We start from the raw sequence: 60,948 nt of genomic DNA on the forward strand, positions 1-60,948 counted from the left end.
TTGTCTTTTCTGTGTCTTTCAGCCATGATCAAATTCTGAATTTGACTAATTTGGAATTTAATTCATCTGATTTGACTTTAACCCTAACCCTGTAGTTTGAAATGCCCTGACATCACATTTGTTGTGAATTGGCGCTTTATAAATAATACTGAATTGAATTGAATTAAGATTAAACCAGTGAGAAAAAGTAAACTGGAACATGGAATTCCAAAAGACAAAACTTAAACAAAAACAACCCTTTTACATGTTATTTCTGAGTTGGTTTTAGGTTCTTCTGAGTAGATAATAAAAAAAAAAACCTGTTTCTTTTGAAAGTGCTTTGTTGTGCACATCTCTGATTCTGATTGGGTAAAATACACTTTGACAATCTTAACCACATGTTCACACTTTTCGCTTCAGAATAGCTTTTATTGGCACCAGCAGGGAGTATTTTAGGGGTTCGACCTCCTGACATTCAGACAATAAATAACGAAGTCTCAGTGTTCTGATCAAACAGAACCTGAATGTGACAGGGTGTGTGAGGATTCTTCTTCTTTTAATTTTTGTATTTTATTGTTAAATGTTTTTCTTGGTAGCGGTGACCTGTCTGCTGTCAAACGCCACTCTGACGCCATTTTCACCGATGGCTACAGCCGCTTTCGCAAACAGATGGCGGCAAAGAAATACCTGAATGCCATGCTGCAGGGAAAGAGAAGGTACACCGTTACAATACTCCAGAAAGAATAAAATAAGCTGTGGATGTGAGGAGCTAAACATGTGGGAGTTTCATAAAGAAATACTCCAGAGTGAATAAAATAAGCTGTTTCACAGACAGACCAGGATCTGATCACTTTCCTGCCGGTTTTAATTCATCCAACGACCAACCAGAGGAACATATCGATACATTCTGAAGTTATTTAAGGAGAAAATGGAGCTCAGCTTTGTGCTTTCTTTGCAGTGCTGAGGATCCTGAACTGTTGGAGGTCCTCATGAATCCAGACTCCAGCTCATCCCAGTCTGTGGAGGACTCTGTGCTCCAGGACATGATCACTCAGCTGAATCTGGTGGGTCACCTTGGGCTCAGGGTTTCAGAAACATAGATGACTTGTCCATCATTTCGGTTATTTGTATGCTATCATTAATCAGTAAATAAAACAACAACACACTATAAACTAGCTGATTATTGCATCTGCTCAGGGCTGTGCTGATCTAAAGTCCCTGTGGAGGCTGGTTGTGATGCTGCTGCCAACATCCGGGCTGAATGTTAGTTAGAACTGAACTAAATGAACCTATAAAGACCAAAGTTTCCACAAAATAAAACAGAAATAAAATACTTATGCTTCTCTGTTTGTTTACCTGTATGTTTATCTGCTTGTTTACATGTGTGTTTACCTTTGTTTATCTGTTTGTTTACCTTTGTTTATCTGTTTATTGATCTGTTTGTTTATCTTTGTTGATCTGTTTGTTTACATGTTTGCCTTTGTTTACCTGTGTTTATCTCTTTGTTTACCTGTTTATCTTTGTTTACCTGTTTATCTTTGTTTACCTGTTTGTTAATCTGCTTGTTTACCTGTTTATCTGTGTTTGTCTGTTTGTTTATCTTTGTTTACCTGTTTGTTTACCTGTTTGTTTACCTGTTCATCTTTGTTTACCTGTTTGTTTACCTGTTTATCTGTGTTTGTCTGTTTGTTTATCTTTGTTTATCTGTTTGTTTACCTGCTTGTTTATCTGTTTTTTTACCTGCTTGTTTACCTGCTTGTTTTCCGGTTTGTCTTTGTTTACCTGTTTATCTCTTTGTTTACCTGCTTGTTTACCTGCCATCTCTGGTGTTTCCTTTAGGCTCCATGATGTTTGCCAACCTGAAACAGGACCTCACATCTTAGGCCATATTGATTTTATCGTTTTCCTTTTGGACCTTCACTGACAGCTGGAAACCTTTTTCTGCTCAGGTTGTGCATTGATTTGTTTACTTTGTTGATAAGGAGTTTGAAAACATTGAATAAACTGATCTGGTGAAACTGAGTCTTGTTCTGTTTCCTGCCAGCTGGAGACCTGATCTGTGATCAATAACTGATCACCTATAATCCCGTCTGAGCCCTGCAGAATGTGGGAGATGAATAGAGTTTCCTTTCATGATTTTACTTCAGGAAATCAACGAATGATTGTGTTCTATCTGAAGTTGTTTTATTTATAGCTGTGGACCAAAATAAAAAGACCTGTTGGAGGGAAAATAATGAAATTACGGATTTAAATCAAACTTTGATCAATGACACCAACTGGAGCTGATGGTGATCAGCCTCCCTTTATCTCAGCTATAAGGATTTACAACATCTCAAATCTATGTTTTTAAACTGATTATTAAGTTTTTCCTGTTTCAGAAGCTGTAAATGCTTTAATGTGATCCTGCAGAGCTGCCTGGATGCTGATCTTATTCCAGTTCCAGGTCAAACTAAAGCTAAAAAGCTAAAAATCTAAAGCCAAAAAAGGTAAAGCTAAAAAGCTAAAGCTAAAAAACTGCACCTGCAGCAGGAACATGGATAACGTGCAGAGTTATTCTGCATCACACAGTCACGTTCTGTTATCACAGTTATTTGCACAGAATCAAAGTCCACCGAGCCGGCTGATATCACAGGTCAAAGGTCAAAGGCCACCCCTACAGAAGAACCGATTCTGCCGAGGCTGCAGAAATGACGAGAAAGATTTTCTGAGGAAGGAACCTGACTCAGAGGAAGAGAGATTTCACAACGAGCTGCAGCGAAGTCGCAGGAAATTTACTCCGAAAAATCAACAAACTTTCTCCCGAGATAAGACGAACTGAGACGAGGTTTGATCCGAATATCTGGAGACATCCCCACGCTGCTGCTGCCGAGGGTGAAGGCTGAAGGCTGAAGGTAAAACCTGCTGAGGGTAAAACCTGCTGAGGGTAAAACCTGCTGAGGGTAAAACCTGCTGAGGGTAAAACCTGCTGAAGGTAAAACCTGCTGAAGGTAAAACCTGCTGAGGGTAAAACCTGCTGAAGGTAAAACCTGCTGAGGGTAAAACCTGCTGAAGGTAAAACCTGCTGAAGGTAAAACCTGCTGAGGGTAAAACCTGCTGAAGGTAAAACCTGCTGAGGGTAAAACCTGCTGAAGGTAAAACCTGCTGAGGGTAAAACCTGCTGAGGGTAAAACCTGCTGAAGGTAAAACCTGCTGAGGGTAAAACCTGCTGCTGCCCCTCCTGTTCAGCTTTTATAATCTTTAATGTTAGTTTATTCAGAATCAGAATCGCTTTTTATTGCCAGGTATGTGGACACACACGAGGTATTTTACTCCGGTTACACCTCACTCTCTTTAATGCAACAAGTACAAAAAATAGACAAAAAATAGACAAAAAATAGACATGGAACAATAGAAGAATAGAATAGAAAAATACTTCATTTAAGCTAAAGTATAAAGTGCAAATTGGTGCATGGTGCAAGGATGGATAGTAAAATATAAATATAAATTCAGAGTTCACAGTATGGTAGGATGGATTATTCAGGAGATGAACAGATATACTGAAGTCTGGTTTTAGCTGTTTAAAGCTGCAGTCTGCAGGATTTGTTGTTGTCATACGTAAAGTCCTAATTTTTGGCATTAAGAGTTTACATGATCTATCAGAACGCTTGAAGTTGAAAACGGTGACCTCCGTTGTCGCAAAATGCAAGAAATGCTGATTTTTTTTAACCGAAAAAATAAAAAGTTATTCAACTTCCTGTCCCGCCCCATCAAAACACATGAGAACTCGTGCACGTAGACGTGCACGCCAGATGCGCGTACACGACTCCTCATTCATCAACTCACCTGTCATTTGCGATCATGGAAGACACAGTAAGTAGACTAGCCCGTAATGAAGTTCAATAGTCCAGATAAATAAGCGTGGGGACGAGCCTACCTTGTATCGCGCGTGCACAATCGGTGATTGACAGGCAGCAGAGCCCAGCTCATAACCTGATTGGTTACCTTTTACCGGTCCGGTCTGCAATTTTGTAAACAAACCTGCTGGCTTTGGAGGGACCTAGCGGGACATATAGGGGACCTAGAGAACTCTTTTTTTTTTTGTATTGGGGTATTTAATGTACTACTTTCAGAATCCCCAGACAGTTCCAGGCATTATGCTTGAAAAAGAGTTGCAGACTGCAGCTTTAACACAGAGACAGCGTGAGGGAAGAAGCTGTTCCTGTGTGTTGTTTTGGCGTACAGAGTTCTGTAGAAGGGAGGAGTTTAAACAGTTTGTGTCCAGGTGTGATGGGTCTGCAGAGATGTAACCTGCCCGTTTCCTGACTCTGGACAGGTACAGATCCTGGATGGAGGACAGGCTGACACCAATAATCTTCTCTGCAGACCTTAGTGTCCGTTGCAGTCTGTTCTTTTCCTGTTTGGTGGTTGATCCGAACCAAACGGTGATGGATGAACAGAGAACAGACTGAACGATGTAAAACTGGATCAGCAGCTCCTTTGGTAGGTGGAGCTTCCTGAGTTGTTCCCTACCTCTGCTGGGCCTTTCTGATGGTGGTGACTGTGTTGGTCTCCCACTTCAGGGCCTGAGAGATTGTGGGGCCCAGAAACCTGAAGGTTTCCACAGCAGACACTGCTTTGTTAGTGATGGTGATGGGTGGCAGAGTGGGGGGGCTTCTCCTAAAGTCCACTGTCATCTCCACTGTTTTTAGCGTGTTCAGCTCCAGATTGTTCTGACCACACCAGCAGACCAGCCGTTCAACTAGGGATGGGAATTGATAAGATTTTTACGATTCCAATTCCATTTTCGATTCTGCTTAACGATTCGGTTCTTTGTCGGTTCCCTTATCGATTCTCATTTGGAGAAAAAGGACAACAAACCGGTCGATTAGCATCAACTTTGTTTAGTTTAGAAGTAACACGAGTCATGACCTCACAAACCCAACAACGGTGAGGTCCACATTGGTCTATCCTGGCCTGGGTAATTTAACTCTTCCTGCTCTGGTGAAAGGAGAAGCTGGAGGTAGAGGTGAACTGGGGGTAGTACCACCAGCCTCTGGCTCTGAGCCAGTCAGGCTCTGTCTCTCATGATTTCATCTAAATGTAATGCCTGAGAAGGCATTCATTTAACCTTAACCGTTACTAACAGCAGCTTTTACAATCAGGCAAATGGTGCTAACATGATAGGCAGTGTTTGTTAGTTAGTTACCTGCAGTGTTAGCCGAGGACATGCTAACGTTGCTAACGTTGCTGGGTTCAGATTCACCAACGTTAGTCCGGAGCAAATCGAAAACGCGACATTCATTCATAGTTATTGCATGTTGGTAGTATTTCCTCCCTTTGGTGAAATATTCACTTTGCAAGTTGCCCTATTGTGGTCTTTTTTAGGGATGTGTAAACAAACTTTCGAGCGTTTGTACCGCTTGGGCGCCATGTTTACTGTTGGCTGCTGGCTGCGCTGGACTCGCCACACAACGTTGCGTGGTGACGTCATTCGCGCCCACTGGAATCGATAAGGGAATCGTTTTCAAAATCGCCAAACGATTCCAAGGAATTAAAACACTGGGAACCGGTTCTCAACAAGAACCGGTTTTCGATTCCCATCCCTACGTTCAACCTCCCATCTGTAGGCAGACTCATCACCGTCCCGGATGAGGCCGATGACTGTTGTGTCATCTGCAAACTTCAGGAGTTTAACAAACGGGTCTCTTGAGGTGCAGTCGTTGGTGTAAAGGGAGAAGAGCAGTGGGGAGAGTACACACCCCTGGGGGGCTCCAGTGCTGATGGTCCGGGTGCTGGATGTGATGCTCCCCAGCCTCACCTGCTGCTTCCTGTCAGTCAGGAAGTTTGTAATCCACTGACAGGTGGAGGAGGGCACAATGAGCTGGGTGAGTTTGGTGCGGAGGATGGCTGGGACGATGGTGTTGAACGCCGAGCTGGTCCACATACAGGATCTGGCGTACGTTCCTGCAGGGTCGAGGTGTTGCAGGATGTAGTGCAGTCCCATGTTGACGGCATCATCCGCTGACCTGTTTGCTCGGTAGGCAAACTGCAGGGGGTCCAGCAGGGGGTCCAGCAGGGGGTCCAGCAGGGGGTCTGTAATGTCCTTCAGGCCAACACAGGTTGTACAGGACTCTGTCCCCACTGCTGTAGGCCTCCTCCTTGGCCTGACGAAGTTGCCTTAGTTTTCAGTTTTGCAGAGATTTTTCCATTATTGAAATTTTTATTGATTGTTTGATCATCAGTGTGATGACAAACAGGTTCCATTCGTTACTGATTCCAAACTGTGGGACTGGACACCTGAACGCACCACAGTTTTTACTTCTCCGAATATCTCAGTAAAATGATGTGTTCAGGGACAAGCAGTATCTACCAGTTTGGTTGCAGCCATCAGTTGTTGGATGTCAGACAGTCCCTGAATGTCTCACAGCACTCATACAGTCAGTGTTGGTGTATAAACCGTATTTATTTATTCTGACGGTCAATTTCTGCTCAGGTTAGTGATGTCACAGCTTTAAGGAATTAAACTATTTAAAATAATTGTTCCACATTAAAATCACATTTATAGGTTTTAAATCTTAGCAGCTAAGTTAGGAAACAGACTTTTGATGTTGTTACAGTGTTCAGGCCCCTGAATGCCTCTTTATGTTTCCTGTTTGATTCATTTAGTTGATGTTATTATTATTATTTTTATTATTATTATTATTATGATCAGGATTCACATTCTCAGAAACACTCAACGCTCCATATCTATTTTTCAGACTCACACCAGCAGCTTTAAACCCTCGGTTCAAACAACTCCTCCTCCAGACCAGCAGATCCTCCAGACCAGCAGATCCTCCAGAACAGCAGATCCTCCAGACCAGCAGATCCTCCAGACCAGCAGATCCTCCAGACCAGCAGATCCTCCAGCAGATCCTCCAGCTGACTGATTCCTGGGAGGAAGATGGCCGTCAGTTCCCCCAAAGACAAGTGAGTAGAAATATTTAACAACATGTGATGGAGCTTCGTTATTAACTCATCAGCATAAAACCAACACTGGGAACTATATCCTGAAAGTCCAGGGAAGTTTTAATGTGTAACATTGGTGCTCAGGGTTAACTGTTATTGATCGATTGATTGATCGTCTGGTATTTGAACACAGAAGCTCCATTAGAGTCATTTCTGGAGCTGCTGAATGTTTTTCAGGGTTAAACCAGAAGTTGTTTTAACCGAAGGATTCATGTTGGGTTAGGGTTAGAGTTTATATCTCTGGGTTAGAGGGTTTGGCTGCAGGAAGATAAGAAACCGCCTGCAGCTGAGAGATAAACTGATGCTGAAGCCCTGCCCCCCCAGAGCTATAAACAGAGAACATGCCCCCCCCCCCAGAGCTGACTCACCCTCTGACCCGCTCCACTGACACTGATGGGATAAAATCACCTCCTTTTTTAATGTTCTCCTTTTTAATGTTCTCCTGCAGATACTTTGCTGTGTGGCTGATTTTCTTCATGCTCGGCCTAGGAACGCTGCTGCCATGGAACTTCTTCATGACTGCGACCACGGTGTGACATCACTTCCTGTTTCTGTCCACACACCGTCTCATTCACAGAACCAGCCTCTGCTTTAACACAGTGTGCACAGTTAGCTACAGTTAGCTACAGCAGCTACAGTTAGCTACAGTGAGCTACAGTTAGCAAAAGTTAGTAAAAGTCTGCTGGTCACAGGCTTTTATTTTGTAAAAGTCTGTTGCTCACAGGCTTTTATTTTGTAAAAGTCTGTTGCTGTCTGCTGTGGAACAGGAAAAGAAAGTAATCGGCGGATCCACCAAGCATGGAGAAGGGTACGGAACTTTTAAGGCGGTAGCATGGTTGCCGCGTCTGTCACGGCGGTGTCGCACCGTGACGTCAAAATGACGTTTCAGGTCTGGCGCTTCCCTTGAAAAGACGGCGCAGCGCGTTGTCGTGCACCAGTCGATTTTTGGAACTTGGCGGCGCCGAGCACAACGAACCGGATGGACCGATGTGAGACCGGCTCAGTGAGGAGGTGCGTTTGTACAGGCAGCTGTACGGAACTGCAGTGAAACAGCACAGGGAGCACGTAAACTCCCCAAACTGGTGCACAGAGATGGGCAGAACTTTGGGGAAAGAGGGAGAGTTCTGTAAGAATGTGTGGAAGAAGCTACGGAACAGATACGTGAAGGCAAAGAAGAGGGCAGAGACTCTGTTGATGCCGGGGGCTTCAAACCTTCACCTCTTTTAACTGAATTAAAATATTAAAATGATCCGAAAACTGCAGCAGTATCATTAATTACAGTATTCTTGCTCTTGACAGCGGCATTGTTTTCTTCTCCACTTTCGTGGTTGTAGAGTAGAGGTAACCTTCACGTAGCAGCGCCACCTCTGTGACGGAGAAAATTGCAACTACTGGCGCAACGACTTGCGCCACTATATAGGGTCCTATGGCGGGCACGAACTCGTGACGTCATCAACACCGCTCGCGCGAGCAGACGCAGCAACCATGCTAGAGCCTTTACTCGGCCATTTTCATTTTAAAGTTCTTCCAGACGCCGGAGTCGACAGAACCAAAGTCATCTGTAAACTCTGCCAAGTTGAATTGTCTTCTCAGCGTAGTAGTTCCAGTCTAAAATATCACTTAAAGGCAAAACACACAACTGATAGCAGCAAGTCATTCAAGGAAACAGACAGTGGAGCGAGGCTTCTACATAAAAACTACAGAAAGATGCTGATGTTAAAAGTGTGTTTGCACAACAAATGTTATGGCACTTTCATTCATATGGCAGCACATTTACAATAAAGCTAAATGCTAAAAGCTATACACTCCTTTTGGATTCATTTTTGGATTCTGCGTACAAATGAGATTAATCGTGATTAATCAGGGAAATCATATGATTAATTAGATTAAACATTTTAATCGTTGCCCGGCCCTGGTATTTATGTGTTATTCCAGTTCAGGGGTGGGGGGTGGAACCTTTCCCAGCTGCCATTGGCTGAGAGGCAGGGTTAGGGTCTGTATTGGGGCCACTGCAGGAACATTTCCACCCAAACTGTGTTGGTTTCACTGGGTTTGGTTCATTGGTTCAGCAGGTGTTTCCCTTTGTTTCTGCAGTACTTTACCAGCCGTCTGAAGGACTCTTCAGCAGCTCATTCATCAGCCAATCAGACGGAGGAGGCCGGTGACCGGCGCAGTGTCCTGGAGGCCAAATTCAACAACGTGATGACGCTGTGTGCCATGCTGCCGCTGCTGCTGTGCACCTGCCTGAACTCCTTCCTGCACACGCTGTAAGTGCTCCGTCACAGCAGGGGGTCTCCGAACCCCTCCAGGTCATGACCTTTATCCTTTTTTCCAAATGTGACTCATCCTTGTCCCTCACACCAGAGAGTCAATCAGACAGCTGAGATGAGCCTTTGGTGTTTGTTCCAGAAATCTTTCATGTCATCATGGTGACCTTTAACATTTAGCTCCAGAAGTTTGAGACATACTGAGTGTAATGTGTAATGCAGTTGGCAATTCATATTGTTTAGTTAAACCAAGCTCTTTATTAAAAAAGACAGTACAAAAGTAAACCGCAGGAGTTGTCTCAGATACAGGCGTCTGTGTTGGTGCCGGTGAAATGCAGATAGCAGCTGTTGCCTCAGCTGCAGATTGCAATGCCAGTGTCGGTTCTGAAGCCTGCGGGATTGGAGGATCTTCGCTGACCTCAGCAACCGAACACTCATCGGTTGCACAAACCGAGTCTTGAGGAAAAAAAAAAAAAAAGTGAACATACGAAACGCATACACGTAACCGCATAGGTGAGACACTGTGCTAGCCTTCCAAAACAGCGTTGTTTGCTAGCTCACTCAGAACAACTTACATGAGACACCTGTGTAACTTTTTACACAAGTTAAAGACTGAACATGTATTTGTTATGATATAAAACATGCATTTGTTAAGATATAAGCGTTGCACCGAGGGGATAAGAACAACACTTACCATTTCCCATCGCCTCCAACAAAGACGTCGCCGAATCCACGCCGTTCGCCGGGCGGTGCCCGTAAATGCCGTCCATTTGGTCGAACCACTTCCATGTCTTTCGGTTTGACCCACTCCGGCTGTTGTGGTCCTTTACCTGCCAGTAATCACTCTTCAGCTGGTCTCGGCACTGCTGAGAATTCCGGTGATAGCCATGGGTTAGCCATCAGCTTGGCTATCTCCTGGAACACCTTCTCATTTCGTGTCGCTCCGTCCAGTTCCTTCTGTATGCGGTCCTCGGCCACCACACACAGAAAGGTCTGCACCTCGCTCACTGTCCATGGGTTGGCTTTTCTTCTCTGGTCTTCCATATTCGTAGTTCTGTTTATTCTCTGTTGCTCTCGCAGGTGTGTTTTCATACATGGCGGGTGATTATTTAAAACTCCCCGAGCTTCGTCGCGTGTATGACGTAATTTCACCTGACCAATCAGTGGACAGCACTGATCACGTGACGTTTCAGTATTGGCTTGGCCCGACTAGACCCACCTCTGAAGCAGGTACTAGCCGGTACTAAAAATCGTAACGGGTCCCACCTTCAACCTGCGATGGAAAAGCTCCGAATCAGAGTAGAGTCGTACCGTGTAGAGCCGTACCGTTACGAAAATGTTCGGTGGAAAAGGGGCATTACTGACTTCAGCAAAGTGCACTCCAAGATTTGTGCCTGTTTTTTAGTAATTTCACAGACACGTTTGTTGGAGGTTTAAAACTGATTACCAAAGTCTGGGGTCAATCTTAGTCTGATGAGCAGTCATATATTTCTGTGTGTAAACAGAGATTTATGAGGTTCCTAGGCGAGTCCCAGCCTCCAACCAAAAATATAGACTGACAGATATTTTGAAGTAGTCGATGGGTCATTGGTTGGTGAGTTAGGGGCTACAGCCAATGAGAGCACAGGAGATGGGTCATTGGTTGGTGAGTTAGAAGCTACAGCCAATGAGAGCATAGGAGATGGGTCATTGGTTGGTGAGTTAGAAGCTACAGCCAATGAGAGCACAGGAGATGGGTCAGGGGGCATCAACACGGTGAATCCTGCAAAACAACAATAACAGCCTAATAAAAACAAACTCCTCAGGAGACTCAGCAGAGTTTATGATATATTTCCCTCATGAGATAAACAGTCCTCTAAATCAAAGCAAATCAAGCTTTATTTATAGAGCACTTTTAATTCTAATCTTTGAGAAGATCTTGTTATTATTGTGGTGTTCTTCATGTGGGCCACACTGTTCTGTAGCAACTCACAGGTCTTTAAACAGGTTCCAGAACTCATCCTTTAAACATTTGTAATCAAGTTTAATTTATTAACTTATTTATTTATTTCATGCATTTAGAAAAAGACCCTTCGTGGAATTGCCCCTTTAATGTGGTGGAGGGGTTTGAGCAGTAAATGAATGGCTCCTGATCAGGCCACTGCAGAGCTGGATGACGAGTTGATCATTTGAATCAGGTGTGCTGGAGGAGGGAAACATCCAAAACATGGAGGGCAGTGGGTCCCGAGGGCCAAGTCTTTGGGGCATTAGCCCCTGGTAGGGTCTCCCAAACCAAATTGGTCTGAGGGGTGTCAGACTAAGTGCAATTCAAAGACCTTGATGGAGCGGCACCAGTGCAAGGCTCTAGTCACCTCGCCTGGGAAAGGGAAACCAGGGAACCCCCCTGGACCCAGGCCTAGGGGAAGGGTTGACAGTGAGCACCTGGTGGCTGACCCTAGGCCAGCTTGGAACATCTTGGAACATCTGGTGGAAGCCCCTGTCTGCAAGGTCTTCAATTCACGCCTCTGGGAGAATTTTTCTCACAGGTTGGGGAATCTGAATGGACCAAGTTCAGGAAGCCCATTGTGGACGCGGCTTCCAGGAGCTGTGGTCTGAATGTTGTCTGTGCTTGTTGTGGTGATAACTGGAGGACCTTCTGGTGGATGTCAGCTATGAGGGAACCTGTCAAGCTTAAGAAGGAGGCCTTTCGGGCTTGGTTGTCTTTCGGGCTTGGTTGTCCCAGGGCTCACCTGGAGCAGCTGACAGGTACCAAAAGGCTAAAGTGGCTGCTGCATTGGTGATTGTTGAAGTCAAAACTCAGGCGTGGGAGGAATTCGGCCAGGCCATGAAGATGGTTTGCCTTAAGGATGTAGACACCTCAGAAAGGGAAAGCCGCGTCCATCCCAGGTTGGGGGAAGCTGATGGGGTAAGAGTCGTGCACCACCTTGGCAGCTGTATCTGAAGAAGTTAAAAAGCCTCCCATCGGTAATGTGCCAGGTGCTGAGCGCTCTGGACATGGTGAGGTTGTCTTCAATGTTGCATAGAGGTCTGGGACAACGCCTGTGGAGGGGTGGTTCCCATTTTAAGGACCCCCTTACAGGGGTGTCACACATCCCCAGGAAGGTTTGCTGCAGGGTGTTGGAGGAAAAGTCTCCAGCTGATGGTTGAACCTCAGATTCAGGATGAACAGCGGAGCAGATCAGGTCAGAGCCTATTTCCTGAGGAGGCTCCGGTCTGTGTAACATCCTGCTCAAGGTGTTCTACCAGTTGGTGATAGCCAGGGTTAGGGTAAGGGCCATCTTCTTTGGTTTGGTGTGCTGGGGCAGCAGGCTGAGGGCAGCAGACGCCAAAAAGATCAACATGATCATCAGGAAGGCTGGCTCTATCCTGGGGGTCCCCCAGGAATTCTATGGGGGGTCCCAGAGTCTCTTTTACAGGCTCTTCAGTTCCTGTTTACCCAAAGAGCTGTGTCCACATTCTTTGTAATAAGCTGAGCTTGTTTGTGGTGCCTGTTGGACTCCACCAGGCTGCCCCTTCATGGACAGGATCTGGAAGTATAGTCAGAGAGGAGGGCATCTGGTTTGGAAACCTTACATCTATCCTTTTTGCAGATGATGTGGTTCTGTTGGCTTCTTCAAGCCATGACCTTCAGCTGCTCTGCAGCGGTTCAGCTGAGTGTAAAGAAGCCGGGATGAAAGTCAGCTCTGCCAAATCCGAGGCTATGGTCCTCAACCAGAAAAAGGTGGAGTGCTCCCTCCAGGTCTGGGATGAGTCTCTGCTTCAGGTGGAGGAGTTTAAGTATCTCTGGATCTTATTAGTGATGTTGATCGGGGCTCCGTCAGCAGTAATGGGGGCGCTGCTCCGGTCCGTTCGGGTGAAGAGGGAGCTGAACCGGAAGGGTTTGAGTTTACTGCTCTATCTTTGTTCCATCCCTCACCTCATAGAGTTAGGGTGGGAACCCTCAGCTCATAGGGTTAGGGTGGGAACCCTCAGCTTAAAGGGGTTAGGGTGGGAACCCTCAGCTTAAAGGGGTTAGGGTGGGAACCCTCAGCCTAAAGGGTTAGGGTGGGAACCCTCAGCTCATAGGGTTAGGGTGGGAACCCTCAGCTTAAAGGGTTAGGGTGGGAACCCTCAGCTTAAAGGGGTTAGGGTGGGAACCCTCAGCCTAAAGGGTTAGGGTGGGAACCCTCAGCTCATAGGGTTAGGGTGGGAACCCTCAGCTTAAAGGGTTTGGGTGGGTACCCTCAGGTTAAAGGGTTAGGGTGGGAACCCTCAGCTTAAAGGGTTAGGGTAGGAACCCTCAGCTTAAAGGGTTAGGGTGGGAACCCTCAACTTAAAGGGTTAGGGTGGGAACCCTCAACTTAAAGGGTTAGGGTGGGAACCCTCAGGTTAAAGGGTTTGGGTGGGAACCCTCAGCTTAAAGGGTTAGGGTGGGAACCCTCAGCTCATAGGGTTAGGGTGGGAACCCTTGGCTTAAAGGGTTAGGGTGGGAACCCTCAGGTTAAAGGGTTTGGGTGGGAACCCTCAGCTTAAAGGGTTAGGGTGGGAACCCTCAGCTCATAGGGTTAGGGTGGGAACCCTCAGGTTAAAGGGTTTGGGTGGGAACCCTCAGCTCATAGGGTTAGGTTGGGAACCCTCAGGTTAAAGGGTTTGGGTGGGAACCCTCAGCTTAAAGGGTTAGGGTGGGAACCCTCAGCTCATAGGGTTAGGGTGGGAACCCTTGGCTTAAAGGGTTAGGCTGGAACCCTCAGCTTAAAGGGTTTGGGTGGGAGCCCTCAGTTTAAAGGGTTAGGGTGGGAACCCTCAGCTTAAAGGGTTTGGGTGGGAACCCTCAGCTTAAAGGGTTTGGGTGGAAACCCTCAGCTTAAAGGGTTAGGGTGGGAACCCTCAGCTTAAAGGGTTATGGTGGCAACCCTCAGCCTAAAGGGTTTGGGTGGGAACCCTCAGCTCATAGGGTTATGGTGGGAACCCTCAGCCTAAAGGGTTTGGGTGGGAACCCTCAGTTTAAAGGGTTTGGGTGGGAACCCTCAGCTTAAAGGGTTTGGGTGGGAACCCTCAGCTTAAAGGGTTAGGGTAGGAACCCTCAGCTTAAAGGGTTAGGGTGGGAACCCTCAGCTCATAGGGTTATGGTGGGAACCCTCAGCTCATAGGGTTAGGGTGGGAACCCTCAGCTTAAAGGGTTTGGGTGGGAACCCTCAGCTCATAGGGTTAGGGTGGGAACCCTCAGCTTAAAGGGTTTGGGTGGGAACCCTCAGCTTAAAGGGTTTGGGTGGGAACCCTCAGCTTAAAGGGTTTGGGTGGGAACCCTCAGCTTAAAGGGTTAGGGTGGGAACCCTCAGCTTAAAGGGTTAGGGTGGGAAGCCTCAGCTCATAGGGTTAGGGTGGGAACCCTTGGCTTAAAGGGTTAGGCTGGGAACCCTCAGCTTAAAGGGTTTGGGTGGGAACCCTCAGCTTAAAGGGTTAGGGTGGGAACCCTCAGCCTAAAGGGTTTGGGTGGGAACCCTCAGCTCATAGGGTTATGGTGGGAACCCTCAGCTCATAGGGTTAGGGTGGGAACCCTCAGCTTAAAGGGTTAGGGTGGGAACCCTCAGCTCATAGGGTTATGGTGGGAACCCCCAGTTTAAAGGGTTAGGGTGGGAACCCTCAGCTTAAAGGGTTTGGGTGGGAACCCTCAGCTTAAAGGGTTAGGGTGGGAACCCTCAGCTTAAAGGGTTAGGGTGGGAACCCTCAGCTTAAAGGGTTATGGTGGGAACCCTCAGCCTAAAGGGTTTGGGTGGGAACCCTCAGCTTAAAGGGTTAGGGTGGGAACCCTCAGCTTAAAGGGTTAGGCTGGGAAGCCTCAGCTCATAGGGTTAGGGTGGGAACCCTTGGCTTAAAGGGTTAGGCTGGGAACCCTCAGCTTAAAGGGTTTGGGTGGGAGCCCTCAGTTTAAAGGGTTTGGGTGGGAACCCTCAGCTTAAAGGGTTAGGGTGGGAACCCTCAGCTTAAAGGGTTTGGGTGGGAACCCTCAGCTTAAAGGGTTATGGTGGCAACCCTCAGCCTAAAGGGTTAGGGTGGGAACCCTCAGTTTAAAGGGTTTGGGTGGGAACCCTCAGCTTAAAGGGTTATGGTGGCAACCCTCAGCCTAAAGGGTTTGGGTGGGAACCCTCAGCTCATAGGGTTATGGTGGGAACCCTCAGCCTAAAGGGTTAGGGTGGGAACCCTCAGCTTAAAGGGTTTGGGTGGAAACCCTCAGCTTAAAGGGTTTGGGTGGGAACCCTCAGCTTAAAGGGTTATGGTGGCAACCCTCAGCCTAAAGGGTTAGGGTGGGAACCCTCAGCTTAAAGGGTTTGGGTGGGAACCCTCAGTTTAAAGGGTTTGGGTGGGAACCCTCAGCTTAAAGGGTTATGGTGGGAACCCTCAGCTCATAGGGTTATGGTGGGAACCCTCAGCTCATAGGGTTAGGGTGGGAACCCTCAGCTTAAAGGGTTAGGGTGGGAACCCTCAGCTCATAGGGTTATGGTGGGAACCCCCAGTTTAAAGGGTTAGGGTGGGAACCCTCAGCTTAAAGGGTTTGGGTGGGAACCCTCAGCTTAAAGGGTTAGGGTGGAAACCCTCAGCTTAAAGGGTTAGGGTGGGAACCCTCAGCTTAAAGGGTTAGGGTGGGAACCCTCAGCTTAAAGGGTTAGGGTGGGAACCCTCAGCTTAAAGGGTTAGGGTGGGAACCCTCAGCTTAAAGGGTTAGGGTGGAAACCCTCAGCTTAAAGGGTTATGGTGGGAACCCTCAGCCTAAAGGGTTTGGGTGGGAACCCTCAGCTTAAAGGGTTAGGGTGGGAACCCTCAGCTTAAAGGGTTTGGGTGGGAACCCTTGGCTTAAAGGGTTAGGCTGGGAACCCTCAGCTTAAAGGGTTTGGGTGGGAGCCCTCAGCTTAAAGGGTTTGGGTGGGAACCCTCAGCTTAAAGGGTTAGGGTGGGAACCCTCAGCTTAAAGGGTTTGGGTGGAAACCCTCAGCTTAAAGGGTTTGGGTGGGAACCCTCAGCTTATAGGGTTATGGTGGGAACCCTCAGCTTAAAGGGTTTGGGTGGAAACCCTCAGCTTAAAGGGTTAGGGTGGGAACCCTCAGCTTAAAGGTTTTGGGTGGGAACCCTCAGCTTAAAGGGTTTGGGTGGGAACCCTCAGCTTATAGGGTTATGGTGGGAACCCTCAGCTTAAAGGGTTTGGGTGGGAACCCTCAGTTTAAAGGGTTTGGGTGGGAACCCTCAGCTTAAAGGGTTAGGGTGGGAACCCCCAGTTTAAAGGGTTTGGGTGGGAACCCTCAGCTTAAAGGGTTAGGGTGGGAACCCTCAGCTCATAGGGTTAGGGTGGGAACCCCCAGTTTAAAGGGTTTGGGTGGGAACCCTCAGCTTAAAGGGTTTAGGGTGGGAACCCCCAGTTTAAAGGGTTTGGGTGGGAACCCTCAGCTCATAGGGTTAGGGTGGGAACCCTCAGCTTAAAGGGTTAGGGTGGGAACCCTCAGCTCATAGGGTTAGGGTGGGAACCCCCAGTTTAAAGGGTTTGGGTGGGAACCCTCAGCTCATAGGGTTAGGGTGGGAACCCTCAGCTTAAAGGGTTAGGGTGGGAACCCTCAGCTCATAGGGTTAGGGTGGGAACCCTCAGCTTAAAGGGTTAGGGTGGGAACCCTCAGTTTAAAGGGTTAGGGTGGGAACCCTCAGCTTAAAGGGTTAGGGTAGGAACCCTCAGCTTAAAGGGTTAGGGTAGGAACCCTCAGCTTAAAGGGTTTGGGTAGGAACCCTCAGCTTAAAGGGTTAGGGTAGGAACCCTCAGCTTAAAGGGTTTGGGTAGGAACCCTCAGCTTAAAGGGTTAGGGTAGGAACCCTCATCTTAAAGGGTTTGGGTGGGAACCCTCATCTTAAAGGGTTAGGGTAGGAACCCTCATCTTAAAGGGTTTGGGTAGGAACCCTCAGCTTAAAGGGTTTGGGTAGGAACCCTCAGCTTAAAGGGTTAGGGTGAGAACCCTCAGCTTAAAGGGTTAGGGTGGGAACCCTCAGCTTAAAGGGTTAGGGTGGGAACCCTCAGCTTAAAGGGTTTGGGTGGGAACCCTCAGCTTATAGGGTTATGGTGGGAACCCTCAGCTTAAAGGGTTTGGGTGGGAACCCTCAGTTTAAAGGGTTTGGGTGGGAACCCTCAGCTTAAAGGGTTAGGGTGGGAACCCCCAGTTTAAAGGGTTTGGGTGGGAACCCTCAGCTTAAAGGGTTAGGGTGGGAACCCTCAGCTCATAGGGTTAGGGTGGGAACCCCCAGTTTAAAGGGTTTGGGTGGGAACCCTCAGCTTAAAGGGTTTAGGGTGGGAACCCCCAGTTTAAAGGGTTTGGGTGGGAACCCTCAGCTCATAGGGTTAGGGTGGGAACCCTCAGCTTAAAGGGTTAGGGTGGGAACCCTCAGCTCATAGGGTTAGGGTGGGAACCCCCAGTTTAAAGGGTTTGGGTGGGAACCCTCAGCTCATAGGGTTAGGGTGGGAACCCTCAGCTTAAAGGGTTAGGGTGGGAACCCTCAGCTCATAGGGTTAGGGTGGGAACCCTCAGCTTAAAGGGTTAGGGTGGGAACCCTCAGTTTAAAGGGTTAGGGTGGGAACCCTCAGCTTAAAGGGTTAGGGTAGGAACCCTCAGCTTAAAGGGTTAGGGTAGGAACCCTCAGCTTAAAGGGTTTGGGTAGGAACCCTCAGCTTAAAGGGTTAGGGTAGGAACCCTCAGCTTAAAGGGTTTGGGTAGGAACCCTCAGCTTAAAGGGTTAGGGTAGGAACCCTCATCTTAAAGGGTTTGGGTGGGAACCCTCATCTTAAAGGGTTAGGGTAGGAACCCTCATCTTAAAGGGTTTGGGTAGGAACCCTCAGCTTAAAGGGTTTGGGTAGGAACCCTCAGCTTAAAGGGTTAGGGTGAGAACCCTCAGCTTAAAGGGTTAGGGTGGGAACCCTCAGCTTAAAGGGTTAGGGTGGGAACCCTTGGCTTAAAGGGTTAGGGTGGGAACCCTCAGGTTAAAGGGTTTGGGTGGGAACCCTCAGCTTAAAGGGTTAGGGTGGGAACCCTCAGCTCATAGGGTTAGGGTGGGAACCCTTGGCTTAAAGGGTTAGGCTGGAACCCTCAGCTTAAAGGGTTTGGGTGGGAGCCCTCAGTTTAAAGGGTTAGGGTGGGAACCCTCAGCTTAAAGGGTTTGGGTGGGAACCCTCAGCTTAAAGGGTTTGGGTGGAAACCCTCAGCTTAAAGGGTTAGGGTGGGAACCCTCAGCTTAAAGGGTTATGGTGGCAACCCTCAGCCTAAAGGGTTTGGGTGGGAACCCTCAGCTCATAGGGTTATGGTGGGAACCCCCAGTTTAAAGGGTTAGGGTGGGAACCCTCAGCTTAAAGGGTTTGGGTGGGAACCCTCAGCTTAAAGGGTTAGGGTGGGAACCCTCAGCTTAAAGGGTTAGGGTGGGAAGCCTCAGCTCATAGGGTTAGGGTGGGAACCCTTGGCTTAAAGGGTTAGGCTGGGAACCCTCAGCTTAAAGGGTTTGGGTGGGAACCCTCAGCTTAAAGGGTTAGGGTGGGAACCCTCAGCCTAAAGGGTTTGGGTGGGAACCCTCAGCTCATAGGGTTATGGTGGGAACCCTCAGCTCATAGGGTTAGGGTGGGAACCCTCAGCTTAAAGGGTTAGGGTGGGAACCCTCAGCTCATAGGGTTATGGTGGGAACCCCCAGTTTAAAGGGTTAGGGTGGGAACCCTCAGCTTAAAGGGTTTGGGTGGGAACCCTCAGCTTAAAGGGTTAGGGTGGGAACCCTCAGCTTAAAGGGTTAGGGTGGGAACCCTCAGCTTAAAGGGTTATGGTGGGAACCCTCAGCCTAAAGGGTTTGGGTGGGAACCCTCAGCTTAAAGGGTTAGGGTGGGAACCCTCAGCTTAAAGGGTTAGGCTGGGAAGCCTCAGCTCATAGGGTTAGGGTGGGAACCCTTGGCTTAAAGGGTTAGGCTGGGAACCCTCAGCTTAAAGGGTTTGGGTGGGAGCCCTCAGTTTAAAGGGTTTGGGTGGGAACCCTCAGCTTAAAGGGTTAGGGTGGGAACCCTCAGCTTAAAGGGTTTGGGTGGGAACCCTCAGCTTAAAGGGTTATGGTGGCAACCCTCAGCCTAAAGGGTTAGGGTGGGAACCCTCAGTTTAAAGGGTTTGGGTGGGAACCCTCAGCTTAAAGGGTTATGGTGGCAACCCTCAGCCTAAAGGGTTTGGGTGGGAACCCTCAGCTCATAGGGTTATGGTGGGAACCCTCAGCCTAAAGGGTTAGGGTGGGAACCCTCAGCTTAAAGGGTTTGGGTGGAAACCCTCAGCTTAAAGGGTTTGGGTGGGAACCCTCAGCTTAAAGGGTTATGGTGGCAACCCTCAGCCTAAAGGGTTAGGGTGGGAACCCTCAGCTTAAAGGGTTTGGGTGGGAACCCTCAGTTTAAAGGGTTTGGGTGGGAACCCTCAGCTTAAAGGGTTATGGTGGGAACCCTCAGCTCATAGGGTTATGGTGGGAACCCTCAGCTCATAGGGTTAGGGTGGGAACCCTCAGCTTAAAGGGTTAGGGTGGGAACCCTCAGCTCATAGGGTTATGGTGGGAACCCCCAGTTTAAAGGGTTAGGGTGGGAACCCTCAGCTTAAAGGGTTTGGGTGGGAACCCTCAGCTTAAAGGGTTAGGGTGGAAACCCTCAGCTTAAAGGGTTAGGGTGGGAACCCTCAGCTTAAAGGGTTAGGGTGGGAACCCTCAGCTTAAAGGGTTAGGGTGGGAACCCTCAGCTTAAAGGGTTAGGGTGGGAACCCTCAGCTTAAAGGGTTAGGGTGGAAACCCTCAGCTTAAAGGGTTATGGTGGGAACCCTCAGCCTAAAGGGTTTGGGTGGGAACCCTCAGCTTAAAGGGTTAGGGTGGGAACCCTCAGCTTAAAGGGTTTGGGTGGGAACCCTTGGCTTAAAGGGTTAGGCTGGGAACCCTCAGCTTAAAGGGTTTGGGTGGGAGCCCTCAGTTTAAAGGGTTTGGGTGGGAACCCTCAGCTTAAAGGGTTTGGGTGGGAACCCTCAGCTTAAAGGGTTAGGGTGGGAACCCTCAGCTTAAAGGGTTTGGGTGGAAACCCTCAGCTTAAAGGGTTTGGGTGGGAACCCTCAGCTTATAGGGTTAGGGTGGGAACCCTCAGCTTAAAGGGTTTGGGTGGGAACCCTCAGCTTATAGGGTTATGGTGGGAACCCTCAGCTTAAAGGGTTTGGGTGGAAACCCTCAGCTTAAAGGGTTAGGGTGGGAACCCTCAGCTTAAAGGTTTTGGGTGGGAACCCTCAGCTTAAAGGGTTTGGGTGGGAACCCTCAGCTTATAGGGTTATGGTGGGAACCCTCAGCTTAAAGGGTTTGGGTGGGAACCCTCAGCTTAAAGGGTTAGGGTGGGAACCCCCAGTTTAAAGGGTTTGGGTGGGAACCCTCAGCTTAAAGGGTTAGGGTGGGAACCCTCAGCTCATAGGGTTAGGGTGGGAACCCCCAGTTTAAAGGGTTTGGGTGGGAACCCTCAGCTTAAAGGGTCAGGGTGGGAACCCTCAGCTTAAAGGGTTAGGGTGGGAACCCTCAGCTCATAGGGTTAGGGTGGGAACCCTCAGCTTAAAGGGTTAGGGTGGGAACCCTCAGTTTAAAGGGTTAGGGTGGGAACCCTCAGCTTAAAGGGTTAGGGTAGGAACCCTCAGCTTAAAGGGTTAGGGTAGGAACCCTCAGCTTAAAGGGTTTGGGTAGGAACCCTCAGCTTAAAGGGTTAGGGTAGGAACCCTCAGCTTAAAGGGTTTGGGTAGGAACCCTCAGCTTAAAGGGTTAGGGTAGGAACCCTCATCTTAAAGGGTTTGGGTGGGAACCCTCATCTTAAAGGGTTAGGGTAGGAACCCTCATCTTAAAGGGTTTGGGTAGGAACCCTCAGCTTAAAGGGTTTGGGTAGGAACCCTCAGCTTAAAGGGTTAGGGTGAGAACCCTCAGCTTAAAGGGTTAGGGTGGGAACCCTCAGCTTAAAGGGTTAGGGTGGGAACCCTTGGCTTAAAGGGTTAGGGTGGGAACCCTCAGGTTAAAGGGTTTGGGTGGGAACCCTCAGCTTAAAGGGTTAGGGTGGGAACCCTCAGCTCATAGGGTTAGGGTGGGAACCCTTGGCTTAAAGGGTTAGGCTGGAACCCTCAGCTTAAAGGGTTTGGGTGGGAGCCCTCAGTTTAAAGGGTTAGGGTGGGAACCCTCAGCTTAAAGGGTTTGGGTGGGAACCCTCAGCTTAAAGGGTTTGGGTGGAAACCCTCAGCTTAAAGGGTTAGGGTGGGAACCCTCAGCTTAAAGGGTTATGGTGGCAACCCTCAGCCTAAAGGGTTTGGGTGGGAACCCTCAGCTCATAGGGTTATGGTGGGAACCCTCAGCCTAAAGGGTTTGGGTGGGAACCCTCAGTTTAAAGGGTTTGGGTGGGAACCCTCAGCTTAAAGGGTTTGGGTGGGAACCCTCAGCTTAAAGGGTTAGGGTAGGAACCCTCAGCTTAAAGGGTTAGGGTGGGAACCCTCAGCTCATAGGGTTATGGTGGGAACCCTCAGCTCATAGGGTTAGGGTGGGAACCCTCAGCTTAAAGGGTTTGGGTGGGAACCCTCAGCTCATAGGGTTATGGTGGGAACCCCCAGTTTAAAGGGTTAGGGTGGGAACCCTCAGCTTAAAGGGTTTGGGTGGGAACCCTCAGCTTAAAGGGTTAGGGTGGGAACCCTCAGCTTAAAGGGTTAGGGTGGGAAGCCTCAGCTCATAGGGTTAGGGTGGGAACCCTTGGCTTAAAGGGTTAGGCTGGGAACCCTCAGCTTAAAGGGTTTGGGTGGGAACCCTCAGCTTAAAGGGTTAGGGTGGGAACCCTCAGCCTAAAGGGTTTGGGTGGGAACCCTCAGCTCATAGGGTTATGGTGGGAACCCTCAGCTCATAGGGTTAGGGTGGGAACCCTCAGCTTAAAGGGTTAGGGTGGGAACCCTCAGCTCATAGGGTTATGGTGGGAACCCCCAGTTTAAAGGGTTAGGGTGGGAACCCTCAGCTTAAAGGGTTAGGGTGGGAACCCTCAGCTTAAAGGGTTAGGGTGGGAACCCTCAGCTTAAAGGGTTTGGGTGGGAACCCTCAGCCTAAAGGGTTAGGGTGGGAACCCTCAGCTTAAAGGGTTTGGGTGGAAACCCTCAGCTTAAAGGGTTATGGTGGCAACCCTCAGCCTAAAGGGTTAGGGTGGGAACCCTCAGCTTAAAGGGTTTGGGTGGGAACCCTCAGTTTAAAGGGTTTGGGTGGGAACCCTCAGCTTAAAGGGTTATGGTGGGAACCCTCAGCTCATAGGGTTATGGTGGGAACCCTCAGCTCATAGGGTTAGGGTGGGAACCCTCAGCTTAAAGGGTTAGGGTGGGAACCCTCAGCTCATAGGGTTATGGTGGGAACCCCCAGTTTAAAGGGTTAGGGTGGGAACCCTCAGCTTAAAGGGTTTGGGTGGGAACCCTCAGCTTAAAGGGTTAGGGTGGAAACCCTCAGCTTAAAGGGTTAGGGTGGGAACCCTCAGCTTAAAGGGTTAGGGTGGGAACCCTCAGCTTAAAGGGTTAGGGTGGGAACCCTCAGCTTAAAGGGTTAGGGTGGGAACCCTCAGCTTAAAGGGTTAGGGTGGAAACCCTCAGCTTAAAGGGTTATGGTGGGAACCCTCAGCCTAAAGGGTTTGGGTGGGAACCCTCAGCTTAAAGGGTTAGGGTGGGAACCCTCAGCTTAAAGGGTTTGGGTGGGAACCCTTGGCTTAAAGGGTTAGGCTGGGAACCCTCAGCTTAAAGGGTTTGGGTGGGAGCCCTCAGTTTAAAGGGTTTGGGTGGGAACCCTCAGCTTAAAGGGTTTGGGTGGGAACCCTCAGCTTAAAGGGTTAGGGTGGGAACCCTCAGCTTAAAGGGTTTGGGTGGAAACCCTCAGCTTAAAGGGTTTGGGTGGGAACCCTCAGCTTATAGGGTTATGGTGGGAACCCTCAGCTTAAAGGGTTTGGGTGGAAACCCTCAGCTTAAAGGGTTAGGGTGGGAACCCTCAGCTTAAAGGTTTTGGGTGGGAACCCTCAGCTTAAAGGGTTTGGGTGGGAACCCTCAGCTTATAGGGTTATGGTGGGAACCCTCAGCTTAAAGGGTTTGGGTGGGAACCCTCAGTTTAAAGGGTTTGGGTGGGAACCCTCAGCTTAAAGGGTTAGGGTGGGAACCCCCAGTTTAAAGGGTTTGGGTGGGAACCCTCAGCTTAAAGGGTTTGGGTGGGAACCCTCAGCTCATAGGGTTAGGGTGGGAACCCCCAGTTTAAAGGGTTTGGGTGGGAACCCTCAGCTTAAAGGGTCAGGGTGGGAACCCTCAGCTTAAAGGGTTAGGGTGGGAACCCTCAGCTCATAGGGTTAGGGTGGGAACCCTCAGCTTAAAGGGTTAGGGTGGGAACCCTCAGTTTAAAGGGTTAGGGTGGGAACCCTCAGTTTAAAGGGTTAGGGTGGGAACCCTCAGTTTAAAGGGTTTGGGTGGGAACCCTCAGCTCATAGGGTTAGGGTGGGAACCCCCAGTTTAAAGGGTTTGGGTGGGAACCCTCAGCTTAAAGGGTCAGGGTGGGAACCCTCAGCTTAAAGGGTTAGGGTGGGAACCCTCAGCTCATAGGGTTAGGGTGGGAACCCTCAGCTTAAAGGGTTAGGGTGGGAACCCTCAGTTTAAAGGGTTAGGGTGGGAACCCTCAGCTTAAAGGGTTAGGGTAGGAACCCTCAGCTTAAAGGGTTAGGGTAGGAACCCTCAGCTTAAAGGGTTTGGGTAGGAACCCTCAGCTTAAAGGGTTAGGGTAGGAACCCTCAGCTTAAAGGGTTTGGGTAGGAACCCTCAGCTTAAAGGGTTAGGGTAGGAACCCTCATCTTAAAGGGTTTGGGTGGGAACCCTCATCTTAAAGGGTTAGGGTAGGAACCCTCATCTTAAAGGGTTTGGGTAGGAACCCTCAGCTTAAAGGGTTTGGGTAGGAACCCTCAGCTCATAGGGTTAGGGTAGGAACCCTCAGCTTAAAGGGTTTGGGTAGGAACCCTCAGCTTAAAGGGTTTGGGTAGGAACCCTCAGCTTAAAGGGTTAGGGTAGGAACCCTCAGCTTAAAGGGTTTGGGTAGGAACCCTCAGCTTAAAGGGTTAGGGTAGGAACCCTCAGCTTAAAGGGTTTGGGTAGGAACCCTCAGCTTAAAGGGTTAGGGTAGGAACCCTCAGCTTAAAGGGTTAGGGTAGGAACCCTCAGCTTAAAGGGTTTGGGTAGGAACCCTCAGCTTAAAGGGTTAGGGTGAGAACCCTCAGCTTAAAGGGTTAGGGTGGGAACCCTCAGCTTAAAGGGTTTGGGTAGGAACCCTCAGCTTAAAGGGTTAGGGTGGGAACCCTCAGCTTAAAGGGTTAGGGTAGGAACCCTCAGCTTAAAGGGTTAGGGTGAGAACCCTCAGCTTAAAGGGTTAGGGTGGGAACCCTCAGCTTAAAGGGTTTGGGTAGGAACCCTCAGCTTAAAGGGTTAGGGTGGGAACCCTCAGCTTAAAGGGTTAGGGTAGGAACCCTCAGCTTAAAGGGTTTGGGTAGGAACCCTCAGCTTAAAGGGTTAGGGTAGGAACCCTCAGCTTAAAGGGTTAGGGTAGGAACCCTCAGCTTAAAGGGTTTGGGTAGGAACCCTCAGCTTAAAGGGTTAGGGTGGGAACCCTCAGCTTAAAGGGTTAGGGTAGGAACCCTCAGCTTAAAGGGTTAGGGTATGAACCCTCAGCTTAAAGGGTTAGGGTGGGAACCCTCAGCTTAAAAAGTTAGGGTAGGAACCCTCAGCTTAAAGGGTTAGGGTGGGAACCCTCAGCTTAAAGGGTTAGGGTAGGAACCCTCAGCTTAAAGGGTTAGGGTAGGAACCCTCAGCTTAAAGGGTTAGGGTGGGAACCTGAATCTTTCATAAGGGGAAATGTCTATCTATCAAAAGCTATTAAAGCATAGAAAAAAACATTCTGAACACATGTTTTAATTTGTGTTTGTTTTTAATAGTGTTTAATAAATGTATTATAGTTTATATATCGTCCATGTTTTCCTACAGGGTTAAAATAGTGAAACCAGATCAAAATGACTTCCTGTTTACTTTACTTGTGAAAAGCTTGTTCTTTCTGGAACTTTCCACCAAAGCTTGAGCTTCTTCCTCTGGTTCTGTCAGCATCGCTCAGCGGCTTCGGGTGATGGGGAGTCTGCTCGTCATCATGTTCGTCTTCGTCGTCACCGCCGTCCTGGTGAAGGTCCCTCTGGAGCCGCTGCCCTTCTTCTCTGTGACCATGGCCAAGATCGTCATCATCAACTGTGAGTCACACTTTGTTGGTCAGAAACACTGAGAGAGGTCATCATGTTGGGCTTTAGGTTTTCAGAAGGTGGCTTTGCTTTGTTACCATGGCAACTGATACTGACCAGCCCGCTGCTACCCAGGGGAAACCAAAGAAATCTGGTTCTGTTGAACAGCTTTGTTTCTGTCTCTGTTTGTTTGTTAGTTTGTTTGTTTGTTTGCAGCCTTCAGGGCAGTGCTGCAGGGGGGTATTCCTAGAAGCTGGCTTAGCGGAAAGCCTGGTTTATTTCGCTACTTCTGGCTAAATTTAGCGAGAGTTCCGTTCCATTAAGGTGGCTTATTTGAACGCCCGCTGAGTAACCATGGTAACTTATGCTGCTGAACTAGCCTGGTCCCGGGCAGGCTAAAGTTGAAGCTTAGCTTAGCTGCAACTCAAAAAATGTCCGACCGGCTGAAACGGACTCCGGAAAGAAATGTTCACCAAGAATTCTGCGCTCCCGCAACTCATGTCTTGTCTAAAAAACGAAAAAAAAACTGTGGTTATCATTTCACCACTTTCACTGTCTCGAAAAATCAATCAGTCGGTGCCAGTGCAACTAAAGAAACGCAACTATACACAAGTGAGCATGAAATTAAATGAGAGAGAACATGGTATTCATTAAAACTAATCAATACCGAACAAACATCCGATCTACACCCACGTAGGACCAGACTCAGACAAATGGGGGACAGGTAATAATGTTAATGATACAAATTATTGAAAGCTCCTTTCAAAACAGTCAAGGACACAAACAAGATATTAGATAAAACGCAGGAATTAAAACATCTTACCATATTAAAAATATGACTTCTGTCCTTTCAGGCTGCTGCTCCACATTTACAGTAGTCGATAATGTAAAACAACCTGCTGGCTGAATATTTGCATTAAGTTCATCATCTCCCTCAGGCGTCCCTAATGTTATCGGTGCACTACACTGTACCCATGTACGCATCCAAGGCAATGTGTAGAGCACAGTTCGTACACAAGGCAATTCAAAGTGCTTTACAGCTACATAAAACCACAAGAAGGCAATAAAATCATTCCAAAAAACAAAAAAATCATTAATTAATTAATTTAAAAGTGCAGAGTGCAGATAAAATACTTTCAGGTGTCATATGCACATCTAAATAGAACTGTTTTCAGTCTGGATTTAAACATTGTCACATTGTCCAGGCCCCTGCTGGACCCGTGGAGGCTGACTATGTAAACCGAACATTTTTCCATATCCTAAATGTACAGGTACACTTGGGGATAATTGTCCATAGACTCTGAACTGGATTTCTCATTTTGAAAAATACCACATCAACCCCTTTGAGTAATGCTGAGCAATGTTACATTTCTGCCCTGTGAAAGCTCATCACTGACTCCTATCCTCCGTGCATACAGATGATCTGTGATGGAGCTCATTTCATTGCCAACATTGAGGCTAAATGGCCGGGATCAGTTCATGATTCTAGGATGTTCCGAGCATCCTCACTGGCACAGAGGTTTGCACAAGGCGCGAGAATTTTAATAACCTGAAGGAGTGTACTTTTGAAGTAAGGTGTAGCATAGGCAGAATTTTGGTAATGTAATGAGAGGTCAGGTGTAGAGGTCATCTTAAGGAATTTAAAGTGCTCGTCATACTTTATTATAGATAGCCATATAAGGCACATATTGCATCAAATTGCCTAAAGTCTTAACACATGTATATCCATCCAACATTTCTCTTATTCTGCAGGAGAGTTCAATGGTGTCCTGCTTGGGGATAGAGGCTATGCATGCTGGCCGTACCTCCTCACGCCATATCCTGATCCAGGAACAAGGGCATGCACATGCACATGCACATGCACATGCACATGCACATGCACATGCACATGCACATGCACATGCACATGCACATGCACATGCACATGCACATGCACATGCACATGCACATGCACATGCACATGCACATGCACATGCACATGCACATGCACATGCTAAAACAAGGGCATGGATAGAAATGACCTTTGGCCAAATTAAATACAGGTTCATTGCTTAAAGTTCTCAGGCACCATGGCTGACTTCTGACAGAGCCATCTTAAATTAATAGTATACTTCATATTTTATACATTTAGTCTTGTGGACAACTTTTCAGGCTGAAGTCTTTTCTTCGTTGAGTTCCAGTGCCTGAAAGGGCTCAGTTTCTCCTGACACAGTGAGGGACCTGTACAGGGACACATATTTCCTTTGATCCTTATTGTTGTGACCTTTGAGTTAGAACTTCTTTTCATAATTTAGCATTGACACAGTAGCAGTTTAAGTCAGAGCAAGAGTAAGAAGGCTAAATGGACAGAGATGATTTATAACTTTCCACACGTGAGGTCATGGCACCCCACTGTGAATATAAATGTATAAACACATTTCTAACACTTTGCATGAACCGTACAATAATGACAAGTTTGAGTTCAAGTTGAGTTGAATTGTTTAATTATTATTACATTTTTCTCAAGCTGTGGAGAGAAAACAGAATTAAATACAGTTCACAACACCAAATTCTCCTTTATCTGAATTTATACTAACATCCCTCTCCAGTTTCATGATCTCTGGCTTGATCTTTTTTATTTTCAGTTTCTTCCATATCTCTCTTTATTGGACAAACACATTTCTTCAAAGGCTACTTACCACTCTGAAACATGTTCCTGTACTTTACCTTCACCTGCTGCCAGGTACGCTTTTGGCTGTTAAGATTGCTCCTGTTGAGATGTAACAGTGAAAAATTAATATGTGGGTCACACACTCACGATATTATAGTCACAAAGTATGATGATGCATGTCGATTATTGGGTTATTAATAAACTGAGCAGGGCCAGTATATGTGTGCTGTACATCACATACAGAGACAGTTCAGCATGCTTTATGTAAACACATTATAACACAAAGAGGAGAGCATAAATACATGAGGACAGTAAAATGAATGTCAATGGTATGAAACTTTCATAACTTACGCATTTAGTCTCTCTGCAGTTGTTAGCCGTTTCTTCGCTTTATTGATCGCAGCTGTATTACCATTTCTGGTGATGACACTTTTAAAATCCTCATACAGCTCCATCAGCATTCTTTGTTCAGCTGCCGAAAAAATAACAGCGCTTGTCTCGCTCTCATTTTCACACAGATCTCCGTTTTTCCACCATCCACTCATCAGGGCTTCTTACGTTGATCGTGCACTCGCACTAAGCTAGGCTATGTAAGCCTGGCTTGGATTAGCCTCACCGAGATGCAGCTAAAATATCTTTGAGGAACGACTTAAGGCTTAAATGGGAGATGGCGCTAGTTCAAGCGACGCTTACTGACTATAGCCTGGCTTACTTTAGCTACTTTCTAGGAATACCCCCCAGGGCAGCCTGTTATTCTGTTTGTTTGTTTGTTTGTTTGTTTGTTTGTTTGTTTGTTTGTTTGTTTGTTCACAGCCTTTGGGGCGGTGCTGCAGGGCAGCCTGTTTATCTGTTTGTTTGTTTGTTTGTTTGTTTACAGCCTTCAGGGCGGTTCTGCAGGGCAGCCTGTTTATCTGTTTGTTTGTTTGTTTACAGCCTTCGGGGCGGTGCTGCAGGACAGCCTGTTTATCTGTTTGTTTGTTTGTTTACAGCCTTCGGGGCGGTTCTGCAGGGCAGCCTGTTTATCTGTTTGTTTGTTTGTTTACAGCCTTCAGGGCGGTTCTGCAGGGCAGCCTGTTTATCTGTGTGTTTGTTTGTTTACAGCCTTCGGGGCGGTGCTGCAGGGCAGCCTGTTTATCTGTTTGTTTGTTTGTTTGTTTGTTTACAGCCTTCAGGGCGGTTCTGCAGGGCAGCCTGTTTATCTGTGTGTTTGTTTGTTTACAGCCTTCGGGGCGGTGCTGCAGGGCAGCCTGTTTATCTGTGTGTTTGTTTGTTTACAGCCTTCGGGGCGGTGCTGCAGGGCAGCCTGTTTATCTGTGTGTTTGTTTGTTTACAGCCTTCGGGGCGGTGCTGCAGGGCAGCCTGTTTATCTGTTTGTTTGTTTGTTTGTTTACAGCCTTCGGGGCGGTGCTGCAGGGCAGCCTGTTTATCTGTGTGTTTGTTTGTTTACAGCCTTCGGGGCGGTGCTGCAGGGCAGCCTGTTTATCTGTGTGTTTGTTTGTTTACAGCCTTCGGGGCGGTGCTGCAGGGCAGCCTGTTTATCTGTGTGTTTGTTTGTTTACAGCCTTCGGGGCGGTGCTGCAGGGCAGCCTGTTTATCTGTTTGTTTGTTTGTTTGTTTACAGCCTTCGGGGCGGTAATGCAGGACAGCCTGTTTATCTGTTTGTTTGTTTGTCTTTTTTTTGTTTGTTTACAGCCTTCGGAGTGGTGCTTCAGGGCAGCCTGTTTATCTGTTTGTTTGTTTGTTTGTTTACAGCCTTTGGGGCGGTGCTGCAGGGCAGCCTGTTTTTTTTTTGTTTTTTTTGTTCGTTTACAGCCTTCGGGGCGGTGCTGCAGGACAGCCTGTTTATCTGTTTGTTTGTTTGTTTGTTTGTTTGTTTACAGCCTTCGGGGCGGTGCTGCAGGACAGCCTGTTTATCTGTTTGTTTGTTTGTTTGTTTGTTTACAGCCTTCAGGGCAGTGCTGCAGGACAGCCTGTTATTCTGTTTGTTTGTTTGTTTGTTTGTTTGTTTACAGCCTTCGGGGCGGTGCTGCAGGGCAGCCTGTTTGTTTGTTTGTCTTTTTTCGTTTGTTTACAGCCTTCGGAGTGGTGCTGCATGGCAGCCTGTTTATCTGTTTGTTTGTTTGTTTGTTTGTTTGTTTGTTTACAGCCTTCAGGGCGGTGCTGCATGGCAGCCTGTTTATCTGTTTGTTTGTTTGTTTGTTTGTTTGTTTGTTTGTTTACAGCCTTCGGGGCGGTGCTGCAGGGCAGCCTGTTTATCTGTTTGTTTGTTTGTTTGTTTGTTTATTTACAGCCTTCGGGGCGGAGCTGCAGGGCAGCCTGTTTATCTGTTTGTTTGTTTGTTTGTTTGTTTGTTTGTTTGTTTGTTTGTTTGTTTGTTTACAGCCTTCAGGGCGGTTCTGCAGGGCAGCCTGTTTATCTGTTTGTTTGTTTGTTTGTTTACAGCCTTCGGGGCAGTGCTGCAGGACAGCCTGTTATTCTGTTTGTTTGTTTGTTTGTTTGTTTACAGCCTTCGGGGCGGTGCTGCAGGGCAGCCTTTTTGTTTGTTTGTCTTTTTTTTTTTGTTTACAGCCTTCGGAGTGGTGCTGCAGGGCAGCCTGTTTATCTGTTTGTTTGTTTGTTTGTTTGTTTGTTTGTTTACAGCCTTTGGGGCGGTGCTGCAGGGCATACTGTTTATCTGTTTGTTTGTTTGTTTACAGCCTTCGGGGCGGTGCTGCAGGGCAGCCTGTTATTCTGTTTGTTTGTTTGTTTGCTTGTTTGTTTACAGCCTTTGGGGGCGGTGCTGCAGGGCAGCCTGTTTGTTTGTTTGTTTACAGCCTTCGGGGCGGTGCTCCAGGGCAGCCCGTTTATCTGTTTGTTTGTTTGTTTACAGCCTTCGGGGCGGTGCTGCAGGGCAGCCTGTTTATCTGTTTGTTTGTTCGTTTGTTTGTTTACAGCCTTCGGGGCGGTGCTGCAGGGCAGCCTGTTTATCTGTTTGTTTGTTTGTTTGTTTGTTTACAGCCTTCGGGGCGGTGCTGCAGGGCAGCCTGTTTATCTGTTTGTTTGTTTGTTTGTTTGTTTACAGCCTTCGGGGCGGTGCTGCAGGGCAGCCTGTTTATCTGTTTGTTTGTTTGTTTGTTTGTTTACAGCCTTCAGGGCAGTGCTGCAGGACAGCCTGTTATTCTGTTTGTTTGTTTGTTTGTTTGTTTGTTTGTTTGTTTGTTTACAGCCTTCGGGGCGGTGCTGCAGGGCAGCCTGTTTGTTTGTTTGTCTTTTTTTTGTTTGTTTACAGCCTTCGGAGTGGTGCTGCAGGGCAGCGTGTTTATCTGTTTGTTTGTTTGTTTGTTTGTTTACAGCCTTCGGGGCGGTGCTGCAGGGCAGCCTGTTTATCTGTTTGTTTGTTTGTTTGTTTGTTTGTTTGTTTGTTTACAGCCTTCAGGGCAGTGCTGCAGGACAGCCTGTTATTCTGTTTGTTTGTTTGTTTGTTTGTTTGTTTGTTTACAGCCTTCGGGGCGGTGCTGCAGGGCAGCCTGTTTATCTGTTTGTTTGTTTGTCTTTTTTTTGTTTGTTTACAGCCTTCGGAGTGGTGCTGCAGGGCAGCCTGTTTATCTGTTTGTTTGTTTGTTTGTTTGTTTACAGCCTTTGGGGCGGTGCTGCAGGGCAGCCTGTTTATCTGTTTGTTTGTTCGTTTACAGCCTTCGGGGCGGTGCTGCAGGGCAGCCTGTTTATCTGTTTGTTTGTTTGTTTGTTTGTTTACAGCCTTCGGGGCGGTGCTGCAGGGCAGCCTGTTTATCTGTTTGTTTGTTTGTTTGTTTGTTTACAGCCTTCGGGGCGGTGCTGCAGGGCAGCCTGTTTATCTGTTTGTTTGTTTGTTTGTTTGTTTACAGCCTTCAGGGCAGTGCTGCAGGACAGCCTGTTATTCTGTTTGTTTGTTTGTTTGTTTGTTTGTTTGTTTGTTTACAGCCTTCGGGGCGGTGCTGCAGGGCAGCCTGTTTGTTTGTTTGTCTTTTTTTTGTTTGTTTACAGCCTTCGGAGTGGTGCTGCAGGGCAGCGTGTTTATCTGTTTGTTTGTTTGTTTGTTTGTTTACAGCCTTCGGGGCGGTGCTGCAGGGCAGCCTGTTTATCTGTTTGTTTGTTTGTTTGTTTGTTTGTTTGTTTGTTTACAGCCTTCAGGGCAGTGCTGCAGGACAGCCTGTTATTCTGTTTGTTTGTTTGTTTGTTTGTTTGTTTGTTTACAGCCTTCGGGGCGGTGCTGCAGGTCAGCCTGTTTATCTGTTTGTTTGTTTGTCTTTTTTTTGTTTGTTTACAGCCTTCGGAGTGGTGCTGCAGGGCAGCCTGTTTATCTGTTTGTTTGTTTGTTTGTTTGTTTACAGCCTTTGGGGCGGTGCTGCAGGGCAGCCTGTTTATCTGTTTGTTTGTTCGTTTACAGCCTTCGGGGCGGTGCTGCAGGGCAGCCTGTTTATCTGTTTGTTAGTTTGTTTGTTTGTTTGTTTGTTTACAGCCTTCAGGGCGGTGCTGCATGGCAGCCTGTTTATCTGTTTGTTTGTTTGTTTGTTTGTTTACAGCCTTTGGGGCGGTGCTGCAGGGCAGCCTGTTTATCTGTTTGTTTGTTTGTTTGTTTGTTTGTTTACAGCCTTTGGGGCGGTGCTGCAGGGCAGCCTGTTTATCTGTTTGTTTGTTCGTTTACAGCCTTCGGGGCGGTGCTGCAGGGCAGCCTGTTTGTTTGTTTGTTTACAGCCTTCGGGGCGGTGCTGCAGGGCAGCCTGTTTATCTGTTTGTTTGTTTGTTTGTTTGTTTGTTTACAGCCTTCGGGGCGGTGCTGCAGGGCAGCCTGTTTATCTGTTTGTTTGTTTGTTTGTTTGTTTACAGCCTTCAGGGCGGTTCTGCAGGGCAGCCTGTTTATCTGTTTGTTTGTTTGTTTGTTTGTTTGTTTACAGCCTTTGGGGCGGTGCTGCAGGGCAGCCTGTTTATCTGTTTGTTTGTTCGTTTGTTTGTTTACAGCCTTTGGGGCGGTGCTGCAGGGCAGCCTGTTTATCTGTTTGTTTGTTCGTTTGTTTGTTTACAGCCTTTGGGGGCGGTGCTGCAGGGCAGCCTGTTTGTTTGTTTGTTTACAGCCTTCGGGGCGGTGCTCCAGGGCAGCCCGTTTATCTGTTTGTTTGTTTGTTTACAGCCTTCGAGGCGGTGCTGCAGGGCAGCCTGTTTATCTGTTTGTTTGTTCGTTTGTTTGTTTACAGCCTTCGGGGCGGTGCTGCAGGGCAGCCCGTTTATCTGTTTGTTTGTTTGTTTGTTTGTTTGTTTGTTTACAGCCTTTGGGGCGGTGCTGCAGGGCAGCCTGTTTATCTGTTTGTTTGTTTGTTTGTTTGTTTGTTTACAGCCTTTGGGGCGGTGCTGCAGGGCAGCCTGTTTATCTGTTTGTTTGTTTGTTTGTTTACAGCCTTCGGGGCGGTGCTGCAGGGCAGCCTCTTTGGGATGGCCGGTCTGTTGCCGGCTTCGTACACGACCCCCATCATGAGCGGTCAGGGACTCGCTGGAACCTTCGCGGCCTTCGCAATGATCTGCGCCATCGCAAGTCTGATCAATAACCTGAATACTCAATAATCTATAATCCAGGAAACTGAGACAGATTAACAAAATAAAAAAAGAGACAAATGAAGATAAAATGATTTAAATTTGTTCCTCCCCTGTAGGTGGTTCTGATATTCAGGATGCAGCCTTCGGTTATTTCATCACAGCCTGTGGGGTCATCTTTCTGTCCGTCCTCTCCTACGTCCTGCTGCCTAAACTGGTGAATAAACATAAACATAAACATAAACACAAACACAAACAAATTCCATAGAGAAACCCAACTTTTCCCTCTGAGCAGCACTGGGTGACAGTGGGGAGAAAAAAGAAAAGCTCCCAGATACTGGGCCATAAATGCAGGTCCAGAACCAGGTCCAGAACCACATACTGGGCCATAAATGCAGGTCCAGAACCAGGTCCAGATACTGGGCCATAAATGCAGGTCCAGAACCAGGTCCAGAACCACATACTGGGTCATAAATGCAGGTCCAGGTCCAGGTCCAGATACTGGGCCATAAATGCAGGTCCAGAACCAGGTCCAGAACCAGGTCCAGAACCACATACTGGGCCATAAATGCAGGTCCAGGTCCAGGTCCAGATACTGGGCCATAAATGCAGGTCCAGAACCAGGTCCAGATACTGGGCCATAAATGCAGGTCCAGAACCAGGTCCAGAACCACATACTGGGCCATAAATGCAGGTCCAGAACCAGATACTGGGGCATAAATGCAGGTCCAGAACCAGAATTTTTAGTAGACGGTTTAATAATTTAATTCACATCTCTGAATCAGAAATTCTGGTGTTTGGGTTTCAGAACCCATCAGAATCCATCAGAACCCATAAGAACCCATCAGAACCGCTCTAGAACTCCAGATTTCTTAATATTTTGGAGGTTCTCTGCAGAGATGAGTCCTCAGAGGAACACTCCTGCTCTGACAGCATCTGGGAGCTGGTTCCACCATCTTGGTACCGCCAATCAGAACCGTCTGGACTCAGACGGCCTGGTTTATAGGGATGGCAGAACCAGAAGAGGTTCCTGAAGGAGCATCAGCCTGTATGACTGAGTTTAAACAGCTGCTGTAGGGAAGAAGTCTCTCTGTAGGCAGCATCAGGGACTGGATCTGATTCAGGACCGGATCTAATTCAGGACTGGATCTGATTCAGGACCGGATCTAATTCAGGACTGGATCTGATTCAGGACCGGATCTAATTCAGGACCGGATCTGATTCAGGACTGGATCTGATTCAGAACCGGATCTGATTCAGGACCGGATCTGATTCAGGACCGGATCTGATTCAGGACTGGATCTGATTCAGGACTGGATCTGATTCAGGACCGGATCTGATTCAGGCAGCATCAGGGACCGGATTTGATTCAGGACCGGATCTGATTCAGGACCGGATCTGATTCAGGACTGGATCTGATTCAGGACTGGATCTTTCAGGACCGGATCTGATTCAGGACCGGATCTGATTCAGGACCGGATCTGATTCAGGACTGGATCTGATTCAGGACCGGATCTGATTCAGAACCGGATCTGATTCAGGCAGCATCAGGGACCGGATCTGATTCAGGACCGGATCTGATTCAGAACCGGATCTGATTCAGGACTGGATCTGATTCAGGACTGGATCTGATTCAGGACTGGATCTTTCAGGACCGGATCTGATTCAGGACCGGATCTGATTCAGGACCGGATCTGATTCAGGACTGGATCTGATTCAGGACCGGATCTGATTCAGAACCGGATCTGATTCAGGCAGCATCAGGGACCGGATCTGATTCAGGACCGGATCTGATTCAGGACCGGATCTGATTCAGGACCGGATCTGATTCAGGACTGGATCTGATTCAGGACTGGATCTTTCAGGACCGGATCTGATTCAGGACCGGATCTGATTCAGGACCGGATCTGATTCAGGACTGGATCTGATTCAGGACCGGATCTGATTCAGAACCGGATCTGATTCAGGCAGCATCAGGGACCGGATCTGATTCAGGACCGGATCTGATTCAGGACCGGATCTGATTCAGGCAGCATCAGGGACCGGATCTGATTCAGGACCGGATCTGATTCAGGACTGGATCTGATTCAGGACTGGATCTGATTCAGAACCGGATCTGATTCAGGCAGCATCAGGGACCGGATCTGATTCAGGACCAGATCTGATTCAGGACTGGATCTTTCAGGACCGGATCTGATTCAGGACTGGATCTGATTCAGGACTGGATCTGATTCAGGACTGGATCTGATTCAGGACGCTCCGTCAGCTTCTGGTGTTTGATCCAACAGAGTTCAGAGGACAGAAAACAAACATAAAGATGCTCTGATAGAAACATTTTTAACTGTTTTATGTTATTTAAACTGCTCTTTGCAGCACCTTGAATCTGTATATGTTAATTAAACTTAAACTATGATGAGCCACTTTATAAGCATGCAGGGAAAAGTTACAAGTTCCAAGAGGCTGTAGCTCAGGAAGTTTTCCTTTCAAATGGAGGATCCCCAACAACCCTCAAGCTGAAGCATCTTTGGACGGGATGTGTTCCTCACCTGTCAGTCTGCAGCTTATCAGCTCTGAATTTGTGTTTTCAGGAGTTCTATCAGTTTTATCAGGAAAGAAAGAAGAAGCTGCGATCAGAGGACGAGCAGAACTCAGTCAGTCTGACCAACACAGGTATTCACAAACAATTCAGTTTATATGTTGCATGAAATGATTGCTAAATATGAATAATTTCTGTTGTTGTTTTCAGAGATTAAAGATACAGCAGCAGCAGATCAGAGGGGACAACACGACATTTCAATGATGAAGATCTTTAAGAAGGTAAAAAAACACAGACAGCAGTGTGTGTCATAGGCTGAATTACCAGGGAGGAGGTTAGGACTGGTGATGTGGAAAAACAAAAAGTTTTATTTAAAAAACTGAACTTAAAGTGCTACTAAAGCTGGAGCAAAAAAACTCAAACTAAAGTAAAACAGAACTAAAGTAAAACAGAACTAAAGCTGGAGCAAAAAAAAAACACAAACTAAAGTAAAACAGAACTAAAGCTGGAGCAAAAAAAAAACACAAACTAAAGTAAAACACAACCTAAAGTAAAACAGAACTAAAGATGGAGCAAAAAAACACAAACTAAAGTAAAACAGAACTAAAGCTGGAGCAAAAAAAAGACAAACTAAAGTAAAACACAACCTAAAGTAAAACAGAACTAAAGATGGAGCAAAAAAACACAAACTAAAGTAAAACAGAACTAAAGATGGAGCAAAAAAACACAAACTAAAGTAAAACAGAACTAAAGCTGGAGCAAAAAAAAAACACAAACTAAAGTAAAACACAAACTAAAGTAAAACAGAACTAAAGTAAAACAGAACTAAAGCTGGAGCAAAAAAAACACAAACTAAAGTAAAACAGAACTAAAGTAAAACAGAACTAAAGTAAAACAGAACTAAAGCTGGAGCAAAAAAACACAAACTAAAGTAAAACACAAACTAAAGTAAAACAGAACTAAAGCTGGAGCAAAAAAAACACAAACTAAAGTAAAACAGAACTAAAGTAAAACAGAACTAAAGTAAAACAGAACTAAAGCTGGAGCAAAAAAACACAAACTAAAGTAAAACAGAACTAAAGCTGGAGCAAAAAAACACAAACTAAAGTAAAACAGAACTAAAGCTGGAGCAAAAAAACACAAACTAAAGTAAAACACAAACTAAAGTAAAACAGAACTAAAGCTGGAGCAAAAAAACACAAACTAAAGTAAAACAGAACTAAAGCTGGAGCAAAAAAACACAAACTAAAGTAAAACAGAACTAAAGCTGGAGCAAAAAAACACAAACTAAAGTAAAACAGAACTAAAGCTGGAGCAAAAAAACACAAACTAAAGTAAAACACAAACTAAAGTAAAACAGAACTAAAGTAAAACAGAACTAAAGTAAAACAGAACTAAAGCTGGAGCAAAAAAACACAAACTAAAGTAAAACACAAACTAAAGTAAAACAGAACTAAAGCTGGAGCAAAAAAACACAAACTAAAGTAAAACAGAACTAAAGCTGGAGCAAAAAAACACAAACTAAAGTAAAACACAAACTAAAGTAAAACAGAACTAAAGCTGGAGCAAAAAAACACAAACTAAAGTAAAACAGAACTAAAGCTGGAGCAAAAAAACACAAACTAAAGTAAAACACAAACTAAAGTAAAACAGAACTAAAGCTGGAGCAAAAAAACACAAACTAAAGTAAAACAGAACTAAAGCTGGAGCAAAAAAACACAAACTAAAGTAAAACAGAACTAAAGATGGAGCAAAAAAACACAAACTAAAGTAAAACACAAACTAAAGTAAAACAGAACTAAAGCTGGAGCAAAAAAACACAAACTAAAGTAAAACAGAACTAAAGATGGAGCAAAAAACTATGGATGTAGTAAATAAAGGGTTGGAATGGTTGTTTAACCCTCCGGTGTATCGCTAACCCTTTTTTATGTTTTTTTTGGCTTCTCTTTGTTGTTTAACCCTCCGGTGTATCTCTAACCCTCAGATCTGGGTCTTGGCCCTGCTGGTCTGCTTCACCTTCACCGTCACCATCGGTACATTTCCGGCCATCACCGCTGACACCCGATCCACCCTCGCCGGCGGCGGCGCCTGGGGTCAGTCAGCCCTTCATACCCGTTCTTCTTCTTCTTCTCTCACATCACATGACGTTCCCGTCTGTTTTATCTTCCTCTGATAAAAAACCGAGTCCCTCTGAAGAAGTCTGATCTGTTCTTTCTGTGCATTTGGTTCGCAGACATGTACTTCATCCCCGTCAGCTGCTTCTTGCTCTTTAACCTCTGCGACTGGGCTGGGAGGAGCCTAACGGCCGTCTGTATGTGGGTGGGTATCAGTTCACTCCGGTTCATTCAGCTTTCAGTTTAAAGATGTATCATTCTAATGGCCGTCTGTATGTGGGTGGGTATCAGTTCATTCCGGTTCATTCAGCTTTCAGTTTAAAGATGTATCATTCTAATGGCCGTCTGTATGTGGGTGGGTATCAGTTCACTCCGGTTCATTCAGCTTTCAGTTTAAAGATGTATCAGCCTAACGGGCGTCTGTATGTGGGTGGGTATCAGTTCATTCCGGTTCATTCAGCTTTCAGTTTAAAGATGTATCATTCTAATGGCCGTCTGTATGTGGGTGGGTATCAGTTCATTCAGCTTTCAGTTTAAAGATGTATCATTCTAATGGCCGTCTGTATGTGGGTGGGTATCAGTTCATTCCGGTTCATTCAGCTTTCAGTTTAAAGATGTATCATTCTAATGGCCGTCTGTATGTGGGTGGGTATCAGTTCACTCCGGTTCATTCAGCTTTCAGTTTAAAGATGTATCAGCCTAACGGGCGTCTGTATGTGGGTGGGTATCAGTTCATTCCGGTTCATTCAGCTTTCAGTTTAAAGATGTATCATTCTAATGGCCGTCTGTATGTGGGTGGGTATCAGTTCATTCAGCTTTCAGTTTAAAGATGTATCATTCTAATGGCCGTCTGTATGTGGGTGGGTATCAGTTCATTCCGGTTCATTCAGCTTTCAGTTTAAAGATGTATCATTCTAATGGCCGTCTGTATGTGGGTGGGTATCAGTTCACTCCGGTTCATTCAGCTTTCAGTTTAAAGATGTATCATTCTAATGGCCGTCTGTATGTGGGTGGGTATCAGTTCACTCCGGTTCATTCAGCTTTCAGTTTAAAGATGTATCATTCTAATGGCCGTCTGTATGTGGGTGGGTATCAGTTCATTCAGCTTTCAGTTTAAAGATGTATCATTCTAATGGCCGTCTGTATGTGGGTGGGTATCAGTTCATTCCGGTTCATTCAGCTTTCAGTTTAAAGATGTATCATTCTAATGGCCGTCTGTATGTGGGTGGGTATCAGTTCACTCCGGTTCATTCAGCTTTCAGTTTAAAGATGTATCATTCTAATGGCCGTCTGTATGTGGGTGGGTATCAGTTCACTCCGGTTCATTCAGCTTTCAGTTTAAAGATGTATCATTCTAATGGCCGTCTGTATGTGGGTGGGTATCAGTTCACTCCGGTTCATTCAGCTTTCAGTTTAAAGATGTATCATTCTAATGGCCGTCTGTATGTGGGTGGGTATCAGTTCACTCCGGTTCATTCAGCTTTCAGTTTAAAGATGTATCAGCCAAACGGCCGTCTGTATGTGGGTGGGTATCAGTTCATTCCGGTTCATTCAGCTTTCAGTTTAAAGATGTATCATTCTAATGGCCGTCTGTATGTGGGTGGGTATCAGTTCACTCCGGTTCATTCAGCTTTCAGTTTAAAGATGTATCAGCCAAACGGCCGTCTGTATGTGGGTGGGTATCAGTTCACTCCGGTTCATTCAGCTTTCAGTTTAAAGATGTATCAGCCTAACGGGCGTCTGTATGTGGGTGGGTATCAGTTCATTCCGGTTCATTCAGCTTTCAGTTTAAAGATGAATCAGCCTAACGGCCGTCTGTATGTGGATGGGTATCAGTTCACTCCGGTTCATTCAGCTTTCAGTTTAAAGATGTATCATTCTAATGGCCGTCTGTATGTGGGTGGGTATCAGTTCATTCCGGTTCATTCAGCTTTCAGTTTAAAGATGCATCAGCCTGACGGCCGTCTGTATGTGGATGGGTATCAGTTCACTCCGGTTCATTCAGCTTTCAGTTTAAAGATGTATCATTCTAATGGCCGTCTGTATGTGGCTGGGTATCAGTTCACTCCGGGTTAGGGTTAGGGTTAGCATCAGCTAACCCAGCTAACCCAGCTAACCTAGCTAACCCTAACCCTGTTTGTGTTTCCAGCCCAGCAAAGACAGCATGATTCTCCGGGTCTCCATCTTGTGCCGGGTGGTCTTCGTGCCCCTCTTCATGCTGTGTAACGTCCAGCCTCGGTTCTCCCTGCCCATCTACTTCCATCACGACGGTTTCTTCATCGTCTTCATGGTCCTCTTCGCCTTCAGTAACGGATACCTGGCGAGCCTCTGCATGTGTTACGGCCCAAAGTAGGAAACTCGCCTCCAAACACACCACAGCACCTAATCATCTGTAAATGATGTTTGTTTCATTCAGAGAATAAATCCAGACTGATGCACATCCATGAGACGGATAATAATTACACGTCTTTTACTTTTACTTTAGTTTAGTTTACTTTTTCTATGGTCTGTTAGCCCCAGAGCAGATACCAAACCTAACAGGGGGGCTGAATCTAACCCTGAGGCAGAAAACAGAGTTGTTCCTTCAGCTCACTTCAGCCAGCACACTGGAAAAAATCAAAGACTTACCAAGTATATTTGTCTCATTTCTAGTCTCATATCTCATTCTAGTCAAATATCTCATTACACTTAATAATACTAATAATATCAGACACAACTGCCTAACAAGTACCATTTCAGCCAGATATAGGGACTTGTTTTAATACAATACATCTGGAATATCTTGTTAAGTGAAAAAGTCTTGAAAACATTGTTTTGAGTCACATTTCACATGAAACAAGCTTTTTTTTTTCCTTTGAAGAGGTTTTTAAGCTAATTTCAAGATCACTTTTATCTCAAAAGTCCTAAATATCACATCTTATTTCAATAAATCTTGACAAGCTGATTTTCACTAGTTCCATTGGCAGATTTTTTTTGCTTATTTCAAGCAAAAACGTTTCGTATTTGTTGTATTTTTACTTATTTTTGGAGGGGCATTTTTTCCAGTGCAGGGGTTTTTGGGTCAGGTCCTCCAGTAGGGGGCAGTGTGACCAGTGAAAAAAACAAAGGCCTGTTGATGTTTGTTAATGAGATGCTGCAGAATTATGGTGTTGAAGTTTTCTTTAACTGGGTGTGTGAGGGACCAAGCTTAAGTAAGGACAAAGGTATTCAAAAATGATGAACAATTTCAATTGTTTCAATTCAAAAATTTATTAATCCAAAAAAGTCAAATATGGAAAAACAATTAAATCATACAAAAAAACAAATTTGGGCCCAACTAAAATGAGGTCAACTAATTGAACACTAACAACACAACCAAAAACTGACCTCCAAACAAAGAACCAAAGGCTGCTTAAATAGGGACGGAGTAAGCCAAATCTGCCACATGAGGGAGCATAATAAAGGGGAAAAATTACAAAATTAACTACAGCAAGATATAAAACAAATAAAGCAAAACTAACTTTAACTTAGCACAAATAATAAGTGAATGTTAAAGTGACAAAATTTAGGAACCACGGCCAAATTTAACAAATAAAGTTCCCCCCCAGTCTTTTAGAAAGAGTGGTATGTTCAAGGCTTCCTCCTCTAGCTGATCTCAATTTTCAGTACCTCAAAGCAGAAGAACAAGTGTAAGTAAATCATTCAAAAAATGATCTAAAATGCAAATATAGAATAAATACTAACACGATGTGGTGGTGGTGGTAAGAGCATCCACCACTGGGAGCTTCAGGCTCAGGTAAAGTGTGATCAGGTGGAAGTGGGTCGAGTCAGGAGAGGACAGACCTAACGTGATAACGTGTCATCATCAGCATATCGAGTGTTACTGGCCGATAAACACTTAAACTGGTAGCTGGGTTCTGAAGCATGGTGGTCTGACTCAGGCAGGTATTAAATGTGTCTATTAGGACACGAGTCAGCAGGAACAGATCCTTCCAGATCTGGTACTTTAATCCAGTCGATCTTCCTCAGTTTACTTGGAAGTGAAGTAAACTGGTGTGTTGTAAAGTGGGTTAGGGTTCCTAAACCTCCCAAAGGGACTGTTTAAGGCAGGAGGGGCTGTATTCACACCCTGGGGGGATACTTGGTCTTAACCCTCCTGTTGTCTCGCGGGTCCAAAGTGAGCCACGACCATGTTTAGCTGTAGAAAAAATACCTTAAACTATCTTTTTCCAACTTGAAATGTTCTGACTTTTCCTAAAGGGACCCCATCATTAGAAAAAGTCACACTTTATTTTTGTTTATGTTTCCATGTGGGCTGTACACCACTAGGGTACAAAGATTGTCTTATGGGTCATTTTTGACCCGTGAATTATAAAAACATTTAAACACCAGAAAAAAGTTCAGTTTGTTTTTTTCCTTTTCAATATAATTAATTCAGAAGTAATTACTTCACATTTATATAATAGCAATAATAAACCTTTATTATGTAAAAGAAAACTGAGAAAATAAGAAAACTGTTGGTCCAGCTGACAGTTGGTTTGTGGTAAAAAAAAAAAAAAGTGTAATCCTGAAAACTGGTGATTGTCTTTTGGTATTGTGTAACAAAAAATACTGCTAAAGCGAAGAAATGGGAAGCAATTACAAGTGCTGTTAATACCATGTCACCGAAATAAAAAAATAAATGGTTTGATATGAAAATGGCTTAAAAAAAACGTCTCGCCCTGGGCAGGCGCCCGATGACTGCAACTAAAGCCGTGCAATCAGCTGTTGCCTCATCATGATGGCACTTTGATGGGGGGTCCATGAGGGGGGTCCATGAGGGGGGTCTTCTGGCACCTTCTGGTCTGCCTGGGCTGGTTCAGGTATGGAGACACACCCACCTGGCCTTCAGCTCAGTGCGCTCCACAACAGCACGGGTGCTGTGATGCGTATATGTGTGCAGCCTGTTGCTCCAATTATGTTTGGCAGTCCAGCCACGGCATGACAGTCCCTCTTAATCTGTACTTGTTGGACAGCGGTGTATGGGAATCTGATGCACCATGGGTGATAAACTGATGAGAGTTTTGATGACCAAGGGGAGCGCACGACTCACAGAGGACTGGGACACCCCCGATCTGTCTCCAATCTCCCTCTGAAAGGTTCCAGTGGCCAAAAATCCAAGGGTGCTGAGGACCTGGGCGTGTGGTGGAACTGGGTTTGATCGGCGTGTTTTTCTCTGGAGTTGTGGCTCCAGCAAGCTGCATATTTGCAGCAGCACAGTCCTTGGGAATCTTAATTGCGATGTCAGCCATTCGTCTGTCCCCACACGTTCTCTTCAAGAGCCTGACGCGCTAAGGCATCCAAAAGCAGAAAGTCAGCCGCTGGTTACGCTTCCCATTGAGCTTGTTATATACAGATTCAGATTAACCTTTAATTAGTGCATAATTTAAGTCAAACAGAATAATGTCAGCATAATTATGGGGTATAATGTATATATTTATTTATGTTTTCTTCAAAGTAATTAAATATACAATCCATTAGTCAAGCAAACTTGATGTGAATAACAGCGGACTATTTTACGAAACTCCTACGACAGCTCTGGATCACTCGTAAATTCTGTTCGTACCTGAAAGAAAACGTAAAATACGAAAAGATTGGTGAATGCGCAAATTCTCTTAAATCACTCGTACGCACGATTTAAGAACAAATCTGTGCGTACGAACGGTTCTTGCATGAGGCCCAATGTTAAGACCGCACAAAGGGTTATAGGGTTAAAGAGTTAAAGGGTTAAAGGGTTAAAGAGTTAAAGGGTTAAAGAGTTAACGAGTTAAAGGGTTAAAGAGTTAAAGAGTTAAAGGGTTATAGGGTTAAAGAGTTAAAGGGTTAAAGGGTTAAAGGGTTAAAGTGTTAAAGAGTTAAAGGGTTAACGAGTTAAAGGGTTAAAGAGTTAAAGGGTTAACGAGTTAAAGGGTTAAAGGGTTAAAGGGTTAAAGAGTTAAAGGGTTAAAGGGTTAAAGAGTTAAAGGGTTAACGAGTTAAAGGGTTAAAGGGTTAAAGGGTTAAAGAGTTAAAGGGTTAAAGGGTTAAAGAGTTAAAGGGTTAACGCGTTAAAGGGTTAAAGGGTTAAAGAGTTAAAGGGTTAAAGAGTTAAAGGGTTAACGCGTTAAAGGGTTAAAGGGTTAATGAGTTAAGGGGTTAAAGGGTTAAAGAGTTAAAGGGTTAACGAGTTAAAGAGTTAAAGGGTTAACGCGTTAACGCGTTAAAGGGTTAAAGAGTTAAAGGGTTAAAGAGTTAAAGAGTTAAAGAGTTAAAGGGTTAAAGAGTTAAAGGGTTAACGCGTTAAAAGGTTAAATGGTTAACGAGTTAAAGGGTCAAAGAGTTAAAGGGTTAAAGGGTTAAAGAGTTAAAGGGTTAACGAGTTAAAGGGTTAAAGAGTTAAAGGGTTAACACGTTAAAGGGTTAAAGAGTTAAAGGGTGAACACGTTAAAGGGTTAAAGAGTTAAAGGGTGAACACGTTAAAGGGTTAAATGGTTAACGAGTTAAAGGGTTAAAGAGTTAAAGGGTTAAAGGGTTAAAGAGTTAAAGGGTTAACACGTTAAAGGGTTAAAGAGTTAAAGGGTTAACACGTTAAAGGGTTAAAGAGTTAAAGGGTGAACACGTTAAAGGGTTAAGTGGTTAACGAGTTAAAGGGTTAAAGAGTTAAAGGGTTAAAGGGTTAAAGAGTTAAAGGGTTAAAGAGTTAAAGGGTTAAAGGGTTAAAGAGTTAAAGGGTTAACGCGTTAAAAGGTTAAATGGTTAAAGAGTTAAAGGGTTAAAGAGTTAAAGGGTTAAAGGGTTAAAGAGTTAAAGGGTTAAAGAGTTAAAGGGTTAAAGGGTTAAAGAGTTAAAGGGTTAAAGAGTTAAAGGGTTAAAGAGTTAAAGGGTTAAAGGGTTAAAGAGTTAAAGGGTTAACGCGTTAAAGGGTTAAATGGTTAACGAGTTAAAGGGTTAAAGAGTTAAAGAGTTAAAGGGTTAACGCGTTAAAGGGTTAAAGGTGACTGGATCTTATTCAGATTCACTCGTGCCGACTGAAGATCTAAAAGCTTCATTTCGGTCTTCAGTGGGCTTTTCAATGGTTTACCCAAGCGTGATGGTTTTTAGGACACTAGTTTTTACGCTAACACGTAAAAAGTATCCCAGCAGTCATTGGGCGAGACGCCAGGTTCACCTGGACAGGTTGTCCATCACAGAGAGAAACGAGACAAAAAATATGACCAAGAATAATACAGATGTTGTTAAGACTCCAGATGTTGTTAAGACTCCAGATGTTGTTAAGACTCCAGATGTGCATCGAGGTGTGACGGGACATGATGGAAACATCCTGGAGTCCAGACACTGGTGGTGGGCTTTTGTTGAGGCTCCATCTGAGGGAAGTGGAGAAAGTTAGAAAGGAAACATGTCAAAGACACCAGCCTCTGAGAAGTCTAAATTTAATTCCTTTAATGTTTCTATTCAAGCACAAAAATCCTATTGATCTATTACTGCGCACGCTATGGACTCTTTCAGTGTTTAACGATAAACATTTAGAATTCTGTGATAAATATGAACTAATAAAAATGTGTTGTTTGGCAGGAATGTTCTTCCCCACGAGGCTGAAACAGCTGGAGCCATCATGGCCTTCTTCCTGTCGCTGGGTTTGGCTTTAGGAGCGGCGGTGTCCTTCATCTTCAGAGCTCTGGTCTAACCGGGACGTTCAGTCCAGAGTCGGACTGGATTCTGACTTTGAGTCCTGATGGTGACGCTAAAGAAAACCTCCTTAAACCCCTGAAGCTTCTGTTTCACCCACAGACGTCCACCAGTTTAAGCTGGTCAAAACTGACAGGATGGAATATTTCTAATATTTTTAGATACAGAAATGTATTAGAAAAGAATAAGGAAATAAAAATATAATAATTTAAAAATAACAGATAACAGCAGGTGCAGATTGAACAGATTTTTTTAATGAAATTCCAGATGATTAATCATAGCATATCTGTGGTAGTTATAAGATATAAAACACAATATGTGGTTTTACAGTTTTACTCTTTTCTGTGTGTGGTTGTATTTTAAATATGTCAAAATTATTAACTGTAAAACTGAGGAAGAAGGGTTTGATCTTTAATTATCACTTATAGCTTTCTGCCAGTCATGATGAATGTGTTTTCTTTCTCAGTCATGTCATGGTGACTTTGGTTAGGGTTACCTTCTACTTAGGGTTACCTTCTATTTAGGGTTACTTTCTATTTAGGGTTACTTTCTATTTAGGGTTAGGGTTAGGGTTACCTTATATTTAGGGTTACCTTCTATTTAGGGTTACCTTCTATTTAGGGTTACTTTCTATTTAGGGTTAGGGTTAGGGTTAAGGTTAAGGTGCTAGCATGGTTGCCGCGTCTGTCACGGCGGTGGCGGACCGTGACGTCAAAATGACGTTTCAGGCCTGGCGCTTCCCTTGAAAAGACTGCGCAGCGTGGTGTCGTGCACCAGTCGATTTTTGTAACTTGGCTGCGCCACCAACGACAGACCAGATGGACCGATGTGAGACCGGCTCAGTCAGGAGGTGCGTTTGTACAGCAGCTGTACGAAACTGCAGGGAAACAGCACAGGGAGCACGTAAACTCCCCAAACTGGTGCACAGAGATGGGCAGAACTTTGGGGACAGAGGGAGAGTTCTGTAAGAATGTGTGGAAGAAGCTACGGGACAGATACCTGAAGGCACAGAAGAGGGCAGAGACTCTGTTGATGCCGGGGGCTTCAGACCTTCACCTCTTTTAACTGAATTAAAAAATTTAAATTATCCGATTACTGCAGCAGTAATTAATGACAGTGTTCCTGCTCTTCATTGTTTTCTTCTCCACTTTCGTGGTTGTAGAGTAGCGCTAACCTTCACGTAGCAGCGCCACCTCTGTGACGGAGAAAATTGCAACTACTGGCGCGCAACGACTTGCGCCACTATACATGGCACGAACTCGTGACGTCATCAACACCGCTCGCGCTAGCAGACGCGGCAACCATGCTAGAGCCTTTAGTGTTACCTTTTTATTTAGGGTTAGGGTTACCTTCTATTTAATGTCAAGTTTAAACTTGTTAAATTCGGGCCCTTGTGTGGGCCGCCTGTTGTATACGACAGTATAAATTTAAATTAATGTTTTGTGTTCACACATCTGACATCATGCAGTCTTTTATTTAATAATGTTTTTATTTGTTTTATGGTTTTTAATAGAAGTACAAGTTTAGTTTCTTGGGTGAAATAAACGTTATTTTGTGAATAAAGTTCTCCAAAACATTAATCTGGGTTTTCTGTCTGTTATCACTGATTCTGAATTTCTTTTTTTTTTTTCCTTTATTTTTCAATAATCAGATATTGACATCAACATTTTACATCGCTCGCCTCACAGACAAATTTTGTTGGTATAGCTTAACCAAAGCTATGACATTTATGCATGGATCATTTTCAGGTCTATATGGCTTTGCGCAGAGTAATGTCCTTCTGTCTATCCGGTTTTTGCTCAAGGGAACATAAAATGAACACATGGAGAGAGGAGAGTAATAAGAACAGAACAATAGAGTCAGAGAGTGTAGCAGCAACAGGTGTGGCAGTTACATGAGTACTGTAAATCCGCAAAACGTTACATAGAATCAATGTGTTTTGTTTATAAAATACTACCTAAACTCAGGTGGCATCCTTTCTTATTGGATTGTTTGTTTCTCAAAAAAAGAAGAAGAAAAAAAAAAAAAGAAGAAGATCCTAGATTATTTCTGGCATATATTGTTTGAGATATTGTTCCCACCTATTCCAATGTTTACAAAATTTGTCTATTTTTAAATTAACTGTGAACGTTATTTTTTTCCATTTTGTAAATATCTGCCACTATTTGGGCCCATTCTCTATCAGTAGGTTCTCTCTGTACCATCCATTTTTTTGTAATTGCCTTTTTTCCGGCAGCTACAAGTATGTTCCATAGATATCCATCAATTGATTGCATTTTAGGGGTTCTGCATCCTAAAAACATGGTTTTGAAGTTTGATGGAATATTGATTTGAAAAATTTGGTTAAATGGAACATTTATAGCAGCCCAGTATCTTTGGAGAGTATAACACTCCCAGAAAACATGATAATGATGCGCATTCTGACAACCACAGTTTCTCCAGCATTGTCTTTTTCCTTGTGAGAAATGGACGCTTTGACTCGGGGTGAGAAAATAACGGGATATACATTTCCAACCAAATTCTTTCCAAATGTGGGACTTTGTGCACCTCCATTGTGATACACATTTTTGTTCCCATTCTTCATCAGTTATAACAAGACCTGATTCCTTTTCCCATTTATTTTTAATATATTGCGTGGAGTGGGTATTAAAGTTTGATAAAATTTTATAAATTTTTTTAATTAATCCATCTGGCAGTTTTGATTCATAAGATTCTATTATTAATTTAATCAGTGGGTTGCATTGGTCTGTGTTTTGCTTGATTTGCTGGTTGTAGTAACTTCTTACTTGTAGATATCTATAAAAATCTTCTTTTTCCAAATTATAATTTTCTTGCAATTTGTTGAAGCTTTCCATTTTATTATCTTTCACAATCTGGAAGATTACTCTTATACCTTTTGTGATCCAGGATTTGAATCTGGAGTCAGTGTTGTTTGGTAGAAAGCTTTTGTCATATGCTAACCAGTTTAATACCTTGATTTCTTTGTTTAGTTTGTTTGTTTTTACGACTTCTTTCCATGTTGTTAATGTTGATTTAATCCATTTATTTTCCAGTTCGTCTATCAGATCAAGCCGTTTAGTGTCTGCCAGTATCGCCTGTAGAGGGATGTCTGAGAGCGAACTGCATTCTATTTCCTTCCACTTTGCTACATAAGCTGGATCACACCAATAGAGTAGGGTTGGAGTTTGAGCGGAGATGAAATAGTTTTTGAGACTGGGGAGGCCCCATCCTCCTTTATCCTTTGATAATTGTAATGTTTTGTAACGAATGCAAGGTCTCTTTCCATTCCATATAAATCTGGATATATCTTTGTCCCACTCAGTAAAATACTGATTTGGGATAGTTATTCGTAGAGTTTGGAAAAGATAAAGGAATCTTGAAATTTCATTCATCTTTATGGTTTCTATTCTTGCAGTTAAGCTCAATTGGGGAATGAGATTCCATTTTTCCAGGTCTTTTTTGACAGCTGAGTAGAGGCGACTGTAGTTTATGTCCATAATTTTATTAACATCTTTATGAAGTATTACTCCTAGATATCTAAATGATTCGGTGTTCCATTTAAGAGGGAATTTCTTTTTAAATTCTTTGGGTGGGCACCAGTAGGAAATAGTTTCTGTTTTTTCAATATTTAATTTGTGATAGAGTTAGCCTGGGTGCCAGCCGAACTTAGCCCCGCCCATAAAGGTTTTGGTCGGGAAGTTCGGTCTGGCTCTGCTCAGTTGGGAAATCTCTATGCTCGACATCAAAACAGTCGACCCAATCAGATTGCCAGGGCGGGCTTTATACGATGATGGACAGATGATCAACAGGGACATTATCGACTACGTCACTAAAGAGCGCTTGGTTTGAATTCGTTTGAAACAAACATGGCTGCCGCTGGAGAGCTAGGGTGTGTAGATTCTGCCATCGAGTCTGTTCTACAGGATCTCCACATTGCATTCATTTTGAAAGACGAACAGAGGAACGCGATAAAGGCTTTTATCGATAGAAAAGATGTTTTTGCCGTCCTTCCTACAACAAGTGTGTGTCGCTTAATCTACGTCACATGCTACGTTGCTCTGATTGGCTGTAGGTCTGTCCAATTGAGCGAAGAGGCATTTTTTCTCCTGGTTCGGTTGAAACACGCCCCATACCCAAAACTCTATCCAGCGGTATCAGACTCACATTCTGACTAGAATCGTGAGTATGACGTAGTCAGGCTATGATTGGCACGGAGCTTGGCTGGGTATGGAGTCTGAAACCGAATCTTCCTCTCCCTCAGCACCCGTTTCGCTTCGTTGTATTCTTTGCAGCAATTTAGAATTGCGGTAGGGTAGTCATGATCGAAGTATACCCTCTGATTATTGATGTAGATTTCCTTCTTCTCCCATGCTTTTCTCAGTATTTCCTCCTTTGTACGGTACCGGAGGAATTGTACTACGATCGATCTTGGCTTTGCTGTTCCCGTTGGTTTCGGCGCTAGAGCTCTATGCGTCCTTTCTATGTTGAGTTCATGGGAGTCAGGAAAGCCCAGCTTCTCTCGGAGGAGTTTTTCTACATAGTCAACCATCATTTTGCCTTGTTCTTCGTTTTCCGGCATGTTGAAAATCCGTATATTCTTTCTCCTTGCTCTTGCTTCTTGGTCAACCAGCTTGTCTTCGTTTTGAATCTGTGTTTTTAGCATGCTTCTCACTGCTAGCACGACCGTGTCTAGCTTTGTTTACGCAGCCACGATGCGCTCCTCGGCCTCTTCAATTCGTTGATTTGCTTTATTAATCTCTTCTTTTAAAACGTCTAAATGTTGATTGTTTTCTTGTCTGAATTCTTGTATTTCGTGGAGGATCATTTCGAGATTATCTTTGGGTTTTTCGTTGCCTTTTGATTTTCCAGATCCGTCTTTAGTGTTAGCATAGCTATCCTTGTGCTGCGGTTCGTCGTCACCGTCAGACGTGTTTGGAGCATTTTTCTTGTTTTTCTCTCTTGTTTCCATCTTGTCCTGCGTTTGCTATCTTGAAATTAAGTCTGTCCGTGGTTAGAATAGGTTGCAGGAGTTTTATTGAAATCTTTAAGGAGGAGCACTCTTCTTATGCTGCCATTCGGTTGAAACCGGAACCGGAAACCGCCTAATTCTGAATTTCAGTGTTCAAAGACACGGCTCAATTCAAGCCAACTGATTATAAACCATTGAAACCTAATTCAGTAAAATCGCAAATTAGTCCAATTCATACAAAGCTAATTGAAAACAGGGTTAGGGTTAAAGCAGCGAAGCTAAGGAAACTAACAGACGCTCTCCTTTCCTGAGCGTGCACGAGGCAACTGTTTAATTATCGGCTTTTTTACCGTTAAAAGGATGCAGATGAACTCAGATTGTGCTGCTATGTACTGTACATGTATGTATTGTACATCTATGCAGTGGTGTCAAAAGTACACACATTTGTTACTTAAGTAGAAGTATAAATACTGCAGTTTAAAAACACTCTGGTAAAAGTTGAAGTATCAACTTGACCTCTTTACTCAAGTAAAAATGAAAAAGTATGTGCTCCAAAACCTACTTAAAGTATAAAAGTATAAAGTAACCTTTAAATTAAAAAAAAACATTAAAAAAAAAAAAAAAAACACACACACAAAAAGGTAGATGCCACTATATGAATTGCAAGCTTAATTTGAAAACTGATTAGTTCTACATGGGGGTCTTGGGTGTGCAGAGTTTGCATTGCATTTTCCACGAGTCATTTTTGCACCCGACTATTTCGAAAAATTCTTTGAGATAGGGCCAAGGATGAGGAAGGTCTTGCTGGTCTCCATCTCCATCTCCCGATACGCTGTGTCCTGTGTGTTCCTGTGTCCGACCATCTTTTTCTGAATCCCACATTGTGGCGTGGCATACACTTCGCGCAGCTTCGCGTTTGCAGTTTGTAGAACACCTGCCTGCTTCTGACGAATGACGATTTCCTTGTGTGTCAGCAGTACAAATTTGACGAATAGCCTAACCGATGAGTGTTTGCGTTATATGATTCATCCAATTACACTCGTTCTCACTAGGTGTGGATGGCGCCACTGATCTGTATTGGATGGCGCACATGACGTGAAATACATAAACATTAAACTGAAGCCAAGAGTTAAAAAAAAAAAAAAAAACTGAAGCCAAGAGTAACGAGGCTGTTTGTTTTGAAAATGTAAGGAATAGAAAGTACAGATACTTGTGTGAAAATGTAATGAGTAGAAGTCAGAAGTAGGCAGAAAAATAAGTAATGGAGTAAAGTACAGATACCTAAAAAGTTTACTTAAGTACAGTAACGAAGTATTTGTACTTCGTTACTTGAAACCTCTGCATCTATGGGTGCAGGACCTCCAGTCTCAGATATCTGGACCATGCAATGGAGTGTAATGTTTCAGGTCTGATGCTTCACTTTGGTGTGGACTGCAGATGAAAACGAATCCCAGGCGAGTGCAGAATGAAGCTCCTTGACAGGGATCAATGAATGGGAGGACTCAGATGCAGAGGGTAGCGTAATTCAGACAAGTTTTATTTAATAAATAAACAAAGGGGCTATGAAAATACTCTCGAACAAAAAGGAAGACAAAACTGACTATGAAAAGTTATAACAAAAAAAATCGCTCCAGATGGAGGAAGAAAAGGATCTGTAAGAAAAGCTAAACTGAAAATCTCTCCTTAAAAACTGGAGGCTGTTTTCTATGGCTGAGGCACTATGAACAAAAAACACTCCTAAAAAGACTGGAGGCTATAACAGTGAACTTCAGGTATCGCGGTAGGTTTCTTAGACTGTGAGCTATGGAAAAGGCCTGGCATGAACGAAGGATCGAAACACACTAGCAACAAGACAAAGGGAGACGCAGACTATAAGACACATGAGGGTAATGGGAAACAGGTGGACACAATCAGGAATCAGGGAAGACACTCCAACATGTGACACATGAGGAAGGGCAAGTGACCTGAAACGAGAGGAGAGTTATTCTTCAAAATAAAACAGGAAATCACAAGACAAAAAACAACCCCAAAATAAAACCACCTCACCGCGGTGTGACACTCCTTAAATCTCTTTAAGGTGACTGAATATGTAGTTAATGACAGAGAAATTCCTTCCTTCAGTGATTGAAGAAAATAATTCCTTCATATCAGCTCATATCATCTAGAAAAAGTTTAATTTGATTAATTTTTGATGAGTTATGACGGTCTGCAGCTCAGGTTAAACAGGCAGTGGGACGGTGTAGATGCTGAAAGTGTCCACATGGTGGCAGTCTAACCCTGACTCAGGACTCTGCTGCTGCCCGAGGATCTGAAGAGAAGTTAAGATATGCACAGAAATTACATTTTAAGTTTCAATGATTGAAGCCCGGAAGTCTCAGAATAAGATCCGAGTAGAGATTCATGTGATCGTAGTGGCGGTTCCTTCATAGCGGCGATTTGTGGGACGCACTACCAAACACGGAGGTTTTTGTTTGTTTTTTTAATCTAGTTGCTTACCGGGACTGATCTGCTGTAGGCAAACTGGTTGTATATGTCATTGTCCAATCAGATTAAGGTCTGGTGTTGCCACGCCCATTTGGGGCGATTTCTGTCAGGGTCGAATTTGCACCAGGAAGCTCCCGTTGACATGAATGGTACGTCAGTTTTTTTTCCAAAATCATGCTCCCAATATATTTTCTATTCGGGTTTATGTGCTCGCACAAACGACGTGCTTTCGTCACATGTCTGCTGCGCGGGACCATGAACATTCTACGAAGAAGATGGTGAGTGTGGAGTGCAACAACACGGTAGTGTCTCTGAAAGAAGTACCCTTTAGTCGTCGTACTAATGCGGAGAAGGAAGTTTGGAAGAATTTTGCAGGATTTTGGAGCTAGCCTTGCGAGGCAAAGATGAAACCCAGGGCTCCAACAACCCTGCTATTTTTCCAGGTAGTATTTGATGTAGCTAAATAACTTAACATTTTGTGCTCAGTCATTGACTTGTAATGATTTAAATCTTTTATATAATGTTGACAATAATAGCAGAATGTATAATGACATTCATTGTTAATGGTGCAGTATTATATTTAAAAAAGAGAGAAATCTCACATAAGTAAGCTGCACTTAACCATGTTTGACAACTGGTTATGCTTTTCTAAGTCATATTTTCCAAAACTTCAATAAACACTTGACTTGGATTTATATGCTGTCATTTTAAATAAAAATAAATAAATAAATAAGGTGTATATGAGGTGATTACCTCATATACACTGGTATTTAAAGGGTTAATTTTTTGAAAATAATTTGACTGATTTAAGAACAGTTTTTGCTGATTTAAGGCAGGTTTAATTTTTGGGAGAGGAAACCTTTAATTCTGTTGATGTTTCTGAGGTGGTAAAAAGCTGCCTTGGTGACAGCTTTGATGTGGCTGCTGAAAGTCAGATCTGAGTCTATCAACACTCCGAGGTTACGAACTCGCTCAGTGATTGTAAGGGCCCGAGTCTCAAGATATTTACCAACGCTGACCCTCTTCTCTTTGCTCCCAAACAGAATGATCTCAGTTTTGTCTTCATTTAACTGTAGAAAATTCTCTCTCATCCAGGTGTTTACTTCCTCCAGACACTGACACAGTACGTCTGCTGGGCTGCAGTCGCCATGGTGACAGAGACACATAAAGTTGTGTATCGTCTGCATAACTGTGATAATTGATGTTAAAGTTCTGCAATATCTGACCCAAAGGGAGCATATACAAGTTAAACAGAAGGGGGATCAAACCCTCTGCTGTGACAGTAAAACTTTATCAAATATTAAATTAATAAGAGAAAAAAAAAACTTTATTCATGTGTAAACAGAGACAAACTAACATTGAACAGATAACAGTATTCCTTCATAATCCTGTAATAATCAGGCACAAAACACATTAATAAATCTTTAGAACAACAACATCCAGTTCCACATTTTCTTTCCTAATAGATCCCAGAACCAGCATCAACTCAACAGGTCAAAGCCAGATGAGCTGATTATAAAAATAACTAACAATAATAATGATAAAAAATCTGAAATAACTGAAAACAAGGAAAATATGAATATTTTATCCAAAAAATAAACAACTACAGTTAAAAACACGCTGCACTAAAGAGTTTAAAAAGATGGATTGTTCCATTGTTTTAGGTTAGAGCTCATGTAACATTGTTCTGACTCCCCTGTCTTTACCTGAGCCTCCCCACCTGTTATAGCCTCACACACTCGAACTCTGAGCTGGGCTCGGGGGGCTGGGGCAGGTTTATGAAGTACATCTCCTTGGGGGCGGGCGAGGGGGTGCTGGGCGGGCTTCCCATCCCAGAGTCCGGCGTTGTGGCCCGCGGCGGCTGGCTCATGGGCGAGTACTTCTTCTCCGGTCGGTTCAGAGGAACCTTGAGTTTGGCTCCGCCCCCTGAGGCCAGGCGGCCGTGGGCGTCGGCCTTCGGCCTGAAGCGCTTCAGCCTGACGGAGTCTTTGGCGTCCCGGGTGCACGGCAGCAGGACGGCCACGTCTTTGCGGAACTTGGAGCTGAGGCCGAAGTAGATGAGCGGATTGTAGAAGCTGGCGGACTTGGCGAAGAGGCGAGTGAAGATGCTGGTGAGGTTGGGCACGTGGAAGCCCCAGGCCGACCACATGGACACCACGGCGTACGGGGACCAGGCCAGGATGAAGGCCGTGCAGATCACTATGGAAACCTTGAGGATGGAAACGTGTGGTTAGACTCTGCCAGACGCCACGGACCCGAACCTGCAGGGCCAACACACTCACGATGGTGACGTCCCTCTCGATCTTCCTCTGGCGGTCGGTCAGGTCGCCCTCCGCCGACAGGGCGTTGCCTCGCTTCACCGTGTTGATGATGGACACGTAGCAGAAGAGCATGACCAACACCGGCACGAAGAAGCAGAAGATGAGGATGGAGATGATGTAGGATCGGTAGACGCCGGAGTAGTTGGCTTTGGCCCAGTCGATCTCACAGGTGCCGTAACCTCGATCTGCAGAGGAGGACCGAACGGGTCAGAGGACTCAAGTTTATCTGCACAGTCCAACAACAAGGGGACTCAAAGGGCTTTAAGAGACATTAAAACTGCAGAACTACAACAACAAGGGGACTCAAAGGGCTTTAAGAGACATTAAAACTGCAGAAATACAACAACAAGGCGACTCAACAGGCTTTAAGAGACATTAAAACTGCAGAAATACAACAACAAGGGTACTCAAAGGGCTTTAAGAGACATTAAAACTGCAGAAATACAACAACAAGGGTACTCAAAGGGCTTTAAGAGACATTAAAACTGCAGAAATACAACAACAAGGGTACTCAAAGGGCTTTAAGAGACATTAAAACTGTAGAAATAAAAAGCAGGATTTAAATATTAAACAAAAAAAGAAAGAGATAAGAACAATAGATAGAATAAGGAGTTAAAATGTGATTAAGTTTTGAAACTCATCACTACACCCAGATTTCTGGCCTGGTTGGTAGTTCCCAGGTGTATAGATAGAAGTTCTGTGGTGACCTGTAATCGTTTCTCTTTGGCTCCAAAGACAATTACCTCAGTTTTGTTTTTGTTTAGCTGGAGAAAGTTGTGGCACATCCAGTTATTAATCTCCTCAATGCATTTACCAAGAGCCTGTACAGGGCCTCGGTCTCCTGGTGACATTGTAATGTATATCTGCGTGTCATCTGCATAGCTATGGTAGTTTATTAAGGGGGTGGGGCTTAAACTGAACGGTAGGTTTTGGGTGGGGCTGAAACTGAACGTTAGGCTTTGGGAGTCTTGCCTGTGTAGCTCCCCCAGCCGAGCACCGGAGCTCCGGACCAGAACCCGGCCGTGGCCCAGATGAGCAGCAGACACACGAACACATTGTTTCTAGTGATGTGATGCGCTGAAACACAAACAAACAAACACTGATGTAACGTTAGAAAAGTGCAGGTTCGGTTTCCCCGGCCCGGTTCGGTTTCCCCGGCCCGGTTCGGTTCCCCGGCCCGGTTCGGTTACCCGGCCCGGTCCAGGATGTATGAACCAGTGTTGGGGTGGGGCTGAGACCTCTGCTGGGGTGGCACCCTTTGATGAAGCGGGTGATGCTTATCACGGTCAGGGTGTAGATGCTGCTCAGTCCAAACACCAGCGTGAAGAACCCGTCTACCTGCAGGTGACCCAGGCGGGTCCGTCAGATCCGGGCAGTTCCAAAAACAACCATCAGTTTCTTAGCCCTAACATAGTTCCTACTCCCTGTTCTTTGGACTCCTAATTTCAGATCTCATCTCATTCAGTTCTAGGTCAGGTTCCACAGAGGGTCTGGGAACTGATCCACCAACCTCCTCCAGTCTATGCTGCACCTGCACCTGCACCTGCACCTGCACCTGCACCTGCACCTGCACCTGCACCTGCACCTGCACCTGCACCTGTTTAACCCAACAGTCATGATCCAGCTGCAGGTTCACTTCCATTCCTAGGTGAGCGAGCTTTGTTTTTACGAGCTTTTGACCGATTCTTTTCACTTTATACATGCTTCCATTAGGTAACATTATTAGACAGCATGGCATAAAGTTCTGTCGCTATGCTGATGATACTCAGCTGTACTTATCTATGAAACCAGATGAAACCAAAAGGTTGGTCAGACTACAAGCATGTCTGTATGTACAAGCAAGACATAAAGACCTGGATGACTCAGAACTTTCTGCTTCTAAACTCAAACAAAACTGAAGTTGTAGGCGGGCTGTACCTGGCAGGTCCAGATGGTGGATATGATGTAGCTGCTGTCCTGGAAGACGTTGAAGATCTCGATGATGCCTCTGGAGTAGCCGAACACGGAGATGCTGGCGTCGGAGACGGCGAGGTTGAAGGTCAGGTAGTCGGTGGGCTGCAGCAAGGCTCTCTGCCTGTAGAGGACGAAGAGGACGATGCTGTTCCCAAACCAGGACATCCAGCCTGAGACAGAAGGGTTGGACAGGGTTTACCCAACAGGTGAGGACAGAAGGGTTGGACAGGGTTTACCCAACAGGTGAGGACAGAAGGGTTGGACGGGGTTTACCCAACAGGTGAGGACAGAAGGGTTGTACATAGGGATGGGAATCGAAAACCTGGGAAACACTGGGAACCGGTTCTCAATGAGAACCGGTTCCCAGTGTTTCAATTCCTTGGAATCGTTTGGCCATTTTGCAAACGATTCCCTTATCGATGCCAGTGGGCGCGAATGACGTCACCACGCAGCGTTGCGTGGCGAGTCCAGCGCAGCCAGCAGCCAACAGTAAACATGGCGCCCAAGCGGTACAAACGCTCGAAAGTTTGGTTACACATCCCTAAAAAAGAGGACAACAGGGCAACTTGCAAAGTGAATATTTCACCAAAGGGAGGAAATACTACCAACATGCAATAACTATGAATGAATGTCGCGTTTTCGATCTGCTCCGGACTAACGTTGGTGAATCTGAACCCAGCAACGTTAGCAACGTTAGCAACGTTAGCATGTCCTCGGCTAACACTGCAGGTAACTAATTAACAAACACTGCCTATCATGTTCGCACCATTTGCCTCATTGTAAAAGCTGCTGTTAGTAACGGTTAAAGGCGGGGTAGGGGATCTTTTTCTGGAACATTTTTTTACATATTGCTTGAAATACTCTTCACACCCCCATTGCAACCAATTAATTAAAAGTTTTGACACAAATATGAAAAGTTTTAGTGGCCTCTAGAACGTACAATCTAGGAAAAACAGTATCCAATGATTGGATACTGATGCCGTCTATCACACTGCAATCTGCTCCTCCCCCCCCCCCTGTGCGCATACCCTGCTCCGTGAACGTCCAGAAGCTTGGCAGGAAGCTAAACTAGAGCCAGCTTGGCTAGCACCTAGCATTATTAAACGTATAGTTAGCATAAACTAAATACTAAATACTAAATACAGCAACGATCGATGCTTGCTGTCAGAACAGCGCTCGTGCACCTTCGTGCTTGTGCGCGTTCATGTACTCTAGAGGCGTGGCTTCGGGGGGAAAGTGAAGAAAAGGGTTGGGACTTTTTACCTGTGTATTTTCAAACTGCAGCTTCGCTGGACTCAAAACCCAGGATCTCCTACCCTACCTTTAAGGTTAAATGAATGCCTTCTCAGGCATTACATTTAGAATAGAATAGAATAGAACTACTTTATTCATCCCAGCTGGGAAATTATTTTGCATTTAGATGAAATCATGAGAGACAGAGCCTGACTGGCTCAGAGCCAGAGGCTGGTGGTACTACCCCCAGTTCACCTCTACCTCCAGCTTCTCCTTTCACCAGAGCAGGAAGAGTTAAATTACCCAGGCCAGGATAGACCAATGTGGACCTCACCGTTGTTGGGTTTGTGAGGTCATGACTCGTGTTACTTCTAAACTAAACAAAGTTGATGGTAATCGACCGGTTTGTTGTCCTTTTTCTCCAAATGAGAATCCATAAGGGAACCGACAAAGAACCGAATCGTTAAGCAGAATCGAAAATGGAATTGGAATCATAAAAATCTTATCAATTCCCGTCCCTAGTTGTACAGGGTTTACCCAACAGGTGAGGACAGAAGGGTTGTACAGGGTTTACCCAACAGGTGAGGCTGGTCATAGGGTTAGTCTCAGCGTGTTCTCACCCAGCAGCAGCAGGTAGACTCCGATGATGGTCTCGCCCTGGTCGGACAGCGGGGGGTCCCGGCCCCCCCCTAGGCTGAAGCTGTGGTTCTTCCATGGCGGCCGGCCTGCGGCGGCACTGCTCAGCGACATGGTGTCAGACGCCGTGTGGTCAGACGCCGTGTGGTCAGACGCCGTGTGGTCAGACGCCGTGTGGTCAGACGCCGTGTGGTCATCAGACTGAGGACCTCCGAGCTCCGGGCTCTAATCTGGGGTAAAAATAGCAGCTGATCCTGGTTCAGCTCTCAGATCACCTGCAGGACGTCTGGCTTCTGACGCAGCGCGGGGGGGCGGGGCAGGTTGCCATGGATACTGCTCTCTGATTGGCTGATGGGTGGTCAACAGGTAAACGGATCGTCTTGTTGATTCTAAGGTTTCTGTCAAAGCTGAGAGGGTTCACACGAACTCCTCTGGGGTTAGGGTTCTGGTACTGGTTATTGATTACAACTGATCAGTGGTTATTGATTACAACTGATCAATGATGATTGATTATTACTGATCACTGATCAGTGATGATTGATTATGGCTGATCAGTGGTGATTGATTATGGCTGATAACTGATCAGTGGTGATTAATTATGGCTGATAACTGATCAGTGATGATTGATTATGGCTGATAACTGATCAGTGAGGATTGATTATGGCTGATAACTGATCAGTGATGATTAATTATGGCTGATAACTGATCAGTGATGAGATGATTGATTATGGCTGATAACTGATCAGTGAGGATTGATTATGGCTGATAACTGATCAGTGATGATTGATTATGGCTGATAACTGGTCAGTGAGGATTGATTATGGCTGATAACTGATCAGTGAGGATTGATTATGGCTGATAACTGATCAGTGATGATTGATTATGGCTGATAACTGGTCAGTGAGGATTGATTATGGCTGATAACTGATCAGTGAGGATTGATTATGGCTGATAACTGATCAGTGAGGATTGATTATGGCTGATAACTGATCAGTGATGATTAATTATGGCTGATAACTGATCAGTGAGGATTGATTATGGCTGATAACTGATCAGTGAGGATTGATTATGGCTGATAACTGATCAGTGATGATTGATTATGGCTGATAACTGGTCAGTGAGGATTGATTATGGCTGATAACTGGTCAGTGAGGATTGATTATGGCTGATAACTGATCAGTGAGGATTGATTATGGCTGATAACTGATCAGTGAGGATTGATTATGGCTGATAACTGATCAGTGATGATTGATTATGGCTGATAACTGGTCAGTGAGGATTGATTATGGCTGATAACTGATCAG

At 45.1% G+C, this 60,948-nt stretch overlaps 2 protein-coding genes across 3 annotated transcripts; one reads left to right on the plus strand and one right to left on the minus strand.

Annotated features, from left to right (window-relative positions):
- Positions 1-2,741: 2,741 nt before the first annotated feature.
- On the plus strand, positions 2,742-47,628 carry LOC142378157 (equilibrative nucleoside transporter 1-like). Of its 2 annotated transcripts, XR_012769592.1 has the most exons (14): positions 2,742-2,870; positions 6,717-6,927; positions 7,415-7,496; positions 9,061-9,233; positions 25,394-25,533; positions 33,582-33,716; positions 33,835-33,932; positions 36,304-36,385; positions 36,462-36,532; positions 38,236-38,344; positions 38,485-38,570; positions 40,515-40,714; positions 45,935-46,619; positions 46,706-47,628. XR_012769592.1 is itself a non-coding variant. In XM_075462385.1 (13 exons), the coding sequence occupies exons 2-13, from the start codon at positions 6,902-6,904 to the stop codon at positions 46,044-46,046; spliced, it is 1,314 nt and encodes a 437-aa protein (XP_075318500.1). In that variant the 5' UTR covers positions 2,742-2,870; positions 6,717-6,901; the 3' UTR covers positions 46,047-47,628. The 2 variants fall into 2 exon arrangements, 1 of the variants encoding a protein (XP_075318500.1); XM_075462385.1 differs by having other exon boundaries at positions 45,935-47,628.
- A 7,260-nt stretch (positions 47,629-54,888) lies between these two features.
- Positions 54,889-59,758, minus strand: LOC142379176 (opsin-5-like). The gene is made up of 6 exons (XM_075464307.1): positions 59,629-59,758; positions 57,740-57,945; positions 57,061-57,160; positions 56,795-56,899; positions 55,784-56,007; positions 54,889-55,710 (listed from the first exon to the last, which is right to left on the minus strand). Exons 1-6 carry the CDS (start codon positions 59,756-59,758, stop codon positions 55,225-55,227), a joined length of 1,251 nt encoding a protein of 416 aa, XP_075320422.1. The 3' UTR covers positions 54,889-55,224.
- Positions 59,759-60,948: the final 1,190 nt, after the last annotated feature.

Source organism: Odontesthes bonariensis, chromosome 4 (genome assembly GCF_027942865.1).
Source record: "Odontesthes bonariensis isolate fOdoBon6 chromosome 4, fOdoBon6.hap1, whole genome shotgun sequence".
Taxonomy (NCBI): Eukaryota; Metazoa; Chordata; class Actinopteri; order Atheriniformes; family Atherinopsidae; genus Odontesthes; species Odontesthes bonariensis.

Bases quoted from the DNA above. Each gene is read 5' to 3' on its own strand.
- LOC142378157 (XM_075462385.1), top strand. From the start codon at position 6,902: ATGGCCGTCAGTTCCCCCAAAGACAA. The intron at 36,386-36,461 runs GTATTCACAAAC...TGTTGTTTTCAG, and splicing joins AGTCAGTCTGACCAACACAG to AGATTAAAGATACAGCAGCA. The intron at 38,571-40,514 runs GTGGGTATCAGT...TTGTGTTTCCAG, and splicing joins TAACGGCCGTCTGTATGTGG to CCCAGCAAAGACAGCATGAT.
- LOC142379176 (XM_075464307.1), bottom strand. From the start codon at position 59,758: ATGTCGCTGAGCAGTGCCGCCGCAGGCCGGCCGCCATGGAAGAACCAC. The intron at 56,900-57,060 runs GTCTCAGCCCCA...TTTGTGTTTCAG, and splicing joins AGGGTGCCACCCCAGCAGAG to CGCATCACATCACTAGAAAC. The intron at 55,711-55,783 runs GTGAGTGTGTTG...TCCATCCTCAAG, and splicing joins TCGAGAGGGACGTCACCATC to GTTTCCATAGTGATCTGCAC.